Consider the following 72,089-nt stretch of genomic DNA (forward strand, 5'->3'; position numbering starts at 1 on the left):
ATCCTTTTCTGATAGAAGCCGTTTCTGGGTTCCTTCACTTTGAAGCCCACACACAAACTTGTCCCTTAAAGTATCTGCTAGTCCCGTTCCAAACTGGCAGTGTTTCGATAGCTTGCGCAGTTCCGTTAAATACTCAGCATTACTTTCATCTTTATGCTGGTTCCTTTTGTGAAACTTAAATCTTTCTGCTATCAGCAGCGGTGTGGGGTTTAAGTGGTCCTGTAGGATTGACACTATGTTTTCAAAATCCTTTTCTACTGGCTTCTCTGGGGTTACTAGGTTTCATAGTAAGCCATACGTTTTTGCACCCATTGAATTCAACAATACCAGCGCTTTCTTGTCATCTAGCACTTCATTCACCTTGCAGTATACTTCTATGCGTTCGACATATGTCGTCCAATCTTCGACTTCATTGTCGAACGCTGTGATACTGCCACTCTTCGGCATTTTTGGGTGTGGTTAGACTGGCTTAAAATGGCATCTCCCGCGCTTTCCTTTCTTCCCCGCTGCGGCTTAAAATGGCGTCTCCCGCGCTTTCCTTTCTTCCCCGCTGCGGCTTAAAATGGCGTCTCCCGCGCTGCTGCCAACGCCGCTCTCGGCGGTCCTCGTGGCAAATGGCGACGCCCTGTGGGTTTCGTGCGCTGCTCCTGCGTTGCTGCCAATGCCGCTCTCTGCGGTCCTCGTGGCAATGGCAGCGCCTCGCGTTTTCCTGCACGCCCCTCTCCCCCGTTGACGCTGCTCAGCCCTTGAACACCGGCTGCACTCTGCTCTCTCTCGTCTCTCTCCCCGTTGACGCCGCTCGGTCCTGAACACCGGCTGCGCCCTGTGCACTCGGCCCTCTCTCTCTCTCCCGTCGACGCTGCTCGGCCTTTTTCTGTGCCGCTCGGTCGGCTCTAGCCACCGCTGTCCGGGAAGGGTCTGCGCAGTACCTGTTGCCAGCCCGTTTCGCTGGACCACCGTGACTGGAAAGCCAAGCCTGGCTCTCGACAGCCTCCCCTGCGATGCTCAAATCTCCGCTGGATGACTGGGCGGTTGCCCGTGGTCGACGCCCGTGCTTCTGGACTCGACCTCCTTCCACTGTTCTCCAGGAGCGAATCCCTGGGAGGTGATGCAGAGTTGCAGGTAGGTTCGAATCTGCGTCGTCGCCAATGTTAGATCCGTGTATCTTAATGTTGTGTCCTTCAATAATCAGACAAAAGACTGCAGGGAACGATCAACAGGTGTTTACTGAACGAGGGTTACTCTAGAACTAACTGTACAGATCACTACTCAGGGTTTATATACAGGTGTGGTCACTGCCGGTACTACAGTATACAGCAGCTGTAAAAAGTAGTTCTCCCCTTAAAGGTACATACATTACATAGACAGCTGAAGGCTTGACCGTCAATGGTGGAGCAATGAAAATTGGGGATGCGCAAGAGGCCAGAATTGGAGGAGTGTTGAGATCTCGGGGGGTTGTGGGGCTGGAGGAGGTTACAGAGATAGGGAGGGGCGAGGCCCTGGAGGGATTTGAACACAAGGATGAGAATATAAAATTGAGGCATTGCCAGACCGTGAGCCAATGTGGGTCAGCGAGCAGTGGGGTGATGGGTGAATGGGATTGGTGCGAATATTTACCCCTGTTTTTAATTATCACTTGCCTATGTAACAACAGTGATGACATTTAATTGGCTGTAAATGCTTTGGGATGTCCTGAGGACATGAAAGGCGCTGTATAAATTCTTCATTTGAACTGCGTGTGGATTATGTTGGGATTTGATGAGCCGAATGGTCAGTTGATTTCTTTTAATCAGGATGATCCTGTAATAATTGGTTTAATTGGCACTTTGGCCATTCTGTAGTTCTGCATCATGGCCGTGTTTAACCACAAATTTGCCATAATTATGCCAAATGAAGGGTTAATAGCGAAAGTGACATCTGGGCGGTGCAAAAAACAGTGTGAACAATTCTACCAACAGTGAATCTACAGCACAGAAACTGGCCATTCGGCCTAACTAGTCTATGCTGGTGTTTATACTCCACACCAGCCTCCTCCCACTCTAACTACCTCTTCCCGCCCTGCACTGTGCCCCTCTAGTCCTTTCTCCCTCGTGTATACATCAAGCCTCCCTTTCAATGAGTCAGTGCTCTCTGCTTCACCCACTCCATGTGGCAGCGAGATCCATATTCTCATCACTCTCTGCCTAAAGAAATTCCAACTAAATTGTTCGTTTGATCTGTCGGTGACTATCTTATATTTGTGCCTTTCATTCTATTTAACAAAGGAACCAAACAAATTGATTTTTTTCCTTTGTTCTCCTTCCCTCCATCAATCCTTTATCTTTTCTTTCATTTCTTTTCCTTCCTTCTCAGATCTTAACACCATTCCCGAAGCTGAAGGAGGAAGGTATGTTGGGATGACTTTTCTCCCAAGTCTTTTGATGAATTGAGTAGTGTGGGGTCACTGGGCCATGAATAGTGCCTGTCCTGGCTAAATCATTACTTTCAGCTTAACTTAAAGCTGAGTATTTAAACCAGAACATTGGAAAAGCAGCTGCCTGCTGAACCACAAAGTCAGCACAGCACCCAGAACAGGGGAATTTGCAACACATGGAATGAACTGGCTTTGCCCAAGAGCTCCCCCTTGAGGTGAAAACGATCCTTTATCAGAGAAAAAGAAAGAAGGACGACATGCATTTATATAGCAACCTCTGGACGTCCCTAAGCACTTCACAACCAATAAAAGACATTTTGAAGTGTAGTCACTGTTTAATGTAGGAAATGCAGCAGTCAATTTGCACTCAATTCAATTCAATTTTATTTGTCATATATGCAGCAGACGTGTGTACTGCACAATGCAATGTTGATTTTTACGAGTCCTCCCAACATTGGAATAAATATGGCATAACAATGATAAAAATACTAATAGAAATACTAATAGAAAGACAGTAATAATAAATAAAACAACAGTAATAAATAATAATAAATTAATCGTTCATGAGTCTTGTGGCCTGGGGGTAGAAGCTGTTTCGAAACCTGTTGGTACGAGACCGTATGCTTCGGTATCTCTTACCGGACGGGAGCAGGGCGAAGAGGTTGTGGCTGGGGTGACTTGCGTCTTTAGCAAGGTCCCTCCAACAGCAATGCGATAATGACCAAATAATCTTTTTTTTAAATTTGTTTATGGGATGTGGGCATCGCTGGCAAGGCCAGCATTTATTGCCCATCCCTACTTGCCCTTGAGAAGGTGGTGATGAGCCGCTTTCTTGAACTGCTGCAGTCTGTGTGGTGAAGGTACTCCCACAGTACTGTTAGGGAGGGAGTTCCAGGATTTTGACCCAGCGACGATGAAGGATCGGCGATATACTTCTAAGTCAGGATGGTGTGTGACTTGGAGGGGAACTTGGAGGTGGTGGTGTTCCCATGCGCCTGCTGCCCTTGTCCTTCTAGGTGGAAGAGGTCGCGGGTTTGGGAGGTGCCGCCGAAGAAGCCTTGGCGAGTTGCTGCAGTGCATCTTGTAGATGGTACACACTGCAGCCATGGTGTGCCGGTGGTGGAGGGAGTGAATGTTTAAGGTGCTGGATGGGGTGCCAATCAAGCGGGCTGCTTTGTCCTGGATGGTGTCGAGCTTCTTGAGTGTTGTTGGAGCTGCACTCATCCAGGCAAGTGGAGAGCATTCCATCACACTCCTTAGTGGCTAACAAGGGAAATTAGGGATAGCATAAGATCCAAGGAGAGGACATATAAATTGGCCAGAAAAAGCAGCAAACCTGAGGATTGGGAGCAGCTAAGGATTCAGCAAAGGAGGACAAAGAGATTAATTAAGAGGGGGGAAATTAAATATGAGAGTAAGCTTTCAGGGAACATAAAAACTGACTGTAAAAGCTTCTATAGATATGTGAAGAGAAAAAGATTGGTGAAGTCAAGCGTAGGTCCCTTGCAGTCAGAATCAGGGGAATTTATAATGGGGAACAAAGAAATGGCAGACCAATTAAATACACACTTTGGTTCTGTCTTCACCAAGGAGGACACAAATAACCTTCCAGAGATGTTGGGGAACATATGGTCTAATGAGAGGGTGGAACTGAATGAAATCAGTATTTGTAGGGAAATGATGTTAGGGAAATTGACGGGATTGAAGGCCGATAAATCCCCAGGGCCTGATAATCTACATCCTAGGGTACTTAAGGAAGTGGCCCTAGAAATAGTAGATGCATTGCTGGTCATCTTCCAAAATTCTATAGGCTCTGGAACAGTTCCCATGGATTGGAAGGTAGCTAATGTTACCCCACTATTCAAAAAAGGTGGTAGAGAGAAAACGGGGAATTATAGACCAGTAAGTCTGACATCGGTAGTGGGGAAAATGCTAGAGTCCATTATAAAAGATGTAATAGCAGAGCACTTGGAAAACAGTGACAGGATCGGACAAAGTCAACATGGATTTACAAAAGGTAAATCATGCTTGGCTAATCTACTGGAATTTTTTGAGGATGTAACTGGTAGAATAGATAAGGGAGAACCAGTGGATGTGGTGTATTTGGACTTTCAGAGGGCTTTCGATAAGGTCCTGCATAAGAGATTAGCGTGAAAAGTTAAAGCACATGGGATTGGGGGTAAGGTACTGACTTGGATAGAGAACTGGTTGGCAGACAGGAAGCAAAGATTTGGAATAAACGGGTCTTTTTCCGAGTGGCAGGCAGTGACTAGTGGGGTACCGCAGGGATCGGTGCGAGGACCCCAGCTATTCACAATATATATTAATGACCTAGACGAGGGAACTAGATGTAATATCTCCAAGTTTGCAAACGACACAAAGCTGGGTGGGTGTGTGTGCTGTGAGGAGGATGCCGAGAAACTCCAGTATGATTTGGACAGGTTGGGTGATTGGGCAGATGCATGGCAGATGCAGTATAATGTGGATAAATGCGAGGTTATCCACTTTGGTGGCAAAAACAAGAAGGCAGATTATTATCTGAACAGCAATAGATTGGGAGAAGGGGAAGTGCAACGAGACCTGGGTGTCCTTGTGCACCAGTCACTGAAGGTAAGCATGCAGGTGCAGCAGGCGGTTAAGAAGGTAAATGGTATGTTGGCCTTCATAGCGAGAGGATTCGAGTACAAGAACAAGGATGTCTTGCTGCAATTGTACAGGGCCTTGGCGAGACCACAACTTAAGTAGTGTGTGCAGTTTTGGTCACCTTATCTGAGGAAGGATGTTCTTGCCATGGAGGGAGTGCAGCGAAGATTCACCAGACTGATACCTGGGATGGCAGGAATGACGTATGAGGAGAGATTGGGTCGATTAGGCTTATACTTGCTGGAGTTTAGAAGAATGAGAGGAGATCTCATTGAAACTTATAAAATTCTAACAGGACTAGACAGACTAGATGCAGGAAGGATGTTCCCAATGGCGGGGGAGTCCAGAACCAGGGGTCACTGTCTAAAGATAAGAGGTAAGCCATTTAGAACAGAGATGAGGAGGAATTTCTTCACCCAGAGAGTGGTGAACCTGTGGAATTCTCTACCACAGAAGGCAGTAGAGGCCTATTCATTAAATATATTCAAGAAGGAGTTAGATATATTTCTTAAGGCTAAAGGGATCAAGGGATATGGGGAGAAAGCAGGGACAGGGTACTGAATTTGGATGATCAGCCATGATCTCATTAAATGGCGGAGCAGGCTTGAGGGGCCGAATGACCTACTCCTGCTCCTATCTTCTATGTTTCTATGTTTCTATGTTACTTGTGCCTTAGAGATGCTGGAAAGGCTTTGGGGAGTCAGGAGGTAAGACACTTACCGCAGAATACCTAGCCTCTGACCTGCTCTTGTTGCCACAGTATTTATGTGGCTGGTCCAGTTAAGTTTCTGGTTAATGGTGACCCCCAGGATGTTGATAGTGTGGGATTCGGTGATGGTAATGCCATTGAATGTTAAGGGGAGGTGGTTAGACTCTCGCCTGTTGGAGATAGTCATTGCCTGGCACTTCTGTGGCGTGAATGTTTCCTGCCACTTATCAGCCCAAGCCTGAACGTCATCCAGCTCTTGTTGCATGCGGGCATGGACTGCTTCATTATCTGTGGCATTGTGAATGGCACTGAACACTGTGCAGTCATCAGCAAACATCCCCATTTCTGACCTTATGTTGGAGGGAAGGTCATTGATGAAGCAGCTGAAGATGGTTGGGCCTAGGACACTGCCCTGAGGAACTCCTGCAGCGAAGTCCTGGGGCTGTGATGATTGACCTTCAACCACCACAACCATCTGTTTTTGGTGATGTTGGTTGAGGGATAAATATTGGCCAGGACCTCATTTTAACATTTCATCTGAAAGACAGCACCTCTGACAGTGCAACACTCCCTCAGTACTGCACTGGGAGAGTCGGCCTGGATCAGGTGTTCAAATCCCTGGAGCGGCGTCTAAACTCACGACCTTCTGAGGCAAGACTGCTGCCCACTGAGCCAAGGCTGATGTACCTAAAGCCCAGTGAAGGTTAGGCACCACACAGGGAGGGAGGAGAAATAGACAAGAATCCCAGGGGCTGCGTTGACGCCAGTGGCTTGTTTGAGGACACACATCTCAAGATGTGGGAGTAGGTCACTTGATCTCTGTCTCATTTGGAGGTATCTTGTGAAGGGTATGTGATGAGATCTGAGATACCAGATTGCAACCAGACCAGCTAGCCAAGGTTTGAGTGGAATAAACTCCTGGAGGAAGCGAAAGAGCAGGTTCCAGCTCATTACTGTTGCTCAATGTCAGGCAGCTGATTGGCTGATGGTCATTTTGAGGTTTGATCTTCTCTGCAAACTCCACATTGAAATAACAAGGTCAACGACATCATCAGACACGCCTGAGAATTGAGCCCATAATCTAGGTGTACACACCCCAGGACAGTACTGAGGGAGTGCGGCACTGTCGGAGGTGCCGTCTTTTGGCTGAGACGTTAAACTGAGGCCGTGTCTGCCCTCTCAGGTGGATGTAAAAGATCCCACGGCACTATTTCGAAGAAGAGCAGGGGAGTTCTCCCTGGTGTCCTGGGCCAACACTTGTCCCTCAACCAATATCACTAAAACAGATTATCTGGTCATGTTGTGCTGCATTGTTTGTTGTGGGATCTTGCTGTGCACAAATTAGCTGCCGCGTTTCCTACATTACAGCAGTGACTACACTACAAAAGTACATAATTGGCTGTAAAGTGCTTTGGGACGTCCTGAGGTCGTGAAAGGCGCTATATAAATGCAAGTCTTTCTTTTCCTTTACTCTAGGACAGTGTGGCTGAGATAGCCAACTTATGGTGTGAAGGATTGAAGGCAAAAATCCTTCTACTCTTGGCTGTAACCCACCAAAGATATTTCTCTTTCTTATTTCATCGTCTTCAAGAGGGGTGTGGGCTATTATGTGGCACTGTACTTCATGAGCATGTGCAGATTTTGTGGGCGGTTCTGGAAAGTGAAGTGATGTGTAAAAAGTCATGGGTGAGTCCCACCATTTTATTTGGTTTGTTGTGGAGTATTTTAAACCAACACTCGGCACAAGGTTTTAGATCGATAGTCAAGTTGTCTTTATTGCACTGGTGGGGAAACAGTCTGCTCTGTCTTAGCCAGAATTTTCCAAATTGGTACAGCAAACACTACATTGTTATACATTACAATACACATTCAAAATTCAATCCTGCCACCTGATTGGACCTTGGCCCGTATGCATCTTCACTGATTGGTTGCCTATGCTGTGTTACATTAAAGTACCGCCTTTATTATCAGAAAAGTATATGTCCATTATCCCCCAAGCTGTTGTTGCACCTATGACCATTGTTTATGCCAGATGGGGTCTCATCAACATTGTACTTCTGGCTCATTGTCCTCCTTTCCTGCCTCTCTAGGCCTCTTTACTTCCAACTCATTGTTTTACTTTCCTGCCAGAACAGAACTTACATCCTCTTAGGCCTCTTATGGTTCCACATCCAGCTAGGTTATCTCAACTACCAGTTCAGCAACTTAGAAAAAGCTTACTACTGAGATTATTGTCTTTATTACACCATTCAGTGAAACTGCCAGCAATGTCCGTTTAACTCTTTCCCCACTGCAGGTTCATGTGGTTCCTGTGTATGTTGAAATTACAAAATAAAGTGTTTGTTCCATTTAGTAGTAGTACCAATACAAGGGGATTGTGGGATTGATGCAGATCTCATCAGGGGTCCACTGATAGAAACAGCAAGAGCTTCCATTGGGCATAGTATGGAATAGGACATCTCCTTGCCCTACTACACCACGAGGGGACATTAAAGTATCAGTTGTGGCTCAGTGGGTAGCACTCTCTCACCTCTGAGTCAGAAGGTTGTGGATTCAGGGCGTATTCCAGGGACTTGAGCACAAAATCCATGCTGACACTCCAGTACTGAGGGAGTGGTGCACTGTTGGGGGTGCTGTCTTTTGAATGAGATGTTAAATAGAGGTGCCCTCTCAGGTGGATGCAAAACATCCCACGACACTATTTTGAAGACGAGCAGAGGCGTTTTCCCCGGTGTCCTGGCTAATATTTATCCCCCAACCAACACTTAAAACACATTATCTCATTGCTGTTTGAGCTTGCTGTGCGCAATTTTGTGAAAGAACAAAGGTTGAACAAGGTAGAAGAGAGGAGGTAAATTAAGCAGTAGAGGTTAGGTGATACCACACTTGGATTTTTAAAAGTCTTCAGATTGTAACAGAACTGGAAGTCTGAGGGAAGGAGGGAGTGTAATGATCAGTAACCTGTCATTCTGGAATGGTACACTAACTGGTGCTGTATGTATATAAGAGTGGGCTACCCACGATGCACTAGGCTACCCACAAGGCAGCAGTCAAGATGGATGCCTCTACAGATACTGTACCTAGTCCACATGTGCTCAATAAAGTGTCTAGCAAAAGCAAGCTGTTCTTAATAAAAACAACTAGTTATTAATGAACATAACATGGTACCAGGATTGGTAAGATCTGCTGAATATTGTGCAACACGACATGGAGAATTTGAAGCCACCAGAGCGTTTGAAACTCACAGGAAATGTCGACTACAATTGGCAGACTTTTAAACAACAATTCGAACTCTACATTGCTGCCATCGGGTACGGTACGAAGCCAGACGCAAGGAAAATAGCGTTGCTGCTCACGGTTGCAGGCCCACAGGTGATAGAGGTATTTAATACATTTGTATTTAATCCAGAGGAGAACAGAGAAAAATTAGACGATGTGATAAAGAAGTTTGATACACATTGTTCTCCCAAAAAGAATGAAACCTATGAGAGGTACATCTTCCGTTCTCAGACACAGCAGCAAAATGAGACTTTTGATAGCTTTTTGACTGATCTGAAACTAAAAGCAGAGACATGTAATTTCTCTGAGCTGAAAGCATCCATGATTCGTGACCAGATTGTGTTTGGTATTCATGATAAAAAAAAGTCAGGGAACGTCTGTTGAGAGAAATCGAACTAACATTGGAAATTGCTGTGAAAATATGCCAAGCCAGCGAGCTAGCTCGAAAGCACGCAAAGACTTTCAGTGAAATCAATAATGATGCGATTGTAATGAGTGATAATGCTGCTGTCGGTGCTATGTCCTACAAGGGGAAGAAACGTGGGCAGAACAGAAATGAAAAGCAATCGGAGGAGGAAATTTTTAATTGTAAACACTGTGTTACAAACACCAGTTAAAACAATGCCCAGCATTTGGAAAAATGTGCACAAAATGTCATGGAAAGAATCACTTTGCCAAACAATGCTTTTCAAAAGTAAAAACAAAGAAAGGGCAACAAGTCCGAGTTAATGTGATTGAGGACACTGATTTAAGTGAGACATTTTTTGTAGGAATGGTGTCATGTGACAATATAGAAAAGGATACAGAAAATGTGCAGCCCTCAGGAATAAACAATGCTGAACATAAAGTTAATGCAGTAAAAGAGGACAAATGGATGATCCCACTGCAGGTAAATGGAGCATTAGTTACATTGAAACTAGACACTGGGGCAAAAGCAAACTTAATCAGTATGAGTGACATTAAAAATATGAAAGAAAAGCCCAAAATACAGAAAAAGTCAATACTACTGAAGGACTATAATGGACAGAAAATAGATAGCTTAGGTGTATGCAGACTTAAAGTGACAGTCAAAGACAAAGTGCATCATCTCATGTTTTCTGTTGTGGCTGAAGGACTTGATTCACTACTGGGTGACAAAGCTTGTGAGGACTTAGAACTGGTCAAGAGAGTCTACCGTATAAACTGTGCCATAAGCAGACCAGATGACTCGGTGGATTCTGTAGTGAATAATTTCCAGGATGTGTTCAAAGGATTTGGAGTTCTACCATTCACTTACAAGATCCAGCTAAAGGAGGATGCTCAGCCAGTGGTACATGCTCCACGAAGAGTTCCAGCACCCCTGCATGACCGGCTCAAGAATGAACTAGACAGAATGACCACACTAGGAGTCATCAGGAAAGTCGAAGAGCCAACAGACTGGGTTAACTCCATGGTATGTGTAAAGAAAAAGAACAATGATCTAAGAATATGCATGGATCCAAAGGACTTAAATGCAAACATAAAACGTGAACACTACCAGATTCCCAAGCGAGAAGAAATCACCAGTGAAATGTCAGGTGCCAGATACTTTACAAAGCTCGATGCCTGACAAGGATTTTGGCAACTAAAACTGGATGAAGAGAGCACCAAATACTGTACCTTCAACACACCATTTGGCAGGTATTGTTTCCTCAGAATGCCTTTCGGGATAATATCTGCATCTGAAATCTTTCATAGAGCGATGGAACACATAATTGAAGGTCTGGAAGGAGTTCGGGTTTATGTTGATGACATCATCACCTGGGGCTCCACACTGAAAGAACACAATGAGAGACTGACTAAAGTGCTACAGAGCATACGCCGGAATGGACTGAAGCTCAACAAAGCCAAGTGTCAGTTTGACGTCCAGGAAGTCACTTTCCTAGGAGATAATCTATCTGGTAAAGGAATAGAGCCAGATATGGAAAAAGTAAACGCCATACTCAAAATGCCCTGACCCACTGACAAAAAAGGAGTGCTACGCATCATGGGGATGATAAACTTCATTGGAAAGTTCATTCCTAACTTGTCAGTCAAGACAGCCTGTCTGCGAGACCTGCTACGTAAAACAAATGAGTTCGCATGGACAGAAAGACATGAACAAGAGTGGATAAACCTCAAAACAGTGCTGACAACCACACCTGTACTCACCTTCTTTGACCCAACAAAAAGAATCAAAGTGTCAACGGATGCATCAAAAGATGGCCTAGGTGCGGTCTTGCTACAAGCAGAGGGTGAAGATTGGAAGCCTGTTGCCTATGCCTCCAGGTCTATGACTGATACTGAGTGTCTATACGCACAGATTGAAAAGGAATGTCTAGGCTTGGTAGTTGGACTAGAAAAGTTTCATGGCTACATATATGGACTTCCCACCTTCACAGTTGAGACAGACCACAGCCCACTGGTTGCCATCATAAAAAAGAACCTGAATGAGATGTCTCCAAGGATTCAACGACTCATGATGAAGCTGCAAAGATATGACTTTGAACTGATCTACACACCAGGCAAATACATAGTGTTAGCAGATGCACTATCCCGAGCACCCACAATGAGTCATGTGAGCTCTACTGAAGAAGACGTGGATGTTCATGTGAGTATGGTCACTGCTGCGCTGCCCGTGTCAGACACAAAATCAAAGCAAATAGCAGAAGAGACAGTAAAAGATACAGGCCTAGAAATTCAGTGGCCTGCGCCACCAGTTTGCGCCCAAAGAGGGTTTTTGCGCCTCTGGCCACAACCACCGCGATATTTAGCGGGGCGCTAATGGCGGCGTTAGCCTGTAGCGCTGCGCCGCCACCGATGATGTCATCGGTGTGCGCAGCGCCCCGCTATCACCCCGCTGGCCATATTTGGTCGCTGCCGCCTCCTCCGCGCCGGCCACAAACAGCGACCGGTACACAGGGGCCTACCTGTGGCGGTAGTGGGGCGAGTTAAGGTGGAGGTGCGGCCCGCACCTCCGTCCCCGGCCTCCTACACCCCCCCACCGCGGCATTGCCGAGAGGCCGGCACTTCTCCTTGGTGCCGGGCTCATTTGCCGGCACTCGCGAGCGGGGATCGCGCTGTTGCAGGCACCTCCCCCTTAAGAGTGGGAGGAAGGCCTGCAGTACCGCAGGCTGCCGTGCCGCAGCGGGTGGCGCTGCGGCACTTTGCGCGCCGATATTCAGTTTCAGCGCCCCAAGCGGGGTGCCGAAACCCTTGTTTAGCGGCCGGCTTCCACTTGGGGCGCTGAAACTGAATATCCCGCTGGCGCAAGTGGCTCCGCACGCAGCGGTAATTCCGGCGCCCAGGCGAGCTGGGCGCCCCAAACTGAATTTCTAGGCCACAGTGTTACAAACAGTAATAGAGAACATTCATCATGGTTGGCCAAAAGGTTCCTGTCCAAAATATTTTCACAAGGTCAGAATTGAGTGTCGCAAATGGACTATTACTAAAACAGAACAGAATAGTCATTCCACAGGCTCTACGTCAAGACATGCTCAAAAGGATTCATGAGGGACACCTCAGAATTGAAAATTGCAAAAGGAGAGCAAGAGACACTGTTTATTGGCCTGGCATAAATAAGGACATTGAGAACATGATAGGCAAATGTGAGACATGTCAGAAACACCAAAACAAACAAGCAAAGGAACCAATGATAGTAGTTGACATACCAACAGCACCATGGCAAAAGGTTGGTATGGACCTTTTTCATTTAAATGGTAAAGACTATCTAATAGTGATTGACTACTATTCTAACTATCCTGAGATGGCACTGCTCTCAAGCACCACAGCAAGCAGTGTCATAATGCATATGAAATCCATCTTTGCCAGACATGGAATTCCCAGGATTGCCGTTAGCGACAATGGTCCGTGCTTCAACTGTAAGGAGTGGCAACAGTTTGCAGCACATTATGGCTTTCAACACATCACATCCAGTCCTTTGTATGCTCAGTCGAATGGTAAGGCAGAGAAAGGTGTTCAAGTTCTCAAGCAGCTACTGAAGAAAGCGACAGAAAGCAAGTCTGATCCTTATCTCGCCCTGCTGAGCTACCGAGCCTCACCTTTAGACTCTGGTTCTTCACCTGCTGAACTCCTAATGGGTCGCAAGTTGCGTACCACGCTACCCTGTTGTGCAAAAGAAAAGCAGAGTAAGGAGCTGAGGCAGAGACTTCAACTGTTAAAGCTGAAACAGAAATCATATTATGACAAGTCATCCAAAACTCTGAAACCATTGACAAGGGATGATGTTGTCAGGATTGAGGATCCAGATGCATGGAACAGGAAAGCTACAGTTCTTGAGGAAGTAGGACCAAGGTCATACACTGTTAGAACTGAGGAAGGACAGATTCTCAGGAGGAACCGCCGTTCCCTCCTAAAAACACAAGAGACTATCGAAGAGCAAATCGATGACAATGCCGCAACTGAATCTTGTCACTCACCACCAGAACAATCTAACACAAATACACATACAGGCTCTCATGAAAACACATCAGACTTACCTGTGCTGAGAAGATCCACACGTGAAGTAAAAAAGCCTGATAGACTTAATCTTTGAGTACAAAGAAAACTACATTGAAAATGTATTGACTGTTGAAGATGTTTATGTTGTTATTGATTGATATTGATTGATACTGATTTTGTTTAACCTCAAAGAAAGGGGGATGTAATGATCAGTAACCTGTCATTCTGGAATGGTACACTAGGTGGGCTACCCACGATGCACTAGGCTACCCACAAGGCAGCAGTCAAGATGGATGCCTCTACAGATACTGTACCTAGTCCACATGTGCTCAATAAAGTGTCTAGCAAAAGCTAGCTGTTCTTAATAAAAATGACTAGTTATTAATGAACATAACAGGGAGGAGTTCCTGGGGGGAAAAAATTAGTTAAGAGTAGGGGAGTGAGCAACAAGGCTTTAATGGGAAGAGTGTTGTCCTTTTACACACAGCCCTGAGGCAGTCTGCAATTGTGCATCTTTAGTACTACAAGTTGCCATGGTGTTATCACCTTAAGTTGGGGCAGAAGTGTCCGCTCGCTGCCACCTATTGGTGATTATTGGAAATGGTTCTGTTTTTAAGCAAAGATGAAATTAAGTACGGAATTCTGTTCAATGGCTCTGTTTACACAGTCAAGAATGGGTCTTCTTTCACCAGATTACATGTCACCAATCAATAGGGTAAACCACTGCTACGGCCCATCGCCTTTATGATTGGCATTTATCTGCTAGATTTGTGCCAAAAAGAGGTTAGTCAATAAATTTGGGGGTGTGGCTCGTTCCAATTTCCATGGGTGGGGGAGGGGGAATCGCTCTGGTTGTTGTACGTAGCGAGATTGTATTGTGTTTAGGAAGAGTTTCTCTGGTCAGCATTGCCAGAGAAATTGTAAACACGATTAAAAGGAAATACCAACTAGAGGAAGTCGAGGAGAGTGCATATATATATCGCTGTGGATAGTGCCCAGTGCTATTCTCCCCCTCGTGGTATGAATGTGAAGCAATTAAAGATTATCCCTCCAAGGCCACGCCCTTCCCTAGCTCTGTAACCTCCTCCAGCCCTATGACCCTCCGAGATCTCTGCGCTCCTCCAATGCTAGCCCCTTGTGCATCCGTGATGTCCATTGGCGGCCGTGCCTTCAGCGGCCTAGGCCCTAAGTTCTGGAATTCCCTCCCTAAACCTCTCTCTCCTCCTTTAAGTTGCTTCATAAAACCTACCTCTTTGACCAAGCTTTTGATCACCTGTCCTAATATCTCCTTATGTGGCTCGGTGTCAAATTTTGTTTGATAATCGCTCCTGTGAAGCGACTTGGATGTTTTACTACATTAAAGGCATTATATAAATGCAGGTTGTTGCTGTTGCTGTGTCTCACAAACAACATCTGAGAATTGACTTAATGACTGGTTTCCAGCATTTGCTATCAGTTTAAAAATGCAAATGACTAGTTTTTCCAATTTTGTTGGCAAATTCTTCATATTGATGAATGACCAAATGATTAAACCAATATTAGGTTCCCAGTTGTAGAAACGTTAAAGCAAGTTGACAGAAAGTTTATGGACAAGCCAATTTGTATGAAGTGAACCATTAATACTGACCAGAAAAGGTCAAGGTTCAATCCCCAGCTGTGCTCAGTAGGCTGACCTCAGCCAGAGTGGCAGTGGGGGAACAACAGTCGGCCCCATTATTCCAGGGTTAGGGGTTGAGACAATCTGTTAGGGTTCTGCCTCTGATTGCTATGCAGGGATCCCTGCAGGAAGGGTGCACATGTAGACTTTGGGTTAGAACATGATGGGGCTCAATTGTGATGACCCTCTCTGGTCGAATAGCCAGTCTGCAGTCACTATCAAGACTTATGCATGAGGAATGGCTATTTATACGAGGTACAAGGAGGCACCTGTTGGACTGTGCCCAAGCAAGGGTCACAGGGGCAGAATTTCCACAGGGGTCCTCCGATCACCCGGCCCAACTTTACCAGAATGGTACCAATGATGAGGAACTTCAGTTATATGGAGAGACTAGAGAGGCTGCGGTTGTTCTCCTTAGAGCAGAGAAGGTTAAGGGAGATTTAATAGAGGTGTTCAAATTTATGAGGGGTTTTGATAGCGTAGATAGGGAGAAACTGGCAGGAGGGTCGGTAACCAGAGGACACAGATTTAAGGCAGTGAGTTGTTATGATCTGGAATGCACTGCCTGAAAGGGTGGCGCAAGCAGATTTAATAACAATTTTCAAATGAGATTTCGATAAATACTTGAAGGGGAAAAATTGGAGGGGTATGGGGGAAAGAGAGAGGAGTGGGACTAATTGGACAGCTCTTTCAATGAGCTGGCACAGGCTCGATGGGTCAAACAACCTCCTACTGTGCTGTATCATTATATGATTCTATGAGGAAAATGTTACAGAAGACACCTACAGGAAGTGCATGCCATATTTAAGACTTTGTATATATCAGCCGTGGCTCAGTGGATAGCACACTCGCCTCCGCGTCAGAAGATTGTGGGTTCAAATCCCTCTCCAAAGACTTGAGCACAAAATCTAGGCTGACACTGCAGTGCAGTACTGAGGGAGTGCTGCACTGTCAGAGGTGCCGTCTTATGGATGAGATGTTAAACCAAGGCTTCGTCTGCCCCTCATGTGGACGTAATAGATCCCATGGCACTACTTTGAAGAAGAGCAGGGGAGTTCTCCCCGATGTCCTGGAGCCAATATTTATCCCTCAACCAACATCACTAAAAAAACAGATTATCTGGTCATTATCACATTGCTGTTTGTGGGATCTTGCTGTGTGCACATTGGCTGCTGTGACTACACATTACAACAGTGACTCCACTTCAAAAGTACTTCACTGGCTGTAAAGTGCTTTGGGGCCTCCTGAGGTCATGAAAGGGGCTATATAAGTGCAACTCTTTCTTTCTTTTATTATATTATTATAGATACAATACCTTAACAAAACAATGGTTATAAAACAGAATAAGGTGCCGTGGGATGCCTAATATGTTTGCCTGTCACTTTTGAAAGACAGAAAAATTAACATGCAATCAGACCAAGGCAAACAGGCTAAAACTACTTAGTCAAATTTATTTGCAGAAGAAATAATATACAGAAGCAGAAAGATACCAAAGGTACAATAGCCAGACTTCAACAACAACTTACATTTCTAAAGCTATCATTACATACCGAGAGACATCTCTGGGTGTTTTACTAGGTGCTGGATATCTAGCAGGAGGGAGAGCAGGGAAGGTTCAGGAAGGATGAAAAGGATAGTCAAAGAGAACGGTCAAGGAAGTTTTTTGAAAGCAGGGAGGAAAGTGACAAGGCAGAGATACAACAACAACTTGCATTTTATATAGCGCCTGTAATGTAGAAAAACGTTCCAGGCGTTTCACAGAAACGTAACCAGACAAAAGTCATCACCAATCCAAAGAAGGAACTGTTTGGGAGGGGTGACTAAAAGATGCTGAGGCGCGGGAGTTCCAGAAGACAGGGGAAAAGCTGTTGAAGGTGCAATCACAATGATAGTGCAGAGGGAGCCAGAAGAAATCCTTGTACTTCTTTTCAGTGACTCCTGAGTAATAATCTCTGATGCGAGGGATGGCTCACAAAGCCCCGCTTAGCCCCTCACATGGTGGCGGCGAGCAAAGGCAGGGAACCTAGCACCCTGAGTCTGTCCCAAGATTATATGTGGCCTTTCCCTTTGATGATCAAATGATTTCTTCTCAATGGGTTAGTGTCTTTCAACACTTAGGTAGACCAGGCATCAACTAAGGTTTCCTGAAAATGTAACAGTCAATTAATAGCCGTATCCTAACTCGCACCAAGTCCCGTTCACCCATCACCCCTGTGCTCGCTGACCTACATTGGCTCCCGATCCAGCAACTCCTCAACTTTAAAATTCTCAATAACAACAGAAAATGCTGGAAAAACTCAGCAGGTCAGGCAACATCCGTGGACAGAAATTTGAGTTGACGTTTCGGGTCGAACCCTTCTTCAAAACTGGAGAGAAAAGATAGATCGGAGGCAGGGCTGCGATCGGACAAAAGAATAAAAGAAACAAAAGAAGTAAAAAAGAGACAATAAAAGGTGTTAGAAGCTAGACGAGATGGTAATAGGCTGAGATGGGTGTAAAGTGTACTGGCAGGGCAAGGGATAGCTGCCAGGTGTGAGAGCGAAACAAAAGGAAAGGGGGGGGGGGGGAAGGAGTGGAAAAATTACAAGAAAAAATGAAATAGGGGCCGAGGTTATGATCTGAAATTGTTGAACTCGATATTGAGTCCGGAAGGCTGCAGGGTGCCTAATCGGAAGATGAGGTGCTGTTCCTCGAGTTTACGTTGAGCTTCCGTGGAACAATACAAGAGGCCAAGGACGGTGAGGTCCGAGTGGGAATGGAGCGTTGAATTAAAATGACAGGCGACCGGAAGCTCGGGCTCATCCTTGTTTTGAAATCCCTCCATGGCCCCGCCCCCTCCCTATCTCTGTAACCACCTCCAGCCCTACAACCAGCGTCCCCGTTAAGCTGCGCAGCCGCACCGCGGTCTGGAGGTTCCGCGCCGGCCGCTCACCGGCTTTTGCAGGGGAGAAACCGCAAATTCCAGAAGATTTGAATGGGCCGCGCAGCCAAAAAAGATTACAGGGAACATTGCCTACAGCCTTCCGAGATCTCTGCGCTCCTCCAATTCTGGCCTCCTGTGCATCATCCCCGATTTCCATCACTACACCATAGGTGGCCGTGCCTTCAGCTGCCTGGGCCCCACGAAATTCCCTCCCTAAACCTCTCCGCCTCTCCACCTCTCTCTCCTCCTTTAAGACACTGCTAAAAACCTACCTCTGTTACCAAGCTTTCGGTCACCTGTCCTCATAGCTCCTCATGTGGCTCGGTGTCAAATTTTGTTTGGTTACGCTCCTGTGAAGTGCCTTGGGGTGTTTTACTGCGTCAAAGGCGCTGCATAAATGCAAGTTGTTGTTGTTGTTGTTTGTTAGCAATCCCAGCATGAACCAGAGCCTTCAGGAGAAGACTGGCAGGAAAAGAAAGATGATGTGAAGAGCACCACAGTTTTGGCCTGTGTTAATAAATGCTATGGTTGCTGAGCATCTCTGTTCCTGGTGTATTCCTGGATGCACGTTTGGAAAAATGCGGTGGTGTTCCGCTGTGGTTTAAAGAGAATGATGTAGCATTTTGGAAAGAAGTATCCCGCAGTGATGGAGTATGAATTTACAAGGATGACAGCTGCTTCGACAGCAGGTATGTAACTGTGAGAACTGGACAGAAATACCAAGATCAGGAAGATCCAAGAAATCAACACCAACGCCATGCTGAAGGCTATATATTTAGCCTCGTTGTAGTTTTTGGGCAGATCTTTACCCAGGTAGGCAAACACAAAGCAAAGCAAGCTGAGAGAAGTAAGTCCAATGACAGACAGGATAGAGAAAAGGGGATTTCCAGAACCACACATCAGAAATACTTCAGTTTTGGAAATATCATAGTTCCTTTCGAAAACTGGATCCTCAGAGAATATCCATATACAGGATACAGAGAGCTCAATCACAGTGTTTATAAACACAAAAACATACTGCCCATTGTATTTAACCCAATAATCGTAAGCCTTAGGCAACTTGGTGGCCATTTTGAATATGACCACAAGCTGAAAGGATCTCACCAACACACATGTCAGGCAAGTCGTGTAGCTGATGATAAATATTAGCTTCCTGGCGAAACAGATCCCAGTATTTGGCTCCCCAATGAAGGAGTACACGCTACTGCAGCTACTGGCTAATGCCAACAAAAGGACAAAACACAGCTTCCCTCCTGCAGCCTTGACGACGGGAGTGTCGAGATAAATGGCAAAGATGGTGCTGATCAACACTTTCAGCAGGAGTCCAATTCCCGTTATCAAGGCTAACACTATCGAAACGCTCTCATCCCACCTCAGATACACTACAGATCTGTTACGGCAAGCAGTGCTCTTTGAGGGTGACCACTGGTGTAGGTCGCACGGTACGCACTCTGTAAGAGAAAACAAAAATACCCTTGGGAATAAGGGGTTGGCTTGATCTTTTCCATTGCCTTGATTACAAGAACTCACACTTATATAGGACCTTTAACATAGCGAAACATACCCAAGTTGCTTTACATCAAGCAGGGATGGAAAGAAGAGTTAGGGGAGGTGATCATCAGTTAGATTACAGAGGGATTTTTACATAAGAACATAAGAAGTAGGAGCAGGAGTAGGCCATAAGGCCCCTCGGGCCTGCTCCACCATTCAATAGGATCATGGCTGATCCGAACCTAGACTCACGTCCACTTCCCTGCCCGCTCCCCGTAACCCCTAATTCCCTTATCAGCTAGGAAACTGTCTATCTCCGTTTTAAATTTATTTAATGTCGCAGCTTCCACAGCTCTCTGAGGTAGCAAATTCCATAGATTTACTACCCTCTGAGTGAAGAAGTTTCTCCTCATCTCAGTTTTGAAAGGGCAGTCCCTTATTCTAAGATTATGCTCCCTAGTTCTAGTCTCACCCATCAGTGGAAACATTCTCACCGCATCCACCCAATCAAGCCCCCTCACAATCTTATATGTTTCAATAAGATTGCCTCTCATTCTTCTGAATTCCAATGAGTAGAGGCCCAACCTACTCAACCTTTCCTCATAAGTCAACCCCCTCATCTCCGGAATCAACCGAGTGAACCTTCTCTGAACTGCCTCGAGCGCAAGTTTATCTTTTCTTAAATATGGAAACCAAAACTGTACGCAGTATTCCTGGTGTGGCCTCACCAGTACCCTATATAACTGAAGCAAGACTTCCCTGCTTTTATACTCCATCCCCCTTGCAATAAAAGCCAAGATTCCATTGGCCTTCCTGATCACCTGCTGTACCTGCATACTAACCTTCTGTGTTTCATGCACCAGGACCCCCAGATCCCTTTGTACTGTAGCACTTTGCAGTTTCTCTCCATTTAGATAATAACTTGCTCTTTGATTTTTTCTGCCAAAGTGCATAACCTCACACTTTCCAACATTATATTCCATCTGCCAAATTTCTGCCCACTCACTTAGCCTGTCTATGTCCTTTTGCAGGTTTTTTATGTCCTCCTCACTCACTGCTTTCCCTCCCATCTTTGTATCGTCGGCAAACTTGGATATGTTGCACTCGGTCCCTTCCTCTAAATCGTTAATATAGGTTGTAAAGAGTTGGGGTCCCAGCACTGACCCCTGCGGAACACCACTAGTCATTGATTGCCAACTCGAGAATGAACCATTTATCCCAACTCTCTGTTTTCTGTTAGATAGCCAATCTTCCACTCATGCCAGTATATTGCCCCCAATCCCGTGATTTTTTATCTTGTGCAGTAATCTTTTGTGTGGCACCTTGTCAAATGCCTTTTGGAAGTCCAAATACACCACATCCACTGGTTCCCCTTTTTCCACCCTGTTTGTTACGTCCTCAAAGAATTTGAGCAAATTTGTCAAACATGACTTCCCCTTCGTAAAACCATGCTGACTCTGTCCGATTAAATTATGCTTATCCAAATGTCCTGTTACTGCTTCCTTAATAATGGACTCCAATATTTTACCAACCACAGATGTTAGGCTAACTGGTCTATAGTTTCCAGCCTTTTGTCTGCCTCCCTTTTTAAATAAGGGTGTTACATTTGCAGTTTTCCAATCTGCTGGGACCTTTCCTGAATCCAGGGAGTTTTGGAAAATTACCACCAATGCATCCATAATCCCTACCGCTACTTCTCTCAAGACCCTAGGATGTAAGCCATCAGGTCCAGGGGATTTATCCGTCTTTAGTCCCATTATCTTACCGAGTACCACCTCCTCAGTGATTTTAATCGTGTTTAGCTCCCCCCCCCCCATAGCCCCCTGTTTGTCCAGTGTTGGGATATTTTTAGTGTCCTCTACTGTAAAGACTGATACAAAATATTTGTTCAGCGTTTTTGCCATCTCCATGTTCCCCACCACTAATTTCCCGGTCTCGTCCTCTAAGGGATCAACATTCACTTTAGCCAACCTTTTTCTTTTTATATAACTGTAGAAACTCTTGCTATCTGTTTTTATATTTTTTGCTAGTTTACTTTCATAATCTATCTTCCCTTTCTTAATTAATCTTTTAGTTATTCTTTGCTGGCTTTTAAATGCTTCCCAATCTTCTATCTTCCCACTAGATTTGGCTACTTTATATGCCCTTGTTTTCAGTCGGATACTATCCCTTATTACTGTAATGAAATCTGTTTGTCTTGATCCTGTATTCGTTTTGCACTCATGTATATTACCCTCCCCCACTGTGTATAGTTTCACTTCCTCTTTCCCGACTAACCTGGGAGGTTCCAGGTCTTGGCTCTTGGCTCCGCCCCTGACTTCACTTACATAAAGATCCCAGGATCTGTATGACTCATTCCTGTGAACCAGTCGGCGTGTTGAGATGTTAGCTCTGGTCTTAGTGATTAAAAGCCAACTTGTTCAAGTCTATAACTTCTAGTTTTGTGGTTATTGAAGGCCCATCAATTTTAATCACTAAAGAATACTAGGATGGATCGACTCCTAAAACCAGAGCGTCTGGACTTGGATCCACATTCTGCTGAAGCATCAAATCAATTTGTACACTGGCTCAAATGCTTCGAACTCTTCGCGGGGGCCTCATCCGCTAGCGAGGTAGATAAACTGAGTCTACTGACTACTCGCGTAAGTCATCGGATTTATTCGTTCATCCGGGACGCCACCTCTTACACAGAGGCCATCACTATCCTGAAGGCCCAATACCAGAGGCCGGTAAACGAAGTGTACGCCAGACATCTGCTGGCTACACGCAGGCAGCGACCAGAGGAATCAATGGACGATTTCTTACAGGGCCTAAAGGACCTGGTCCGGGACTGTAACTGCAAGGCCATGATGGCCAACGCGTACTCTGACGAATTGATCCGCGATTCCTTCATCACGGGCCTCAAATCGAATTATATCTGGCAGAGACTGCTGGAGAAGGAGGTCCTGGACTTAAAAAAGGCAGTGGCCACTGCGCGATCGCTGGACGTGGCCCAGAGAAACTCTGACTCTTATTCTTCTGGCCATGCAGCCCTCACCGCCTCGTGCGTGCCGAGGGGGCCGCCATCTTGGAATCAGCCATCTTCCCCATCCAGGTCTCAGACCAGCTCTACGCCGCCAGAGTCCCCACACAGAAGTTCACCCAGGAGTCCTACTACAGCGGCAATGTCTCAAGGCCCGAAATGCTACTTCTGTGGCCAGGCCAAGCACCCCAGACAACGATGCCCAGCGAAGGACGCTACATGCTTCAAATGTAAGAAAAAGGGGCATTTTAGCGAAGTCTGCAGGGGGAATCCGATTTCCAACTCCGTCACCGCCTCGTGCGTGCTGTGCGGGCCGCCATCTTGGGATCCGCCATCTTTTCCCAACTCAACGGCTGCCCAGGGCCCAACAGTGGCTTCGATCACGATGGATCAATCCAGGCCACACCCGTTGACAAAATCCATGATGGACATACAGGTAAATGGGAATTTAACGAAATGTTTAATTGACTGTGGGAGTACCAAGAGTTTTATCCACCCTAGCCTGGTATGGTGGCACTCATTAACGGTAACCCCTACACGGAGCAGAATTGCTATGGCTGCTAAGCCCCATACTTCGGACATTTTGGGCTACTGTGTGGTAACACTGACTGTAAAAGGCACGGACTACAAGGATTTTAAACTCCTCGTGATGCCAGAACTCTGTGTTAATGTAATCTTGGGCCTGGACTTCCAGTGCCACCACGAAAGTGTCACGCTAGCATATGGCGGGTCCCAGCCGCCACTCACAGTCTGTGGCCTATCAACCTTAAAAATCAGCCCGCCCTCTTTATTCGCTAATCTCGCTCCGAACTGTAGGCCCATAGCGACCAAAAGTAGACGGTACAGTCTGGAAGACAGACACTTTATCAAGGCGGAAGTGGACAGACTCCTGCGGGAAGGCATTATTGAATGCAGTACCAGCCCGTGGCGTGCCCAAGTAGTCATAGTTAAAAATAGCGAAAAGAAACGGATGGTAATTGACTACAGCCAGACTGTTAATATTTATACCCAGCTGGACGCCTACCCTTTACCCCGCATATCAGAAATGGTCAACCAGATTGCGCAATACCGAGTCTTCTCGACTATCGACCTCAAATCCGCGTATCACCAGCTCCCCATTAGAACGGAGGACCGCCCATACACCGCCTTCGAGGCGAACGGGCGCCTCTACCATTTTCTCAGAGTGCCCTTCGGGGTAACAAATGGGGTCTCGGTCTTCCAACGTGAGATGGACCGCATGGTTGACGAGAATAAACGACAAGCTACCTACCCCTATCTGGACAATGTCACTATCTGCGGGCACAACCAGCAAGACCAGGATCTAAATCTTGCGAGATTTTTAAAAACTGCCCTAAAGCTGAATCTAACCTACAACGAAGACAAATGTGTCTTCAACACAACCCGTCTCTGTATCCTCGGCTGTGTGGTGGAAGATGGGGTAATTGGACCGGACCCTGACCGATTACGCCCCCTAAAGGAACTGCCCCTGCCACACAATCCCAAAGCTTTAAAAAGGTGCCTGGGATTTTTTTCGTATTATGCCCAATGGGTGCCCAATTACTCTGATAAGGCCCGACCCCTCATTAAATCGAGGTCCTTCCCACTATCAGCTGAAGCTCGGGAGGCTTTCACCAGTATTAAACAGGACATTGAAAGGGCTGCAGTGTGTGCAGTGGACGAATGTATTCCCTTTCAAGTCGAAAGCGATGCGTCAGACTTTGCCTTAGCTGCGACCCTCAATCAGGCTGGGAGACCTGTGGCCTTCTTCTCCCGAACCCTTCAGGGACCTGAAATCAGGCACTCTTCTGTCGAGAAGGAGGCACAGGCTATAGTGGAGGCAGTGCGGCACTGGAGACACTACCTAGCCGGCAAACGTTTCACCCTGCTCACCGACCAGCGGTCGGTGGCTTTCATGTTTAATAACAAACAAAGGGGGAAAATCAAGAATGACAAAATACTCAGGTGGAGGATCGAACTATCCACGTTCGACTATGATATTATGTACAGGCCGGGAGCCCTTAATGAACCCCCAGACGCCCTATCGCGGGGAATGTGTGCCAGCATTCATACGGACAAATTACAGGGTCTCCACAACGACCTCTGTCACCCAGGGGTCACCCGACTATACCATTTTATAAAGTCCCGCAATCTGCCCCACTCCATCGAGGAGGTCAGGGCAATGACCAGAGCCTGCCGCATCTGTGCAGAATGCAAGCCTCGTTTCTACAGGCCTGACCGTGCACACCTTATCAAAGCCACACGGCCATTCGAGCGCCTAAGTCTGGACTTCAAGGGACCCCTTCCCTCTGCCGACCGTAACGTATACTTCCTCAATATCATTGATGAATATTCCCACTTCCCCTTCACCATTCCCTGCCCAGACATGACCAGTGCCACGGTCATCAAGTGTCTCTGTAATCTATTCTGCATGTTTGGCATGCCGAACTACATACACAGCGATAGGGGGACGTCATTCATGAGTGACGAGCTGCGCCAGTTCTTGCTCTCGAAGGGGATAGCCACTAGCAGAACCACTAGCTACAACCCCCGGGGTAATGGGCAAGTGGAAAGGGAGAATGCTACTGTTTGGAAGGCTGTCACTTAAAGTCAAAAGGCCTTCCGACCTCCCGCTGGCAGGAAGTCCTCCCAGACGTGCTCCACTCCATAAGGTCTCTGTTATGTACTGCCACTAACGCTACCCCTCATGAAAAGATGTTCGTTTTCCCCCGGAAATCCACCTCGGGCATATCTCTACCCGTGTGGCTGACGTCTCCGGGGACAGTACTATTGTGGAAGCACACGAGAGGCCATAAAACGGACCCCCTTGTGGAAAAGGTACAGCTCCTCCATGCAAACCCTCAGTACGCCTATATCGAATACTCTGACGGGCGAGAGGACACTGTTTCCATAAAAGACCTCGCTCCCTCGGGGAGCAGAGAGAACGATGGGAGACTACCCGATGAAGACCTACACTACAAAGAGACAGGACGCCCAGAGGTATCAATACCCAACTTTAACCTGGAGGACACTGCAGATAACCTGGAAGACACTGCGGAGGCCCGGACAGCGGAGGAACCAGAATCCACTCCCCTAGAGGCACCCCAACCGGCTTTGCGCCGATCACTGAGAACTGCAAAACTTCCTGACAGACTCACTTATACCAACTTTTAAGAAACATCACCCCGATGGACTAAATCTATAGAAGGGGTGAATGTAATGAAATCTGTTTGTCTTGATCCTGTATTCGTTTTGCACTCATTTATATTACCCTCCCCCACTGTGTGTAGTTTTACTTCCTCTTTCCCGACTAACCTGGGAGGTTCCAGGTCTTGGCTCTTGGCTCCGCCCCTGACTTCTCTTACATAAAGATCCCAGGATCTGTATGACTCATTCCTGTGAACCAGTCGGCGTGTTGAGATGTTAGCTCTGATCTTAGTGATTAAAAGCCAACTTGTTTAAGTCTATAACTTCTAGTTTTGTGGTTATTGAAGGCCCATCAATTACTTTACTTAGCCATGGATGGCTGTCTTTTCTTTTACGCCCCTTTTTCCTCACTGGAATATATTTTTCTTGAAAGTTGTGAAATATCTCCTTGAATGTACACCACTGCTCATGTACCGTCTTACACTTTAATCTATTTTCCCAGTCCACTTTAGTCAACTCTGCTCTCATACCTTCATAGTCTCCTTTATTTAAGCTTAGTACGCTGGTTTGAGATCCAACTCTCTCACCCTCCAACTGAATTTGGAATTCAACCATGTTATGGTCACTCATTCCAAGGGGATCCTTTACTAGGACATTTTTTATTAATCCTGTCTCATTACACAGGACCAGATCTAAGATTGCCTGCCCCCTGGTTGGTTCAGTTACATACTGCTCAAGGAACCCATCCCTAATGTACTCTATGAACTCTTCCTCAAGGCTGCCCTGCCCAATTTGATTTGTCCAGTCAATATGAAAGCTAAAATCCCCCATGATTATAGCTGTTCCCTTATTACAAGCCCCAACTATTTCCTGATTTATACTCCGACCAACAGAGTTGCAACTGTTAGGAGGCCTATAGACTACGCCCACTAGTGACTTTTTCCCCTTATTATTCCTTATCTCCACCCAAACTGTTTCACTATCCTGATCCTTTGACCCAATATCATTTCTCACTATTGCAGTGATTCCATCCTTTATTAACATAGCCACCCCACCTCCCTTTCCTTCCTGTCTGTCCTTCCTGTAAAGTCTGTGGGTTGTTTAGTTAATTAATACACAGACTCCAAGAGTAACTTAAACAGGACTTTACTATTCGAAGGTCAGGGCGAATCTGCCCAATAACTCCTGGCACAACACTTATATACTGGTGTGGTCACCATCGGTATTACCGTATACAGAAGCCAAACAAAGTAGTGCCACACCTAAAATAGTTCTCTTAAAGGTGAACGGTTACATACAATAGTTCTCTTAAAGGTAGACGGGTACATACACTACAATCCTCCCTTTTTAGCTTACAACATACTTATTCCCCATTAAACATAACATATAATCAACTTCATGTAAAACAATTCACAGATATAGTCTCTGCGGGAAACAGTTCACAGATTCAGTCTCTGCGGGAACAGTTCATAGATTCAGTCTCTGGTCTTGACTCGGTCCGAACAACATCTCTGTGGTGTAGCCGGTTCACATTTCTAGCGTGACTCATCCAATAGTCTTTCCCTTGGCTTAACAGCTTGAACTTCCGTCCTGCCGAACCAGCAGTGCTGACTTTTACAAACAGCTGGACAGCCTTGGTAATTTTTCCTACTTTCCAACTGATTTGGCCCCTTCGTGGGCCCACGTGCATGATCTGATAGAAGTGATAATGATTTAGATGGTTATCGTCTTCTGCTTCGTCTTTTTCTTTTCTGCTTCTTGGAGACTCTCGGGGCTCCCTTATCCGCTGCCAGCTGTAGCGCCACCATCTCCCTATGTTCCTTAGACTTTAAGTGCTTCATCCTGATTTCTGCACTTTGGGAGTTTTCATCACAAGCTGGGCAGACCAAGTCATCGTAATATTCCGTGTCACTCAACAGGTCATGGTAATATTCGGTGTCGTCCTGAGCTAGTCTAGCGAGAGGGCCTGCTACTTCTTCCGTACCCAACTGGACGTTAGCCGACTGTTGTTCCCTCCCTAGACATCTTTCCTGAAGAGACTTCTTCATGCGTTCATATTCATCCCGCTCTTCCTGGGTTTCCTGCAAATCCTTCACTAATGACTTCGTTTGTGATTTCAATACTTCCCCTTCCCTCGGGGATTGATTGATCAGGCTATTCAATCCTTCTACTGGAGCAGCTGTTTCAACATTCTGCTGTTTACATTGACGTGATTCAGCGTACTTTTGGCATCCCTGTAAAATCTGTGTTGCAACCTCAGCTATTTCCATAACTTTTGAGAGCTCCGAACTCCTTCCCTTTGAAGATTGAAGCTCGTGTTCAGATTGTTCCCATTGTAGAGTCTTGTCCTTCAGCATATGAAGGAGTTGGCTGACCGTTAACTCTTCCACGGGAACACTGTGGTTCAGAGTCTTCTCCATTTCATCCACCTTTTCCTCCAATGCTTTCACCTTCTTTTCCTCTTGTACTTTGGCTTCCAGCGCTCGGAGAAGTTGTGCCTTGATGCTCTCTAGCTCATGTTCAGAGGCCATTCTTACAGTCTCTGTGTTTCTTACAGTTCCCTTTTCTTCCACTGAACGGATTCCCAGTTGAATCTGTTCTTCAAGTTGTTGAATCTCGGTCATTGCCGCCCCATATTTGTCTTGGGTTTCCTTTAATATTTTTATGAGTTCTTGTACATCTTGTCTTTCATGTTCTGCCATGTCTTTCACCTCTAATTTCTCATCTATGGATGGAACTTCTACCGATGAGTCTGTCTTGGCCTTGAGCTCATCAAGAATTTCCTGCAGCCTTTGGACTTCTTGCTCATGTTCAACCTTCAGTTGCTCATATGCTTCCACTGAAACTAGCTTTTCGGAGGTTGCCGAGTTAACCCCTTCCAGAATTGTAGCCTGGGCCTGTTCATACTGTTCTTTCAACTTCTCACACTCTGCTTGTAAGGAGTCGTAGAGAAGAACTGGAATAAAATCCTGGCTTCCTGAAGATTCCTCTTCATTTGCTTCTTCCTGCAAATATTCTAACTCCTGAACAGCATAAGGGAGATGTGATCGGTAATTGGTCACGATGGCTCTATGGTCGCTCTCTGCTTGAGCTAGCTGCTTCTGTTGTCTTTCGAGATTCTCCCATTCGGTGTCATAGAACTTTTTCATTGTTTTCATCTCTTGTATGAGACGGTAACTCAATTGTTCTAATTGTTGTCGTAATTTGAAATAAGTTTGAGTCCGAGCTCGGTGTTCTTCCGTCATGGATATGTCCGTAACTTGAACAGGCTCAGAATTTTCTGTCGAACTAGGTTGTCGTTGTTCGGTGGAGTTCTGTTCTGAAACTTTGTTCTTCTCTGGAGCATAAGCCTTTATGCATGCCTTCGTTTTTCCAACCATCGTCGGCAAGTCCATTTCAGCCTTGTCTTTCATATTTGGGTTGGTCTTATCGTCATCCGTTTCAGAATCTGAGCTGATTGTCTGCACCGAGTCCTCACTTGTTATGGCTTTTAGATAGTGCCATTCCATGTCTATTTTCTTGATCCACTCCCATCCTAGAAGTGGTGGTCCTCCCTCATGTAGTACGTATAAGTTCATTCTTGGGTGTTCTTTACCCCTATCTCTCACTTTGACTCTTATCTTTCCCATGGGGTATACTTTATGCCCCGTGTATGTCTGCAATACGAACTTGGTATCTCTTAAGGGTATATGTGAGAATAGCCGGTGGTAATCCCTTCGATTTATGACTGATAGAGCTGATCCAGTGTCCAACTCCATTTTCACTTGGATTCCAGCTATTTTTAGCATGACCCAGATTGTTTGTAGGTCAGCTTCCTTACTCACATTGTGAATTCTCAGACTACCCAGCTCCTGGCCGTTTGGGTCTGAGTCTGAATTCTGTTCGTCTGAACTCTTCTCAGCCACCTTGTGTACCTTGTTGTACTTTTCCTGTGATGGCTTCCTTTGGTTGTTGGTCCTTTGGTTGTTGGTCTTCTTCCCTGACCGGCATACCTTAGCTATGTGACCCAGTTTGCCACATTTCCTACATTCCTGGTTCTTAAACCAGCATTGGTTCTGGTCGTGTGTTGTCTTCCCACAACGATAGCATTTTGTTGTTGTCGAGGTAATTTGATCCACACTTAGTGCCGCTGTCTTTAGCTGCATTTCCGCAGTTCCCTTCGCTGCGGCTTCGTGCAATGCTGCAATAAGGACAGCCCTGTCAAGTGTAAGGTCGTTCTCTTCGAGTAGTCGCTTTTGCGTTCCTTCCTTTGCCAACCCGCACACGAACTTGTCTCGCAATGCCTCTGTCAGATTCCCTCCAAACTGGCAGTATTTCGCTAGTCTACGCAGTTTGACCAAGTATTCTGCGTTGCTTTCGTCTTTCCGTTGCGTTCTCGCATAGAATTTGAATCGTTCCGCCAACATCAACGGTGTGGGGTTCAAGTGATCCTTCAGAACAGCCACAATATCATCGAAAGTCTGATCCGCCGGTTTAGCTGGTGATAGTAGATGCTTCAAGAGCCCGTATGTCTTCGCGCCCATCGAGTTTAGCAAGGTTATAGCTTTGTCATCTTCTTCTATTTTATTGGCCTCACAATAGATCTCGATGCGTTCCACGTACGTGGCCCAGTCTTCTACCTCGGCATTAAAATCGTTGATGTTACCACACTTAGGCATCTTCCTCTCTTTCTGATAACACCCCGAATTATTTCTTTAACTTATTTTTTTTTTTCTAAGATGGCGGTTTTCCCGCGAAAATGGCGGTTTCCCGCGCTTATCTTCTCTCCCCGCCCACTTCAATGGCGGTTCCCTGCTTCTGTCTTCTTCCCCGCCTAATGGTGGCTTCCCGCGTTTCTTCCCTAGCGGGAGGGGTACACTTTCCCCCACAGGCGACGGCCGCTGGCTTTCAGATTCACAGCCTGCGCGTCAGCTTCAGTGCTTTCCCTTTTTCTCGGCAAGGCAACTGGCGCTGGGTACACCCCGTTGACGGCAAACAGGTTCAGCCGCTGGGCTGGCTCTCGCACAGTTCCCCTTGCTCGGGCTCGGTCTCTCTCCCGCTCTCTCGGCTCTACCGGCGCTGGGTACACCCCGTTGACGGAGAACAGTTTCAGCCGCTGGACTGGCTCTCGCGCAGTCTCCCTTGGTCGGCTCTGCCTCTCCCGCTCGCTCGGCTCCCAAACGCCTCTCCCAGCCGTCTCGCAGTCCGGTGCTTTCCTCCCCGGCTGCGGCTGAGTTTTTATATCTTCCCGCGCCTACGCTCCCGGTCGCAGCGCTTCGTGGCTTCGGTCGCTGCCCGGCCTTTTTCGCCAGTCGCGGTCTAGCTGTCTCACGACGCCGTTGCGTCCCCAGCCTGTCTGTACCGCGGCTTCCTTGCTCCACACTGCCCCAGTCTCAGCGCCTCTGGGCCCGACTTCTGTCCGGCTCCTTTCCCCCTCAACCGTGGTCGAGTGCACCGCCCTTATCCTCCGGTTATTCTTTTTACTTTTCCCTTACTCACAGTCACCGTGGCCGCCTTGCTTCTCGTGCTGATCGGCTCACTCCTCACCGTGGCAGAAGGGACAGTCAGTGCCTGTTGCTGATGGAAGTCTTTGTCTCTGAATTCTTCCTCCTTTCCAGCTCTGCAGACTCGAGTTTTCTCCCAGCAGAATGACGAGGGCGGTTGCCTCTTCTCGACGCTCGTTAACTGCTTCGGAATTATTGTTGCCGCAGGGTACGATCGGACTCGTCGCCACTGTAAAGTCTGTGGGTTGTTTAGTTAATTAATACACAGACTCCAAGAGTAACTTAAACAGGACTTTACTATTCGAAGGTCAGGGCGAATCTGCCCAATAACTCCTGGCACAACACTTATATACTGGTGTGGTCACTGTCGGTATTACCGTATACAGAAGCCAAACAAAGTAGTGCCACACCTAAAATAGTTCTCTTAAAGGTGAACGGTTACATACAATAGTTCTCTTAAAGGTAGACGGGTACATACACTACACTTCCTAATTGTCAAATACCCCTGGATGTTTAGTTCCCAGTCATGGTCACCTTGCAGCCATGTTTCTGTAATGGCCACCAGATCATACCCATGTGTAGTTATTTGTACCGTCAACTCATCTATTTTGTTACGAATGCTGCGTGCATTCAGATAAAGAACTTTTAAATATGTTTTGTGACAATTTATTCCTGCTTTTACCCCCTTTACTACTTTACCTTTATCTTTATACATTCTGTCCCTTCCTGACATGCTCTGGTTTTTAATTCCCCCACTGCTACCTTGCTCTATTGCCTTCTCCGCTGACGTTTTTATTTTTTGCTCTCTTTAAACCTCCCCCCCACTAATTAGTTTAAAGCCCTCTCTACAGCCCTAGTTATTCGATTCACCAGGATTCTAGTCCCAGCACTGGCCAAGTGAAGTCCGTCCCAACGGAACTGCTCTCTCCTGTCCCAGTACTGGTGCCAGTGTCCCAAGAAGCAAAACCCATTTCTCCCACACCAGTCTTTGAGCCACGCATTTAACTCTCTGATTTTATTTACCCTAGCCAAATTTGCTCGTGGCTCAGGTAGTAATCCAGAGATTATTACCCTTGTGGTTCTGTTTTTCTTTGAGGAGTATTTAGAAGATGGAGAGCGAAGAAACTGGGTGGAGGATTTAGGAAGAGAGTTCCAGAGTGCAAGACCATGTAGGCTCTGCCACCAATGTGGAATGGAATGAATGAAGGGATGCACCAGGCTCCAGACCCAGAAGAGCAGGAGTGTTGCAAGCTGCGATGGAGAGCTGGATAAGGTCACAAGGAATGAGTGAGAAAGGTCATGGAGCAATTTTAAAACTAATACGTTGGAGATGAGGAGTCAGTCAGGTCTGGGGCAACTGGATGTGGGAGGCAGAGTTGTGGATGAGTTGGAATCTGTACAGAGGGGAGATCGGGAAGCCTGCGAGAAGAGAGAGTTGGAGAAATAGAGCCTGGAAGTGACAAAGGTGGGTTAGACAATATTAAATAATATGTTTCCACTCAACTTCCATTATTAGGGAATTTCCCTGATGATTTTAGTAGGTAGATACTTTGCAAGGATGGAACAGGGGCTAGATGTATCTGAAGAAAATTGGAGAAGTATTTGAAAAGGATACAGAAGAGGGAAGGGAAATGGGATTGCAGCAGATAGCTCCAGTTGATGAACTAGTTTTAGCACAGGCATGATGGACTGAATGGCCTCGTTCTCTGCTGTAATTTCTATGATTCTGTAATTTTTGAATTGGTGCCAGACACTTCACAGGGAATTTGCTGACAAATTGTGTAAACTAGTCAATGATGAGTGTGTAAATGGGTCTCCCATTCTTCCTTCCTTCTACTCACTGCATTTCCCAGAAGGACTGGCCGAGATTGGGAATTTGTCCTTCAGGCAAATTGGAAAGAAAAATGTGTGTCATTGATACAGAGCAGCACGAAATGATCCTCCTATTGCTTGCCCCCTCCCATGAGCCCTTTATGACAGAAGCTACCTTGGCAGAGACTGCTTTATACAAACCACTTTCATTCTGGACAGTTCCTTCAACGCAGTCCTTGCATATAAAGCAACACGGTTGGAAACCAACAGTAATTTTTATCTGACCGGGTTCACATTCGCTGGAACAGTTTGAAGTAGGAATCTGTTTGGGACAAGAAAATAATAATTATAAACTTTAAAAATCCTTTCTTTATGTAGGAGAATATTTACTCTTGAAGGAGATATCAGCTTTCCCAAAGGGTCGGTTGGTAGGGACAGCACCATATGGGACAAGAAGGTCCCTGGTCCCATTCCTGCTCTATGTTGAGTTTGCACATTCTCCCCGTGTTTGCGTGGGTTTCCTCCGGGTGCTCCGGTTTCCTCCCACAGTCCAAAGATGTGTGGGTTAGGTTGATTGGCCATGATTAAAATTGGCCCTTAGTGTTAGGGGGGATTAAATACGTGGGGTTATGGGGTTACGGGGATAGGGCTTGGGTGGGATGGCTGTCGGTGTAGGGACCGGGTGCTAGGGTTTGGATGATCAGCCATGATCTCGTTGAATGGCGGAGCAGGCTCGAAGGGCCGAATGGCCTACTCCTGCTCCTATCTTCTATGTTTCTATGTTTCTATGACCCCAACTGAGGTAGCTGTTGGGTTGCAACAATAGGTCTCAGTACCTGTGGGCTTGGGAGGGGGACAATAATCAACCAAGGCTTCTTCCTCCTGAAGGCTCATTGCGGAAAAGTGCATGGGTGAGGACAGTATCAGGCTTGGCTCTAATCTCTTCGTGATCAAATAATCTCATTGTCTAGGCTGACTCGTGAAGAATGGTTACTTGAGAAGATCCTTGAGGGTCGGAGATGCCTCTGAAATCATTCCCCAGCAAAAGTCTTCAGGAGAAGGGAAGGAAATGGGAGAGGAAATATTATTTAAAACAAAGACACGTCTCAATATTGAATGAGAATTCAGGTAAGTTACCTTGCCTTCTTGTGAATGCCATTTGATCAAGGAGTAATCAATTTGAAGTTGTCTTGGGTTAGGCTTGTATGACCCAACCACTTTGAAGGAAACAATTTCATTCTGCCAATCCCAATGAATGATGTCATATCCTGTCGGAGGGTTGCCATTTTCATCAAAGTAAACTGGCACGTCATTAAGAGAAAAATTGACTCTTTTCAAAGTCTTAAGAAGCTGAAAGAAAAGACAAAGATAGGATCACCGAAAGGTCTTTAAGCAACTGCGCTGAAAGGCATTCATGTCACTGGAACTCACCTAAGTACACCGTTAGCTTAAGTACACCCTAACGGTCATGTAGTTCATGGGCTGCTACATGGACCAGGAGGATGCCATGCTGAATCCATGGTCTCTGCTGGGTTAGCTGTTCTCGAGAGGGTGTTCCAATTGATCTCAGCACCCCTGGGCTAGGGAGGTTGGAAAAAGAATTCAGCGTTCCCATTCTCGATTGCTAGCCAGTGGGCCCTGTTGGAAAGTGCATGAATTTGGACATCAGGAGAGGGCCAGATATCAACCGTGGCTCAGTGGGTAGCACTCTTTGAGTCAGAAAGTTGTGGGTTCAAGTCCCACTCCAGAAATCTAAGCACAAAATCTAGGCTGACACTCCAGTGCAGTACTGAGGGAGCACTGAACTGTCGGAGGTATAATCTTTTGGATGAGACGTTAAACTGAGGTCCTATCTTCCCTCTCAGGTGGACATAAAAGATCCCCTGCCACTATTTTGAAGAAGGACAGGGGAGTTTTTCCCAGTGTCCTGGCTAATATTTGTCCCTCAACTAACATCACTGAACAGATTATCTAATCATTGCTGTTTGTTGGTGTGTGAATGCTGGGGTTGTGGTGCTTTGGACAGTGTGTGAAGCTTGTGGTACAGATGGTGGTATGTAACATTTGTTGAAGCATTCACTCACCCAGACCACCCGACTGAGGTGGATCTGCCATGAGCACACCTCCTTCAGTCCTCCGGCTCTTCTCCTTTTGTGCTTCTCCTTGCTGAGGCAGCTGCACAGCCAGCAATGCTGAGAATGAGGTGCTGCAGCATCAATGAACCTCCCCTTTAAGTACTGGGAAAAGCCTATGGCAATATTGAGTTGCGATTAGACTGCACCCGATATTGGTCCACCCTTTAAGTGTAACGCCACTGAGCGAGGCCTTTAAGACTTGAATTAGCGCTCCAATCATTTCTTTGAGCAGTGAGAATGAATTTTGCGTGCAGTCTAAAGCATTAGCGCCTGGAACTAATTCTCAGACTTTTCTAATGATATCGCCCATTCCTGGGCTATAATGAATTTCTAGCCCATAGACTTGATAGCACCTTTCATGACCTCAGGACGTCCCAAAGTGCTTTATAGCCAATTAAATACTTTTTTGAACTGTAGTAATGTAGGAAACACAGCAATTAGCACACAGCAACACACCCCCAGCATTCACACACCAACAATCTCTACCTACCAACACTCACATCACACCACAGCTTGCATACAATGACAACTATTCAACTATGGCAGGCACAAGGGCCATTAATTATTAGAATGAATGTGATATGTGCGATGTGTTTATGCATAAATTTGTGGTCTCTCTCATTTCACCTTTGCGCCCAGGAGGACACTGTGATATGGCATGACACAGGGATGGTATGATGGGCATGTGGTGAGCAAAAGGGATCTGGGGTTTAAGTCATCCTGGTGTGATGCTGGAGGTCTGTTTGGAGGAGGTGGCAGAGTTCTGTGACCACCACCTTGGTGATGTGGAGCCATCAAATACACTGCTCCTCACTTAACTGAAGGTAGGAGAAGTGCTGTCGGAATACCCTTAGAGGGTGAAGCCTCCTGGTGTGAGCCCTGATGTCCATCCTCATCCATCTGTGCACATGTTCCCGGATTTCTCGCTGTCTACGCTCCCTCCGCCATAGATCCTGGAGGGTGAGGTGCCAGTACAGCCCCCATTAATGTTGCCAAGTGTAGCAGTTTGAATCTTTGACCAATAAATGTAGCTACTTTGTAGTTGCCAGAAGACTGCTGATACAAAGGAAGTTTGAAATTACTCATAGAAACTGTTCTACTGGGGGAAACTGACAACAAACCACTGAAGCTAACCTGCCTTGACAGCTGGGAGTGATTAATGCTGATGTCTTTAAATAACGTCACTGGAGCCAGCTTCCAGGAGCTGCACACCAGCTCTCCCTGTCGCTGTCTAGTCGTGGCGCTAAGGTAATTGGCAACAATGAATTTTCCAGATCGGGCAGCCAGTGAGCATTGCATGCTCACTGACGTCACAACCTGCCTGGTGTTGAAGTCATCGGCGGCACCTCGTACCGGCGGTGTGATGGGGGAGGGGGGCTGGATTTGCTGTGCGTCGCTGGATTCGCCTCACCCCGGCACTACTGCATCAGCGCCCCATTAGCACCATCTGCTGGCACTAATGAGAGGCGCTAAGGTACTGAATTTTCCCCCTTTTTAGTTGAGCTTGCCTGTGCCTTTCCTCCATGGAGGGACTGCCTGCTGACACTGATTGGTCTGGGCCGGATGCTCCTAATCTGGGGTGGTGGGGGGAGGGGTATCCCCTCAGGGGTGCGAGGAGGTTGCCAGGGAGGAGGATACTGGACCTAGCTGTCGGGAAATTCCTTAGAACTGCTCTTGCTTCGGTGTGTAAATGGGACATCTGCCACACTTCCTGCGAATTAATGTCAGCCAAGCAAGAGCTAGTGAGTTCTAATGACACGATTGGACATCACCTTAAAACCCAAAAGTGTAAGGGAGCAGAACTAAAGCAGCTAAAGGGACAAAAGTGCTGAAGTACTCTGGGTTACGAACATAGGAACAGGCCATTCAGCCCCTCGAGCCTGTTCCACCATTCAATCAGATCAGGGTTGATCTGTATCTCAGCTCCATTTAGACCCCTTGGTTCCATATCCCTTGATGTCCTTGCCGGACAAAAATCTATCAATCACTGTTTTGAAAATTTCAATTGCCCCCTCCCACCCCAGCCTCACCAGTTTTTTGGGGGGGAGAATTCCAGATTTCCACTACCCTTTGTGTGAAGAAGTGCTTCCTGACATCACCCCTGAACGGCCTGGCTCTCATTTTAAGGTTATGGTTTGAAGGATGTTCTGGACTCCCCTACCAGAGGAAATCGTGTTGAATGACATCTACACGAACGTTAATTATGCAAAGTTACTGATTCTTGGAAAGAAGAGTTGGGCACGCATGGGACCTGAATCTCCGATTGGGGGGGGGGGGTGTTTGGTTCTGGTCTAACACACAAAGAATGCCCACTTGGGTAAGGTACCAGAGGGCAGATGTTGGAACTGTACCCCAGCATAGATGTTTCCGGGACAAGCCTTTCAGGAGACAAGGAGCAAATTGTTTGGGGGGAAATTGAAAAGTAAGATTCAAGAAAAGTTCCACATAGAATCAGCATTAAATCGCCATTGCCAATGTTTAATAATTGGAATGGAAGTATTGAAATCAATGGAAATAAAAATGGGAAGAGATGTAAAACGGGCTGCCGACTCGCTATCAACCGTTTTACACTATCGCATAAAGTCCAGATCTACCCCAATGCTTTCGAAGAATATTGTCTAGATCAAAGGTTGCATTTGGAACTTTCCTAACCTGCCACGGATAGACGCCTTCCTTCTTGCACTCTCCGGAATCACACTGAAGTAGCTGATGTAACCCCTGGGCTACAGCGTACACAGCAGAGTACACGTTAAACTCGACACGCCATTCCGAATGGTGCAATAGTGACCTAACACCCTCAGGAGAGCACGGGACGTACTCATTGAAGTTGGCCATGCAGTTATCATCTGGGCTGTCTCGCCTTTCCTCCTGAAGATCGGAGTATTTTGCCCTTTGATGGACATTCGGGTTCCAAGCAGCGATATCCCTTAATACAAACTCCTCGAATCCTGGCATGTTGCCCTGCTTGGCTGCAATCCCTAAGACAGTGCCAATTCCCTTAATGTTGGGGATGTCTGAAAGTATTCTCTTGACAGACACGGCTTCACTTAAAATCCACACTTTGCCAGTGATGTTCATGGCCACCACCACCCGGAAGAGTTGTACTGCGTTCCTGCCATCAGCAAAGACAACGATAACATTGACCCTTTTGGCGATGATGTTGTTAATGATGTTGATGATTTTCTGCTTTGACTCCGACACTTGCGCCGGGATTGTGCCATCAGAGGCCACACAGATGCCCGCCGCAGTGGCGCTTGAAATCACTTGGACTTTTCCGTTCTCTCCGTAGTCGTTGTCGCTCCCGACGACTGTGATCCAATTCCACCAAAACTTCTGGATCAATAGAACGATCGCTTCAATCTGGCTTTCATCATTTGGCATTGTTCGCATAAAGTTTGGAAATTGGGTCTTGTCGCTCAGTTCCTCACTGGAGGCTGCGAAGCTGATCTGTAATTGAAGGATGCAGACACTCATTCTATATCAAATTCACCATCCAGTAATTTTAACACAAGTAACTTTGCTGCCCATATCCTGACTCGAACCAAGTCCCGTTCACCTATCACTCCTGTGCTCCCTGACCTACATTGGCTCCCCAGCAACTCCTCGATTTAAAAATTCTCATCCTTGTTTTCAAATCCCTCCATGGCCTCGCCCCCTCCTTGTTTCTGTAACCTCCTCCTTCCCTACAACCCCCCCCCCCAGATCTCTGCGCTCCTCCAATTCTGGCCTCTTGTGCATTCCTGATTTCCTTCACTCCACCATTGGCGGCCAAGCCTTCAGCTGCCTAGGCCCTAAGCTTTGGAATTCCCTCCCACCTCTCTACCTCTCTCTCCTCGTCCCTTACAACGCTCCATAAAACCTACCTCTTTGAGAAAGCTTTTGGTCACCTGTCCTAATGTCTCCTTATGTGGCTCAATGTCAAATCCTGTGAAGCACCTTGGGACGTTTTACTACATTAAAGGCGCTATATAAATACAAGTTGTTGTTGAAAGGAGAGGAAGAAAAAAAACAAGAAAATAATTGGTGAAACATTACCTGAGGAACATCGAACAAACTGAGAATGTTTGCTGTGATGATAGCAGCATCTGATTTCACTGGACCGATCACAGCTTTAACTACAGTCTGGTATCTGTGCTCATACTGGGCTAGTTCAACAACTTTCTCAGGAGGTCTCGACACAAAATAAAATGCTCCTTGGATATCAATGGAGGTTTCACAGTCATCAAATATCTCATACCCCAGGGTGACATTCGGCAGAAGGGAGCTTGAGTTGTTTATCTCCTCAACGGCAAACCTCATGGTTTGAAAATGTATATATCCATGCTCTGAAAACCTAATGAGATATTTAAAAGAAAGGTGTTTATTTTCAAATATTGTCATGAATGTTTTAAGCTGGAGATGAAAATAAAAAAGACAAATTCTTTAAACATCGCCCAACTCCTAGTGAGAGGTTCATTGTAAAGGTGAATGTAGGAATGATGGATACCTAACCTGACATCAGTCTTTTAATCGAATCATAGAATCATAGAAAGTTACGCACAGAAGGAGGCCATTCGGCCCATCGTGTCTGTGCCGGCCGAAAAATAGCTATCCAGTCTCATCCCACTTTCCAGTTCTTGATCCATAGCCTTGTAGGTTAAGGCACTTCAAGTACATATCCAAATACCTTTTAAATGTGATGAGGGCTTCTGCCTCTACCACCCTTTCAGGCAGTGAGTTCCAGATCCACACAACCCTCTGGGTGAAAAAAGTTCTTCTCAACTCACCTCTAATCCATCTACCAATGACTTTAAATCTATGCCCGTTGGTTATTGACCTCTCTGCTTAGGGAAATAGGTCCTTCCAATCCATTCTATCTAGGTCCCTCATAATTTTATACACTTCAATTAAGTCTCCCCTCAGCCTCCTCTGTTCCAAAGAAAACAACCCCAGGGATCTGTGGACATGCACTCCAAGGTCTCTCTATTCCTCTACCCTTCTCAGTATCCTACCATTTATTGTGTATTCCCTTGCCTTGTCAGCCCTCCCCAAATGCAGTACCTCACTCTTTTTCGTATTGAATTTCATTTGTCACTTTTCTGTCCACCTGACCAGTCCATTGAGATTTTCCTGCTGTCTACAGCTTTCTTCCTCACTATCAACCACACGGCCAATTTTTGTGCCATCTGCAAACTTCTTAATCATGCCCCCTACATTGAAGCCTAAATCATTGCTATATACCACAAAAAGCAAGGGACCCAGTACTGAGCCCTGCAGAACCCCACTGGAAACAGCCTTCCAGTCACAAAACCACCCGTCGACCATTACCCTTTGCTTCCTGCCGCTGAGCCAATTTTGGATCCAACTTTCCACTTTCCCTTGGATCCCATGGGCTTTTACTTTTCTGACCAGTCTGCCATGTGGGACCTTGTCAAAAGCCTTGCTAAAATCCATGTAAACTACACCAAACGCGCTACCCTCGTCAACCCTCCTTGTTACCTGCTCAAAAAATTCAATCAAGTTAGTCAGACACGACCTTCCCTTAACAAATTGACTGCCCTTGATTAATCCGTGCCTTTCTAAATGACGATTAATACTGTCCCTCAGAATTTTTTCCAATAATTTGCCCACCAGGTTAGACTGACTGGCCTGTAATTATTCAGTCTATCCCATTCTCCCTTTTTAAACAATGGTACAACGTTAGCAGTCCTCCAGCCCTCCGGCACCACACCTGTAGCCAGGGAGTGCTGGGGATTTTTTTTAAATTGAGGTAGTGAAGGGTCAAGGCAATAATGAGGGATGGCAGCAAGGCTAAAAGGAGTAAAAGAAATTAGGTAAACCAAGAGAGTAGAGAATAGATGGTGCTAAGTTTGGACTCTATGCAGATCATACGAGGATTGAAAGATTGAGGGAGGTAAGAAGTTCCATCGTTTTGAATCTCTAGTGAAAGATTGAGTTGGAGTCTGTGAAATTAGTCTGAATTTCAACACATTCAAGATGCAAGGAGGAGGAGGAATGTAGGAGATGGAACTAGAGATGCAAGTTCAAAGGTGCAATGACCATAGCAGTAGGGATAAAATAGAGAGACTTAAAGGGAAGATTGCAATGGGGAGAGGCAAACACACATGCACATGGGAAAAACTGTGACATAGAAAGAAAGAATTTGCATTTATATAGCACCTTTCATGTCCTCAGTATGTCCCAAAGCGCTTTACCGTCAATGATGTACTTTTGAAGTGTAGTCACTATTGTAACGTGGCAGCCAATTTTGCACACAGAAAGGTCCCATAAACAGCAATATGATAATGACCAAATAATTTGTTTTAATGATGTTTAATTGAGAGATAATTATTGGCCAGGACCAGAGAGAACTTCCATGCTCTTCTTCAGAGAAAAATAGTGCAATCGGATCTTTTATATCCACCTGAGAGGTCAGGTGGGGCCGAGATTTAACATCTCAACTGAAGGACAGTGCAGCACTGAGTGTCAGCCAAACTTTTGTGCTCAAGTCTATGGAGTGGGGCTATGAACCCACTACCTTCATGACTTAGTGGAAAGAATGCTACCACTGAGCCACAGCTGAGCCTGATGAAAATAGGAGGCTAGAGGTGACAACCTTTTTCTTCTATCCTGTCAAGGTGTGTGAGAAAGGTAAGTGAAGAGACCTCCTTAACATGTGAAAATGATGCACAATTACACAGAAATCATTCCTTTAGTGCTGGGATCAATACAAGAAATAAGAACATAAGAACATAAGAAATAGGAGCAGGAGTAGGCCATTTGGCCCTTCGAGCCTGCTCCACCATTCAATAAGATCAACACGGATTTATGAAAGGACAGAAAACAGAGAGTAGGAATAAACGGGTCATTTTCAGATTGGCAGGTTGACCCGTTTATTTCTACTCTCTGTTTTCTGTCCATTAACCAATCCTCAATCCATGCTAGTATATTACCCCCAATACCATGAGCCATAATTTTGTTTAATAACCTCTTGTGTGGCATCTTATCGAATGCCTTCTGAAAATCCAAATACACCACATCCACTGGTTCCCCCTTATCAATTCTGCTAGTTACAACCTCAAAAAACTCTTAACAGATTTGTCAAACATGATTTCCTTTTCATAAATCCGTGTTGACTCTGCCCAATCCTATTATTATTTTCTAAGTTACCACGTCCTTAATAATAGATTCTAGCATTTTCCCTACTACTGATGTCAGGCTATCTGGTCTGTAGTTCCTCGTTTTCTCTCTCCCTCCTTTCTTAAATAGTGGGGTTACATTTGCTACCTTCCAATCTGCGGGAACCATTCTAGAATCAATGGAATTTTGGAAAATGACAACCAATGCATCCACTATCTTTATAGTCACCTTTTTCAAAACCCTAGGATGTAGGCCATCAGGTCCAGTGGATTTATTGGCTTTCAGTCCCATTAATTTCTCCAGTACTTTTTTTTACCAATACTAATTTCTTTCAATTCCTCATTCTCGTTAGACCCTTGGTTCTCCACTATTTCCAGGAAGTTTTTTGTGTCATCTTCCATGAAGACAGACACAAAGTATTTGTTTAATTTCTCTGCCATTTCCTTATTCCCCATTATAATTTCTCCTGTCTCAGCCTGTAAGGGACCCACATTTATTTTTGCTAATCTTTTCCTTTTTACATACCTATGGAAGCTTTTACAATCTGTTTTTATGTCTCTCGCTAATTTACTCTCATATTCTATTTTCCCTTCCTTTATCAATTTCTTGGTCCTCCTTTGCTGAATTCTAAAATCCTCCCAATCCTCAGGTTTACTGCTCTTTTTGGCAAGATTATAAGCCTCTTCCTTTGATCTAACACTATCTTTAACTTCTCTTGTTAGCCACGGTTGGACCACTTTTCCTGTGGGGTTTTTGTGCCTTAAAGGAATGTATATTTGTTGTAAATTAGGTATTCATTCTTTAAATGCTAGCCATTGCTTGTCTACCGTCATACCATTTAATGTAGTTTCTCAATCTACCTTAGCCAACTCGCCCCTCATACCTACGTAATTTGCTTTGTTTAGATTTAAGACCCTAGTTTCGGATTTAACTAAATAACTTTCAAAGTCAATATAACATTCTATCATATTATGGTCACTCTTCCCTAAAGGCCCCTTTACTACAAGGTTATTAACTAACCCTTGCTCATTGCACAATACTAGATCTAAAATAACCTGTTCCCTAGTTGGTTCCTCAACATACTGATCTAGAAAACTATCTTGCGTACATTCCATGAATTCCTCCTCCACACTATTACTGCAAATTTGGTTTGCCCAGTCTATATGTAGATTAAAGTCCCCCATGATCACTGTATTATCCTTGTTACATGCACCTCTAATTTCCTGATTTATACTCTGCCCTACATTATAACTACTATTTGGGGGCCTATAAACAACTCCCACCAATGTTTTCTGCCCCTTGCTGTTTCTTAGCTCCACCCAAATGGATTCTACTTCTTGATTTTCGGAGCTGAGATCCTTTCTTTCTACTGTCTTTATCCCATCCTTTATTATCAGGGCTACCCCTCCGCCTTTTCCATTTTACGTATCTCTTCTAAAATGTTGAATTCTTGCCCTGACTGGGGTAACTATCTCCACGTTTTTCTGCTGATAACCTACAAGCTTTGTATTTATGTTATAATTCTTTTTTTTTTGTGTGTCCGCTAACTCTGAACATCTTATTGCTCCTTACCTTTTACACGTGGGGACCTCTAGCTTTGAGTGATTGTGGTCCAATTCAACATGAATCTGGAAAAATCCTCCAATGATGTAGTCCCCAGGCTGCTTAAGTTGCATCCGGCAACTTTCTGCCTCCCGTCCATTAGCGAAGACGTAGCCTTGTGCAGAAAAGCACATCGCAAGTAACACAAGGTGGAACATCATTAATGTTAAGAAACATACTGCCAGTGCAAGCCGCCCAGATACTCTGACTAATGACACCAGGGGTTTTGTACCTATCCCAACGTCAGCTTAGTATGAAAATACAAACACACAAGAGTATTTACCTAAGAGAACTCAATTTGCATAGATTTAATGTGAGGATGTTTGTGTATCGTAATGCACAACTTTGAATGAAAATGATATGGCCAAATCTCCATGTTTCAGTGGTTGGATAAAATCAATACTTGAGGTGAGTGAAGCCTTCTTCACTTGAAAGAGTTAATTTATCCTGAGTTGTGATGAGAAGAACTGAATTTAAATTTCCTGGTATCTGTGTTCTGGCAAAGGGCACCGATCAAGCAAACTGCTCCATTCTGGATGGTGTTGAGCTTTTTCAGCTGCTCCCATCCAGGGGAGTGCTAAGTGTTCCATCACATTCCTGATTTGAGCCATGCAGATGGTAGAGAGGATTTTGAGAGGTCAGGAGGTAAGCCACCGAGTACCAGGCCTCTGCCCAATTATTGTAGCAATGGTGCTGATATGGCTGATCCAGTTAAACTTCTGAGCAATAGGTTGTTGATAGTAGGGGACTCAGTGATGGTGGTGTAATTGATGATCAAGAGATGAATGAGCTGTCCCTTGTTCATGATGTTCGTTAGCTGGCACTTATGGGATGTTAATGTTATCTGCCACTTGTCATCCTGGCTCCTGCTGTAGGCTAGAATGGGCTTCTTCATGATCAGAGGAGTTGTGAATGGAGCTGAACACTGGAATCATTAGGGGACATCCCTGACATGAATCAGTCATTCATGAAAGAAAGACTTATGAAATAATACAGAGCGGCCTGCGGGTGGCGCTGTCCAGGGAGAGTATAAATACTCGGGCACGGGCCCAGCTTGCGCAGGACATTCTTAACAGGAACTAGTGAATGACACAACTAAACCTCCATGTTGTAAAACAGTTGATTAAAGCTTTATTTAATGCTTAGACCAAGTGCCTAGTAGTTTTCTTACGTCAATCCCCACTCGTGATCTGATGATGGAAGGAAGGTCATTGATAAAGCAGCTGGAGATGGTTGCGTTGAGGATGACTAAGCTCTGATAACCACTGGAAGAATATTGGGGATAGGGACAAATTGACATATTTTTCTCAACCCTTTTAACTATCATGCTTTGCAGGCTTGTTTCACTGACGTGGCAAAATACTATCCTTTGGCTAATTACTGAACCGTGAACAATGGTGAGACGGCTAGATGATTAATGATAAATCAGGAGACAAACTGATCACCTAGGAGTTCTGTGAAACAAACTTCCTCAATCTCTGGTTAGGGGGCTATAATAATGAACGGCCCCTGAGCTCAGTGCAGAGGAGGTAGCAAAGACCACTGAGCAGATAAAACTATCAAGCAGACAGAGAACTCGCAATGACCACACCGCTAACTTAACTATGAACTCTGTCCAGAGATCAACGGGGTAATATTGTTTAGGAACATAGGAACAGGAGTAGGCCACTTAGCCCCTCGAGCCTGTTCCGCCAGTCAATCAGATCATGGCTGATCTGCGACCTAACTCCATATACTTGCCTTTGCCCCATATCCCTTAATGCCTTTGGTTAACAAAAATCTATCACTCTCAGATTTAAAATTAACAATTGACCTACCATCAACTGCCGTTTACAGAAGAGAGTTTCAAACTTCTACCACCCTTTGTGTGTAGAAGGGTTTCCTAACTTCACTCCTGAAAGGCCTGGCTCTAACTTTTAGACTCTGTCCCCTAGTCCTAGACTCCCCAACCAGCGGAAATAGTTTCTCTCTATCTACCCTATCAGTTCCCCTTAATATTTTGAAAACTTCGATTAAATCACCCCTTAACATTCTAAATTCCAGGGAATACAAACCTAGTTTGTGTAAACTCTCCTCGTAATTTAACCCTTGGAGTCCGGGTATCATTCTGGTAAATCTACGCTGCACTCCCTCCTAAGGTGTGGTGCCCAGAACTGAACACAGTTTAGATCTCTATTATTATTACTATTAATATTGTATGTCAGCATATGTTTGATGTGATTTTCAATAAACAAATCGATTACCATTTTTTGGCATCACGTCTGAATCGATTACACCGCAGCCACCTTCCAGTCATTGGAAGATTTTCCCTTTAACCCTGAGTTTTGCTAGAGCTCCCTGATGCCACACTCGGTCGAATGCTGCCTGTCGAGGACACCGCTCCTCTGGCATCAGCTCTGCCATCCGTGTCTAGATCAAGGCTGTGACAAGATCTGGAGCCGTGTAGTTCTGGTGGAACCCAAACGGAGCCGATTATTGGTGAGTAGGTGTTGCTTGCTGGCACTATTGATGGCTCCTTGTCAGGTCCCTACCCTTTCCTGTCTTCAGTGCACTTATCTGTTTTTTAATGTCATGTGGAGTGAACCAAAATTGGCTGGACACTAATATTTTTCACTGCAATTGGTCTTAGTGGCTATAGTCCAGGGTGGGAGCGAATCAGCTCGTGCTGATTGATATTGAGCAACGCCTAATGGAAAATGCTTGTGAACATATCAAGTAAGGACAGCATCCGGCTATAGTCAATTCAGAGGCTGACTCGCAGACCTGAAATGTTAACATTGCTTCTCTCTCCACAGATGCTGCCTGACCGGCTGAACATTTCCAGCATATTTTCTGTTTTTATTTCAGATTTCCAGCATCCGCAGTGTCTCTCATTTGATATTTTATACACTTTAAGCAAGTTTCCCACTTAGCCATCAATCCATCCATGCTTTAGTGATTTAACCTTTCTTCAGAACTCATGTCCGGTACACTTGGGAATCACTGCAGTTGCCCTTTGAACCCTCTCCGGTGCCTACTCTTCCACTCTGTAACAATGACAACCAGGGAATAAGTAAAACAGATAATTTTGAACAAAGCTGGCTTAAACTTCTCTTGCCCTGATGAGTGACTTGTCAAAAATGAAACAATTCATGCTTTCTATGTATGCATACACCTATAGCTGAATACTTTCAGCCCTGTACTGTTTAATTCTACTTTCCTCCAATATAAATTTACAAATAACACAATTTTAATTATATTGATACAAAATGTATACTCTTCAAACATTTAGCTGAACAATTGTTAAATAAATATATTATTTAACAAGTTGCACATATTACTTTAAAAAAAATACAAATTGTACGCAATTAGTGATAATGGTACAACATAGACTCTTACTCCTAACATTGAGGCATTTCAATAGACAATTTATGAAAGATTTAATGCAACAAATTTACAACAATTCCTGCACAAAGTTGGAAATGCATTTTAGCAAATTTACAACCTACATATATATAACTGGGATGGTCGGATGATTCACACATCCTAACCGGAGGGGTATGGAGAGTTTGCCGTGGGATATTTGAAGCTTTTAGGGAGGAGGGTGGAGTTGTCAGTGCAGTGTCTCGAGTATTCAGCACATTGCTGGAAGGATGGGGAATTCATCAGAACACAAGCCTGGAATCAGATTTGAATTTGAGTTTGTATAACGCTTTCCACCTGACCTGGGTTTACCTATGCAAAGCTGCACACCTGCAGACCATTCCGTTTGGTTGATTAATGATTTCCTTACCCAAGGAACCAGTGAAGGAGGGCGGTTGTGGGCAGAGGTGGGGAATGTCTGTCACTCAGTGCAAGCTTACAACAGGGTGCAATAATTCCACACTATTAGCACTATGTTTGTGAAGTGCATTAAGTACCTGTACAGCGTGGCATAGAATAGGCAGACCTGATTCACATTGCCATTTCCTGCAAGGATCTATGCCTTCAGTTGCCTAGCCCCTAAGCTCTGGAATTCCCTCCCCAAACCTCTCTGCCTCTCTACCGCTCTTTCCTCTTTTAAGACGCTCCTTAAAACCTACCTCTTTGACCAAGCTTTTGGTCATCTGTCCTAATATCTCTTCATGTGGCTCAGGGTCAAATTTTGTCTGCTGGTCGCCCCTGTGTAGTGCCTTGGGACGTTTTTACTATGTTAAAGGTACTGTATAAATGTTGGTATTGTAGGGTCAAGAGAGCTCTTAGTGTAGAGCTCCACTCATGAGCATCCAAATGCCAGCTAGATTTTAATGTTAGCAGAGAGTAACAGGATATGGGAATTGTCCAAACCATAGCAGCTGGAAGCAAGTAGCCCTTTCACTGATTTGAGTGAGTGAGTTTTGGGTGGCTAACAAAAAGAAATTAAAGCTAGTATTAAGTCAAAGGAGGAAGCTTATAAAGTTGCCAGAAAAAGCGGTCAGCCTGAGGATTGGGGTCTTTTTAGAAATCAGCAAAGGGGGATCAAGAAATTGATAAAGAAAGGGAAAATGAGCACAAACTAGCAAAAAATATAAAAATGGATTGTAAAAGCTTCTATAGGCATGTGAAAAGGAAAAGATTGGCGAAGGTAAATGTAGGTCAGAGACGGGAGAATTTTTAAATGGGGAATGAGGAAATGGCAGAGAAATTAAATAAATATGTTGTTTCTATCTTCACGGAGGAAGACACAAAAAACCTCCCAGAAATACGAGAAAACCAAGGGTGTGGCGAGAATGAGGAACTTAAAGAAATTATTATTAGTAAAAAAACAGTACTAGCGAAATTAATGGGACTAAAAGTCAATAAATCCCAAAGACTGGATGACCTACATCCTAGGGTTTTGAAAGAGGTGGCCATTGGGATAGTGGACGCATTGGTTGTCATCTTCCAAAATTCTATAGATTCGGGAACGGTTCCTGCAAATTGGAGGATAGCAAATGTAACCCCGCTATTTAAGAAAGGAGGGAGAGAAAAAACGGGGAACTACAGACCTGTTAGCCTCACATCAGTAGTTGGGAAAATGCTGGAATCTATTATAAAGGATGCAATAACTGGGCACTTAGAAACTAATAGTAAGATTTGTCCGAGTCAACATGGATTTATGAAAGGGAAATCCTGTTTGACAAACCTATTGGAGTTCTTTGAGGATGTAACTAGTGGAGTAGACAAAGAGAAACCGGTAGATGTGGTGTATCTGGATTTTCAGAAGGCCTTCTATAAGGTCCCACACAAAAGGTTGGTGAACAAAATTAAGGCACATGGAATTGGGGGTAATATACTAGCATGGATTGAGAATTGGTTAACAGACAGAAAACAAAGAGTAGGGATAAACGAGTCTTTTTCAGGATGGCAGGCTATGACTAGTGGGGTACTGCAAGGATCGGTGCTTGGGCCCCAGCTATTCACAATCTATATCAATGATTTGGATGAGGGGACTAAATGTAACATTTCCAAATTTGCTGATGATACAAAGCTAGGTGGCAGTGTCAGTTGTGAAGAGGCTTCAAAGGGATCTCAACAAGTTCAGTGAGTGGGCGAGAACATGGCAGATGGAATATAATGTGGATAAATGTGAAGTTGTCCACTTTGGTAGAAAAAACAGAAAGGCAGAGTATTTCCTAAATGGTGACAGGTTGGGGAATGCAAATGCTCAAAGGGACCTGGGTGTCCTTGTACATGAATCACTGAAAGTGAATGTGCAGGTGCAGCATGCCATTAGGAAGGCAAATGGTACGCTGGCCTTCATTACAAGAGGATTTGAGTACAGGAGTAAAGAAGTCTTACTCCAATTATAAGGGCCTTGGTGAGACCACACCTGGAGTATTGTGTACAATTTTGGTCTTCTTACCTAAGGAAGGATATACTTGCCATAGAGGGAGTGCAACAAAGGTTCACGAGATTTCCTGGGATAATGAGAGGACATCTCATTGAAGCATACAATATTATTGCAGGGCTTAATAGGCTGGATGCTGGGAGAATGTTTCCTTTGGCTGGGGAGTCTAGAACCAGGGGCCACAGCCTCAGGATAAAGGGTAGGCCATTCAGGACTGAGATGAGAAGCAACTTCTTCACACAGAGGGTGGTGAATCTTTGAAATTCTCTACCCCAGAGGGCTGTGGAGGCTCAGTCATTGGGTATATTCAAAACAGAAGCCGATAGATTTCTGACTAGTAAGGGCATCAAGGGATATGGCGATAGGGCCGGTGAATGGAGTTGAGGCAGAAGATCAGCCATGATCTCATTGAATGGGACTATCCTGGCGAATCATATAACTAGGGCTGTAGAGAGGGCTTTAAACTAATTAGTGGGGAGGAGGTTTCTAGAGAGCAAATAATAGAAATGACAACAGAGAACGTCATAGACTTAGGTAGCAGTGGGGGAATAAAAAAACAGAACGTGTCAGGAAGGGACAGAAGGTATGGAGTAAAAAGTAAAGTACTAAAAAGGGAAAAAACAGGAACTAAGTGTTACAAAACATATTTGAAAGTTCTTTATCTGAATGCACGTAGCATTCGTAACAAAATGAATGAGTTAACGGCACAAATAACGACATATGGGTATGATCTTGTGGCCATTACAGAAACATGGCTGCAGGGTGACCATGACTGGGAATTAAACATACCAGGTTATTTAACAATCAGGAAGGACAGGCAGGAAGGGAGAGGAGGTGGGGTGGCTATGTTAATAAAGGAAGGAATCACTATAATACAGAGAAATGATATTGGGTCAAAGGAGCAGGATAGTGAAACAGTTTGGGTGGAGATAAGGAATAATAAGGGGAAAAAAACACTAGTGGGTGTAGTCTATAGGCCTCCGAACAGTTGCAACTCTGTTGGACGGAGTATTAATCAGGAAATAGTTGAGGCTTGTAATAAGGGAACAGCTATAATTATGGGGGATTTTAATTATCATATTAACTGGACAAATCAAATTGGGCAGAGCAGCCTTGAGGATGAGTTCATTGAGTGTATTAGGGATGGGTTTCTTGAGCAGTATGTAACTGAACCGACCAGGGGGCAAGCAACCTTAGATTTGGTCCTGTGTAATGAGACAGGATTAATTAAAAATGTCCTAGTAAAGGATCCCCTTGGAATGAGTGACCATAACATGGTTGAATTCCATATTCAATTAGAGGGTGAGAAGGTTGGACCTCAAACAAGCGTGCTGAGCTTGAATAAAGGAGACTATGAGGGTATGAGAGCGGAATTGATTAGAGTGGACTGGGAAAATAGATTAAAGGGTAAGAAGGTACATGATCAGTGGTGTACATTTAAGGAGTTATTTTACAACTTCCAAAAAAAATATATTCCACTGAGGAAAAAAGGGTGTAAAAGAAAAGATAGCCATCCGTGGCTAAGTAAAGTAATTAAGGATAGTATCCGACTAAAAACAAGGGCATATAAGGTAGCCAAATCTAGTGGGAGGATGGAAGATTGGGAAGTCTTTAAAAGACAGCAAAAATAACTAAAAGATTGATTAAGAAAGGGAAGATAGATTATGAAAGTAAATTAGCAAAAAATATAAAAACAGACAGCAAAAGTTTCTATAGTTATATAAAAAGAAAAAGGGTGGCTAAAGTAAATGTTGGTCCCTTAGAGGATGAGACCGGGAAATTAATGGTGGGAAACATGGAGATGGCAAAAACGCTGAACAATTATTTTTTATCAGTCTTTACAGTAGAGGACACTAAGAATATCCCAACACTGGACAAACAGGGGGCTCTAGGGGGGGAGGAACTAAATACGATTAAAATCACTAAGGAAGTGGTACTTGGTAAAATAATGGGACTCAAGGCGGATAAATCCCCTGGACCTGATGGCTTGCATCCTAGGGTCTTGAGGGAAGTGGCGGTAGGCATTGTGGATGCATTGGTAATAATTTTCCAAAACTCCCTGGACTCAGCAAAGGTCCCGGCAGATTGGAAAACTGCTAATGTAACACCCTTATTTAAAAAGGGTAGTAGGCAGAAGGCTGGAAACTATAGACCTGTTAGCCTAACATCTGTGGTTGGTAAAATGTTAGAGTCCATTATTAAGGAGACAGTAACGGGACATTTGGATAAACATAATTTAATAGGACAAACTCAGCATGGTTTCATGAAGGGGAAGTCATGTTTGACAAATTTGCTTGAGTTTTTTGAGGAAGTAACATACAGGGTGGATAAAGGGGAACCAGTGGACGTAGTGTATTTAGACTTCCAAAAGGCATTTGACAAGGTGCCACACAAAAGATTATTGCTCAAGATAAAAAATCACAGGATTGGGGGTAATATTCTGGCGTGGGTGGAGGATTGGCTCTCTAACAGAAAGCAGAGAGTTGGGATAAATGGTTCGTTCTCAGATTGGCAACCAGTAACTAGTGGTGTTCCGCAGGGGTCAGTGCTGGGTCCCCAACTCTTTACAATCTATATTAACGATTTGGAGGAGGGGACCGAGTGTAACATATCAAAGTTTGCAGATGATACAAAGATGGGACAGAAAGTAGTGAGTGAGGAGGACATAAAAAACCTGCAAAGGGACATAGACAGGCTAAGTAAGTGGGCAGAGATTTGGCAGATGGAATACAATACTGGAAAGTGTGAGGTTATGCACTTTGGCAGGAAAAATCATAGAGCAAGTTATTATCTTAATGGCAAGAAACTGGAAAGTACTGTAGTGCAAAGCGATCTGGGGGTCCTGGTGCACGAAGCTCAAAAAGTTAGTATGTGTAGTGTATGTACCCGTCTACCTTTAAGAGAACTATTGTATGTAACCGTCCACCTTTAAGAGAACTACTTTAGGTGTTGCACTACTTTGTTGGCTTCTGTATACTGTAATACCGACGGTGACCACACCGGTATATAAGTGCTGTGTCAGGAAGTATTGAGCAGATTCGCCCTGACCTTCGAATAGTAAAGTCCTGTTTTAAGTTACTCTTGGAGTCTGTGTATTAATTAACTAAACAACCCACAGACTTTACAGTGGCGATGAGTCCGATCGTACCCTGCGGCAACAATAATTTCGAAGCAGTTATCGAGCGTCGAGAAGAGGCAACCGCCCTCGTCATTCTGCTGGGAGAAAACTCGAGTCTGCAGAGCTGGAAAGGAGGAAGAATTCAGAGACAAAGACTTCCATCAGCAACAGGCACTGACTGTCCCTTCTGCCACGGTGAGGAGTGAGCCGATCAGCACGAGAAGCAAGGCGGCCACGGTGACTGTGAGTAAGGGAAAAGTAAAAAGAATAACCGGAGGATAAGGGCGGTGCACTCGACCACGGTTGAGGGGGAAAGGAGCCGGACAGAAGTCGGGCCCAGAGGCGCTGAGACTGGGGCAGCGTGGAGCAAGGAAGCCGCGGTACAGACAGGCTGGGGACGCAACGGCGTCGTGAGACAGCTAGACCGCGACCGGCGAAAAAGGCCGGGCAGCGACCGAAGCCACGAAGCGCTGCGACCGGGAGCGTAGGCGCGGGAAGATATAAAAACTCAGCCGCAGCCGGGGAGGGAAGCACCGGACTGCGAGAGGGCTGGGAGGCGCGATTGGGAGCCGAGCGAGCGGGAGAGGCAGAGCCTACCAAGGGAGACTGAGCAAGAGCCAGTCCAGCGGCTGAAACTATTCGCCGTCAACGGGGTGTACCCAGCGCCGGTAGAGCCGAGCGAGCGGGAGAGAGACAGAGCCCGAGCAAGGGGAACTGAGCGAGAGCCAGCCCAGCGGCTGAAACTGTTCGCCGTCAACGGGGTGTACCCAGCGCCGGTTGCCCTGCCGAGAAAAGGGAAAGCACTGAAGCCGACGCGCAGGCTGTGAACCTGAAAGCCAGCGGCTGTCGCCCGTGGGGAAAGTGTACCCCTCCCGCCAGGGGAAGAAACGCGGGAAGCCGCCATTAGGCGGAGAAGAAGACAGAAGCGGGGAACCGCCATTGAAGTGGGCGGGGAGAGAAGATAAGCGCGGGAAACCGCCATTTTCGCGGGAACCGCCATCTTGGAAAAAAAAAATTTCAAGAAATAATTCGTGGTGTTATCAGGAAGAGAGGAAGATGCCTAAGCGGGGTAACATCAACGATTTTAATTCCGAGGTAGAAGACTGGGCCACGTATGTGGAACGCATTGAGATCTATTGTGAGGCCAATAAAATAGAAGAAGATGACAAAGCTATAACCTTGCTAAACTCGATGGGCGCGAAGACATACGAGCTCTTGAAGCATCTACTAGCACCAGCTAAACCGGCGGATCAGACTTTCGATGAGATTGTGACTGTTCTGAAGGATCACTTGAAACCCACACCGTTGATGTTGGCGGAACGATTCAAATTCTATGCGAGAACGCAAAGGAAAGACGAAAGCAACGCAGAATACTTGGTCGAACTGCGTAGACTAGCGAAACACTGCCAGTTTGGAGGGAATCTGACAGAGGCGTTGCGAGACAAATTCGTGTGCGGAATGTCGAAGGAAGAAACACAAAAACGACTGCTAGAAGAGAACGATCTTACACTTGAGAAGGCTGTCCTTATTGCTGCATCGAACGAAGCCGCAGCGAAAGGAACGGCGGAAATGCAGCTAAAGGCAGCGGCACTCAGGGTGCAGCAAATTACTTCGGGTACAACGAAATGCTATCATTGTGGGAAGACAACACACGACCAGAACCAATGCTGGTTTAAAAACCAGGAATGTAGGAAATGTGGCAAGCTCGGTCACATAGCTAAGGTATGCCGGTCAGGGAAGAAGACCAACAATAATGAGTCACCACAAAAGAGGTACAGGAAGGTACATGAGGTGACTAGGAAGAGTCCAGAAGAACAGAATTCGGACTCACACTCCAACTGCAAGGAACTGGATAGTCTGAGAATTCACAATGTGAGTAATGAAGCTGACCGACAAGCTATCTGGATCACACTACAGATTGCAAAAGTCCAAGTGAAAATGGAAGTGGACACCGGATCGGCGTTGACGGTCATGAATAAGCATGATTATAAAAAGTTATTCAAGCATATTCCCCTACGGGATACGGAACTAGTATTGAAGGCATACACGGGGCACAAAGTATACCCCATCGGAAAGATAGAAGTCAAGGTGAGATACAAGGACAAAGAGCACCAAAGGATGGACCTGTATGTGTTGCCTGAGGGAGGTCCACCACTTCTGGGACGGGAGTGGATCAGGAAAATAAAGATAGACTGGCATTCACTAAACACCATGACGGTAGATTCCGGAAAGGAAGATGTCAAACCTGAACGGTTGTCCAGAATATTAGACGAAGCTAAAGAGGTATTCCAGCAAGGACTGGGAACACTGCGAGGAATTAAAGCAAAGGTTAAGATTGCAGAACATGCAAGCCCAAAATTTTTCAAAGCCAGATCGGTACCTTACGCGATACGACCTGCTGTGGAGGCAGAACTGGAAGAACTTGAACGATCAGGGGTACTGTCAAAAGTGGACTGGAGTGAGTGGGCCACGCCCATTGTTCCCGTCATGAAGTCTTCACCAAGTAACAAGCCAGGGGGACCGGGGAAGGTCCGCATCTGCGGAGACTTCAAGATCACAGTGAATCCGGTGCTTCACACGGTACAATACCCGCTTCCGCGGATTGAAGATATCTTTGCTTCATTGGCTGGAGGGAAACACTTCACCAAGATAGACCTGGCACAGGCATACTTACAAATGGAAGTCGAGGAAGAGTCGCGTCAGTACCTCACCATCAACACACACAGAGGCTTGTATCGTTATAATAGACTGGTTTTTGGGGTAGCTTCGGCTCCAGCAATTTGGCAGAGGGCCATGGAGCAGGTATTACAAGGAATTCCAAGCACGCAGTGTTACTTAGACGATATCCTGATTACGGGAGAAGACGAGGAAGAACACCTCACAAATTTGAAACTGGTGCTCACTAGGTTGAAGGAATATGGCCTTCGAGTTAATCGCAAGAAATGTGAGTTCTTCCAAAAACGGATCTCGTACTGCGGTCATGTCATTGACCGAGAGGGGCTGCACAAGTCACCTGACAAGATAAAAGCTGTCGTGAAGGCCCCCGCTCCGGAAAACGTATCACAGTAAAGATCATTCTTGGGGTTGATTAATTATTATCACAAGTTTCTGCCGAATCTATCCACGGTGCTGCATCCGCTGAATGCTCTGTTGCGGAAAGAAGTACCATGGAAGTGGAGTGAGGAATGTAAAAAGGCCTTTCGCAGAAGCAAGGCGTTGATTACCTCTGAAGAAGTGTTGGCTCATTTCAACCCAACGTTACCTCTTCGTCTAGCTTGTGATGCTTCCCCCTATGGAATTGGAGCAGTACTTTCACACAAGTTACCAAATGGCTCGGAAAGGCCAGTGGCATTCGCGTCCCGATCATTGACCTCCGCGGAGCGAAATTATGCTCAAATAGATAGGGAGGCCCTCAGCCTTGTGTGGGGCGTAAGGAAATTCAATCATTATCTGCAGGGCAAGAAGTTCACATTACTGACAGACCACCAGCCGTTGGTGTCCATATTCAACCCTAACAAGGCCGTTTCCACCATGACAGCGCAAAGGTTACAGAGGTGGTCCGTGTTACTTGGGGCACACCATTATGACATCGAATACAAAAGGTCCAAACAGCATGGAAATGCTGATGGGTTATCGCGCTTGCCATTGCCGATAGTAGAAGAAGCGACTACAGTGGACCCGGTAGAGATGTTCCACTCATCCATAGTGGAATGTCTACCAGTAACAAATTCGATGATCGAAAACGAAACAAGAAATGACCCGACTCTCTCACGAGTCTATGATTTAACGGTGGAGGGATGGCCAGCACAGGGCGAACCAACGCTGCCAGCATTTTCGCAGAGAAAAGAACAGCTGTCAGTGTGTCGAGGAACCCTGATGTGTGGATCTAGAGTGGTGATTCCACCCAAACTTCAACAGAAGGTGTTAAAGGAGCTGCACGAGGGACATCTGGGTGGAGTGAAAATGAAGAACCTAGCAAGAGCATTTGTGTGGTGGCCAGGCATTGATGGGGACATCGAAGAAATCACTAAGAGCTGTCTAGGATGCCAGAAGGTCTAAAACGCGCCACCACAGGCTCCTCTGCATCCATGGGAGTGGCCCTCATCTCCTTGGCAAAGGGTACATATCGACTTTGCTGGTCCATTTATGGACTCAATGTTTCTAATAGCGGTGGATGCACACTCCAAGTGGCCGGAGGTAATAAAGATGTCCACCACCACCACGGAAAAAACCATCACAGTGTTAAGGACCATGTTTGCTAGGAATGGGCTGCCGGAACAGATCTGTTCTGATAATGGACCGCAATTTGTGTCCGAAGAATTCAAGAAATTCTTAAAGAGCAATGGGGTTAAGCACTACACGTCAGCCCCATACCATCCCGCCTCCAATGGATTGGCTGAAAGGTTTGTCCAGACCTTCAAGAAGGCCATAAAGGCCATGGGTAATGAAGCCATTAACTTACAACATAAGGTGGATAGCTTCTTGTTGGCGTACAGGAATGCAACACATGCGGTCACAAATCAAACTCCCGCCATGATGTTTTTTAATAGACGACTAAGATGCCGGCTGGATTTACTTAAGCCAAACGTCAGAAGGGACGTAGAGAACCGGCAATTCCAGGGCATGAATGAAAGGCCAACTAGATCTTTTCAGATAGGTCAACAAGTTTTGGCCTGGGACTACCGTACCGAGAAATGGCAGCCTGGAACTATCGGAAAAAGGCTAGGGCCGTTGATGTATACGGTGGACATTGGGGACAGTATAATAAGGCGCCATGTTGACCATATCATAGGGTCAGCCACAAATGGCCAACCTACTCCACCACCTTACACGGTTAATGTTGAGACAGAGATACCCAGGACACCTACCTCCGATCTGGTAATACTGGAATCAGATGAACCTGACACTGTCCTTCAAGCCGAATCGACCTTGCCAGAAGCACCTGCTACCCCGCCGGAAGTTACGACACCACCGAGGCGTTATCCGGACAGAGTCCGGAAACCTCCAGAGAGACTGAATCTGTGAACTGTCTTGCATAAAGTTGTATATATGTTATAATGTATGTTTAATGGGGAATCAGTATGTTGTAAGCTAAAAAGGGAGGATTGTAGTGTATGTACCCGTCTACCTTTAAGAGAACTATTGTATGTAACCGTCCACCTTTAAGAGAACTACTTTAGGTGTTGCACTACTTTGTTGGCTTCTGTATACTGTAATACCGACGGTGACCACACCGGTATATAAGTGCTGTGTCAGGAAGTATTGAGCAGATTCGCCCTGACCTTCGAATAGTAAAGTCCTGTTTTAAGTTACTCTTGGAGTCTGTGTATTAATTAACTAAACAACCCACAGACTTTACAGTATGCAGGTGCAGCAAGTGATCAAGAAGGCCAATGGAATGTTGGCTTTTATTGCTAGGGGGATGGAATATAAAAACAGGGAGGTATTGCTGCAGTTGTACAAGATATTGGTGAGACCGCACCTGGAATACTGCATACAGTTTTGGTGTCCATACTTAAGAAAAGACATACTTGCACTCGAGTCAGTACAAAGAAGGTTCACTCGGTTAATCCCGGGGATGAGGGGGTGGTCATATGAGGAGAGGTTGAGTAGATTGGGACTCTACTCATTGGAGTTCAGAAGAATGAGAGGCGATCTTATTGAAACATATAAGATTGTGAAGGGGCTTGATCGGGTGGATGCGGTGAGGATGTTCCCAATGATGGGTGAAACTAGAACTAGGGGACATAATCTTAGAATAAGGGGCTGCTCTTTCCAAACTGAGATGAGGAGAAACTTCTTCACTCAGAGGGTGGTAGGTTTGTGGAATTTGCTGCCCCAGAAAGCTGTGGAAGCTACATCATTAAATAAATTTAAAACAGAAATAGATAGTTTCCTAGAAGTAAAGGGAATTAAGGGTTAGGGGGAGCGGGCAGGAAATTGGACATGAGTCTAGGTTCGGAATGGTCATGGCCCTGTGGGTAGTGGAGTGGGCCCAGGGGCCGTGTAGCCTGGTTCTGCTCCTACTCTGCTCTAATTCTGTGTTAGATTTCAGGAGATGGTTTTATTCCTGTTCCTGGCTGGGGTGGAGATCGCCTTTACAGAAGGTAAGTACTGTAGAAAATATAGGGACAGAGTGATCTCCTGGAAGAATTTCGATCGCCTAGATGGGTCGGAGAGGAATTTCCCAGATTTTTTTCTCCCAAATTGGCCATTGGGTCTTTTATCTGGTTTTTCGCCTCTCCCGGGAGATCACATGGGTTCGGGTGGATGGAGAGTGATAGAAGATTTGAGGTTAGGATCAGATCAGCCATGATCTTATTGAATGGTGGAGCAGGCTCAAGGGGCCGATTGGCCTACTCCTGCTCCTATTTCTTATGTTCTTATGAATGGCGGAGCAGGCTCGAAGGGCCGAATGGCCTACTCCTGCTCCTATTTCTTATGTTCTTATGAGTTGTGCCTTTCAAATATCAGTCAATGCACTCCTTTCAAAATCCCTCCATTCCCTGTCCATAAAAGTCAACGTAACAATAGAGAAGCCACATAACACCAGCAACATACTATGTTGCTCAACACAGTGTTACACAACTTGTCATAAACAAGGTTTTTAAAAAAAATAAAGTGAGGAATTTTCCAGCCATTTTAAAGAAAACATCCACAGGTTTTCCTAATTAGGCGAATTAAATTTGTTATATTGTGGGGTTTTTTCTAGTCTTCTCTTTGAAGGAGCTGCCTCCTACAAAGGTATAGTTCCACGGACATCCTTCATGCCGTTCTTCATGCGCGAGTCTAGACATTGAGCCTCATTGACCACGAGGGGCATCACCGCTGAACCCCGTCCCCCAAATCATGTTCTGAAATTAAGGATTGAATAAAGGGAAAATGTGACCTTGCTGAAACAGGAGCACATTTCATTACTATCCTCTAGCCCTTGTAGTGAGACAAGCAACTATGGAGTGATCGAATCCGTCTGTGACCGCTGCATTTTTTTCCACCATCCTGGTCGTGGCTCCTTTGCATCTTTTCTGCTCACTGTAGAATGGATTACTAGCAACAACAACCACAGCTGGGACTCATTAGTCAAAGTACCTGACTGCAGCCCAGTACTTTGGAGGGAATATTCCACCTGGAACCTTTATTTTTGTTATTAGAATTGTGTCAAGGGTTCAGCCCAACTCTAAAAAAAAGACTTGCATTTATATAATGCCTTTCATGACCACCGAACTTCTCAAAGCGCTTTACAGCCAATGGAGTATAGTCACTGTTGCAATGTGGGAAACGCGGCAGCCAATTTGCACACAGCAAGCTCCCACAAACAGCAATGTGATAATGACCAGATAATCTGTTTTTGTTATGTTGATTAAGGGATAAATATTGGCCAGGACACCGGGATACATAGATACATAGATACATAGAAGATAGGAGCAGGAGTAGGCCATTCGGCCCTTCGTGCCTGCTCCGCCATTTAATGAGATCATGGCTGATCCTTTAATTCAGTATCCCGTCCCCGCCTTCTCTCCGTAACCCTTAACCCCTTTTGCCCGTAGAAATATATCTAATTCCCTCTTAAATATATTTAATGAGCTGGCGTACACTGCCCTCTGTGGCAATGAGTTCCACAGGTTCACCACTCTCTGAGTGAAGAAATTCCCCCTCATCTCTGTCCTAAATGGTTTAGCCCTTATCCTTAAATTATGTCCTCTAGTTCTGTTCTCACCCGCCAAGGGAAACATTCCTTCTGCATCCAGTCTGTCTAGACCTGTCAGAATTTTATACACTTCTATGAGGTCCCCTCTCAATCTTCTAAACTCCAGTGTGTACATCCCTAAACTACATAGTCTCTCCTCATACCTCCCCTGCTCTTCTTCGAAATAGTGCCATGAGATCTTTTACGTCCACCTGAGAGAGCAGGCGGGACCTCGGTTTAACGTCTCATCCGAAAGATGGCACCTCCTACAGTGCAGCACTCCCTCAGCACTGCACTGGAGTGTCGGCCTGGATTTATATGGTCAAGTCCCTGGAGTGGGACTTGAGCCCACAACCTTCTCGACTCAGAGGTGAGTGTGCTACCTGCTGAACCACAGCTGACACAAAGGTGGGTGTCTAAAACTAGGCATCAGCCATGGCTCAGTGGGTAGCACTCTCACCTCTGAGTCAGAAGGTCGTGGGTTCATAGTTCTACTACAGAGAGCTGAGCACAAAACCTAGGCTGATACTCCAGTGCTGCACTGTTGGAGGGGCCGTCTTTCGGATGAGCTGTTAAACCGAGGCCCTGTCTGCCCTCTCAGGTGGATATAAAAGATCCCACGGCACTATTCGAAGAAGAGCAGGGGAGTTCTCCCTGGTAACCTGGCGATTTTTTATCCTTCAACCAACATCATTAAATAAACTGATTATCTGGTCATTATCACATTGCAGTTTGTGGGACCTTGCTGTGCACAAATTGGCTGCTGCGTTTCCCTGCATTACAACAGTGACTACACTTCAAAAGTACTTCAGTGGCTGTAAAGCGCTTTGGGACGTCCTGAGGTCGTGAAAGGCGCTATATAAATGCAAGTTCTTTCTTTCTTCTTCTAACATGAGCATCGCTGTGAATCAGACTGAGTGTGAACTGGGAGTGTAAACTGGTTCCCCTCAACTGCAGCTGGGATTTCAATCCTAAAATAGAAGCTTTCCTTCCTTATTAAGATTTGAAATGGAGGGCAGCAGATGCCTATGGGAAAGAGTGTCCAGAAACCAAAGGCTGGATTTTCATTCAGAAGTCGGGAAGGAGGCGGAACTACAACTTTCGGGTTGTAGTCCCACCTCCATCAAGATGCGGCCAATCCACACGATTTTCACTTGATTGACCTTGTTGAGCCCGCCCAGCAGGCTCAGCAGGCCAATTAAGGGCCACCCGGCAACAGGTGACGTCACAGACTGAAATTTCATCTGTCAAGACGTGGTGACAGATGAAATATCAGTGTTTCACAGCTGTTTGAAGCTGTCAAACACTGACAGTCTTACTTCTAACCTGAGTCCTTCTCCACAGACTCAGTTAGAAATCTCGCCAGCATTGAAAGCTGCAGGCTGTCACTTTTGACAGATCGCAGCCATTTTGCTTTCTGTGCTGGCTGAATGATGGACTCCCGAAGCCTAGAGGAAGGAAGGCTGTAAAGGTAAGTACAGGTAATTTAAACTTCTTTACACACTTTAGACACACCAAACACACTTACCTTTGCACTCATGCACCCATCACTCACCTGAACACTGACATCTCGACCCCTCCAAGTCCTTCAACCCGATGGCCTGACTCCTCTAACCTGGCGTGGTTTGGAGCCATCGGGAATCCCACACGACAACATTCAAAATAGGGATTAGGCTAGAAACTGCCTGTTAACTACCTGTTAACAGGCAGTTAATTGGCACTAATCCCTTCCCGCCTCGGGTCGGCGGGTCCCAGTGCAGGGCGGGTACCCGCTTCCTTTGAAACTTACATGGAGGCGGGTTTTGGGTGGGATGGTGTCGGGACCCCCGAATTCGGGATTTTAGCCCCCCGCACGCCTAAAAGCCCGCCTCACGGCACACTGATAATCGACCCCCAACTAACTTAAAATTACTTTGAACAGCTGTTTGTGAAATGTTAATATATGCGTATTGAGAGACAGCATTGTGATTTTGAGTCTTGATCTGGTTAGACAGTCAGTCTGGGAGTTGTGGGCAGTGTGGGGGGTGGTGGTGGCGGGGGCGGGGCGGGGGTAATTTCAGGCTTTCGACCCATTGCAGTGGTTCAAAGAGAAGACCCATCGCCATCTTCTTAGGGCAACTAAGGATGGGCAATAAATGCTGGCTTTGCCATCATGGTTCACATCCTGAGGACAATTACAAACTCCAATGTGAGGAGTTCAGAAAGTTTTAATCATTGAGCTAATAAACATATCACTAGCTTGCTAGCTGATTGAAAAAGCTATTAGAAAAACATTAAATCATTTTTATTGATAAACAGAAAAGGTTATAAACAGAACACACAGCAAGCAATGGGCTACATTAATTACTATATTGTTTTCTCAGATACACGGTCCATTAAATCGTACAACTGGCCTTGGACGTGCGGAGGTACTTTTAGATGTTTTCTACATTGGTAAACTTCTGAACTTAAAACCGGGAATGAAATTATAGGATTCATTTTATCAATTAGAGCTTGGAGATTCTGGTTGAGTCGCTGTGCTGCCGGTGGGCGGTACCTGGTGCTCTCTCCATCCGAAATCCCGGGGACGGGGTCATTTGCATAACAGTGGCAGGCACCCATGCCAATAATGATCCTCGTTGGGTGTCCACTCCACTGGGAGGTCCGGAGTTTCACATCAGCATCTCCGGCTGAAGAAGCGGAAGAAATTAATTCTGTATTGTAGTGTGTCCAATTCTGGGCACCACACTTTAGGAAGGATGTCAAGGCCTTGGAGAGGGTGCAGAGGAGATTTACCAGAATGGCACCAGGGATGAAGGACTTCAGTTGTGCGCAGAGACTAGAGAAGCTGGGATTGTTCTCCTTAGAACTGGGAAGGTTAATGAGAGATTTAATAGAAGTGTTCAAAATCATGAGGGGGTTTTGATAGAGTAGATAATGGGAAACTGATTCCACTGGCAGGAGGGCTAGGAACCGGGGACAAAGATTTAGAATAGTTGGCAACAGAACCAGAGGGGAGATGAGAAGAATTTATTTTATGCAGCGAGTTGTTGTGATCTGGAATCAATGCCTGAAAGGGTGGAGGAAGCAGATTCAATAGTAACTTTCAAAGTTGGATTAATACATGAAAAGGGAAAAAATTGCAGGGCTATGGGTAAGAGCAGGGGGAGTGGGGCTAATTGGATCGCTCTTTCAAAGAGCCAGCACAGGCACGATGGGCTGAATGGCCTCCTTCTGTGCTGTAAGATTCGATGATTTATTGCCCGTGTTGTTATTTCTTGCCCAACTGTAATCAATCTGTCTGATCACACAGGTGGACTTTACGTTGGCTGTATGTTCAGTGGAACGAGCAGGACCCCAGGCAGGGGACCATCACCTTCAAGCCCCGCCCCTCGCTGTGATGTCACAATGGGCAGGGGGTCAGGCTATAGAAGTGCCCCCTCACTCCGCCCCCCCCCCACCCCCCTACCATCGAAGTTTTGAACCTGGTCTTAAAGGGACGGATACCCAGCAGTACAGATTCCAACCCAAATTACTGGCCCTGCCTAGACTTCATAAACTTTGCATCAAAAATGGGCCCAAAATTTCCAGGCTAGGAATCCATTGTGTGAAATGGGAGGGCATATCGGGGATTTGGGTCTGGAGCCCCAATTTGCATCCCGACATGATTTTCTTACTGCATTCTCTAATTTGTAAAATTCACCTCTATAATAGGTCGTGTAACCTGTGCCCAACAGTGCAGCACAATGAGTATCTCTGTGACAGTCACTCCGATTGACTCATGATCTTCCCAATGTAGAATTACTTAGAAATTACAACACAGAAACAGGCCATTTGGCCCAGCCGGTCTGTGCTGGTGTTTATGCTCCACACGAGTCACCTCCCACCCATCTTCATCCAATCCTAGTTTGCACAGCTTTAAAACCCAACAGAATCCCAAGTGTTAATAACATGCAATTTCCGTGCCTAACCTTAACTTGCATAATGATTGTGGGCCCCATCCAAAAAAATATTGCATTTGAAAGGGAAGTAGAAGTGTGGAACTCTCAATTAATACGTTTAAATCTGAGATTGGTAGATTTTTGCTAGCCAAAGGTATTAAGGGAGGCGGAGCCAAGGCATGTAAATGGAGTTAGGATACAGGTCAGCTTTGAGGGGCTGAATGGTGGCCAATTTGTGCACAGCAAGCTCCCACTTGCTTTCCTGCTCTTCTTTGAAATAGTGCCATGGGATCTTTTATGTCCACCTGAGAGGGAAGACGGGTCCTCGATTTAATGTCTCTTTCGAAAGACGGCATCTGCAACAGTGCAGCACTCCCTCAGCACTGCAACGAAGTGTCAGCCTGGATTATGTGCTCAAGACTCTGGAGTGGGGCTTGAACCCTACAACCTTCCCACTCAGAGGCGAAAGAGCTACCCACTGAGCCACAACAGAAAGGAGCGACGGCAGGGGAGAAAATTGGGTAGAAGAAATTCTTGACAAGCTCATCAACTGCCATGACCAATCAGATGGCTCCAAATAACCAACACACACTATTGGTGGGAAAGGTCATTTGCATAAATAGATTCATCACATTGTTCATTAATGGGAAATGGCTCATTTACATAAAAGGGCTCCACACAGGCCTCCATCCGGCATAGCTCAGTCGCGTCAATCGTAGAAGGCTCAGTGGTAACCATGGTGATGGTGGCTGATGAGGGAGCTGCAGTAATGTTCTGCAAAGGACCAAACATATAACTATTGTTACTCAGATATACACGTGGGGATTTTGTACATTTCTAGATCTCAATTAATTTCTATAAAATGTCCAACAGTGACTACCATCCTTAACAATGGATCAGCCCTCCAGTTAATACTTAATATTAACGATATTTATCCCTCAACCAACATCACTAAAAAACAGATGATCTGGTCAGTATCACATTGCTGTTTATGGGACCTTGCTGTGCATAAATGGCTGCCACGTTTCCTACATTACAACAGTGTCTACACTTCAAAAGTACTTAATTGGCTGTAAAGAGCTTTGGGGCACCCTGACGTTTTGAAAGGTGCTATATGAACACAAGTTCTTTATTTCTTTCAATGGAAATCTAGCCGCGTATCAGGAACGTTGGCTGGTGTTTCCTCACCCTATCCCAGGATGCTGGGGCCAATCACATCGCCAGCCTATAGATAGCCCGAGGCTGACGCAGCACAGACTGATCATCAAACTCAGGTCCTTCTGGACCTCCATGGCTCAGTGTTACAACGAGGAGTCCTCTAATCCATGGAGCCATCATTGGCTTAGATGCGGAGAGTCTAGAGCCAGGGGTGATAGTCTCAGGATAAGGGGTTGGCCATGTAGGACTGAGACGAGGAGAAATGTCTTCACTCAGAGGGTGGTGAATCTTTGGAATTCTCGACCCCAGAGGACTGTGGAGGCTCAGCCGTTGAATATATTCAAGACCGAGATCGATAAATTTTTGGACACTAAGGGACACGAGGGATAGGACAGGAAGGTGAAGTTGAGGTAGAAGATCAGCCATAATCTTATTGAATGGCGGAGCAGGCTCGAGGGGCCATGTGGCCTACTCCTGCTCCTATTTCTTAGGTTCGTATGTTCTTAGGAGCACTCTTACTTTGAATGATGCCCCTCATGTCGCCTCATTTACCTTTCCTTGGGCTCTTTGTCTCTTCTGTGCCGACCGTCGTTTCTCTTGAAAAGAAAATCAACAAGTAGCATCATCACACACGGCAACAAATGAGATATTTGTTTCTGGTAATGTTGATGAATAAGAGAGTTTCCTCTCCTTCAGTGCTGGTGCTTACCTCGGCAGTATAGTATGACACAGACTATCACCACCAACAGGGGCAGCAAAACCAAAAGGGACCATTTATAAGTGTTGTCAGCACGTTCTACTGGAGTATCTGAAGCCACTGCAAAACACACACACACGCACAATGCATGAGCAGCGATACGTGCAGCACATGAACAACATACGACTTGCTACCCTCAGTTTGTTCTACGTGTATTCCAATAACATGGGGGAGACTATTTCACTGAAATTATGAGCACAGAATTAAAGGACACTGATTTAAAAAGCATCAAGTAGGATGAGAGATTAGATGAAACATTTCTCTCCCACAGAGCAAGAGATGTGAACCAGTCTCCCAGTAAAAACCAACAGAGGCTGAGTCAATGAATGTCAAATAGGAACTGAGCGTCTAATAGGAACTGAGTTCTGACAAAAGATCATCGACCTGAAACATTAACTCTGTTTCTTTCTCCACAGATGCTGCCTGACCTGCGGACTATTTCCAGCATTTTCTTTTTTTATTTTATATTATAACTGAGTATCTATATGGCTGGGATAGCCCTGGGACAGACATAGACTGAGATGAACAATTTTTGCAACACCTGCCCTTTCACCTCCTCCCTTCCCACCGTCCAAGGCCCCAAACACTCCTTCCACGTGAAACAGCGATTTTACTTGTATTTCTTTCAGATTAGTATACTGTATTCGCTGCTCATGATGCAGTCACTGTGGTGTATGTGCCTTTAAGAGCAATTATGGTGTATGTGCCTTTAAGAGCCCCAGGTGTGCGTAATGCCGGTAATTGCCACTTGGGCTATATAAGCCTGTGTATTGTGTATATCCTTTAGAAACCCCCCCCCAGACTTGCTTAGTAAATACCTATGAACCAACTCCTGTCTTCAGTGTCTTTATCTACACACGGACACTACAGTGGCGACGAAGTGGAAACAGACTCACCTGCAATTCGGCAGCACCTCAAGGACACCAATTCCTCCAGCGTCCAGAAGACTCAAGGAAGTAAGAGAAACTGTGGTTTCACCAGCTGGCCAAGCTGGTGACAGGTACTGCGCTAATCCTTCCTGGGCGTCAGGCTGGAGCTCCAGTGGCGGGCTCTACAGCTGAGACAGGCAGCGAAATCGGAGGCAAGCAATAACGGACTGGGAGGGTGCACTCGAGAGACGGCCGGCGCGGCAAGCAGGTCAGCGTTTAGACCTCCGTCGGGAATGAGTCTCCAACAGTGAATAAACGGAAACCACAGTAAAACAGCGTTGTTATCGGTAGCAGCGGCGGGAAAGCGCAGGAAGCGCCATATCGTTGCTACAGGGAGAAAAAAAAAAGCGCGGGAAGCGCCATATCTTTTCTGAAATGCCTAAATCTGGTAATATTGAGGCTTTTGATGGCGAAATAGAAGATTGGACCACATACGTGGAAAGAGTAGAGGTTTATTGCACTGCAAATGGAATAACAGATGAAAAAAAAGCTTCAGTACTTCTGAACTTAATGGGCGCGAAGACATACGGGCTGTTACGAAATTTAATCACTCCAGCCAAACCAAAGGACAAGACTTTTAAAGAAATTGTTGATACCCTGCAGGAGCATTTAAACCCAACACCGCTGCTGATAGCGGAACGATTCAAGTTCTTCAAGAGAAATCAACACAAGAATGAAAGTAACGCTGATTACCTAAACGAATTAAGAAAGCTATCAAAGTACTGCCAATTCAGAGCAGGACTATCGGATTATCTTCGAGACAAATTTGTTTGCGGTCTCTTAAGTGAAGGAACACAAAAAAGACTGCTTTCTGAAAAAGATTTAACATTGGACAAAGCTTTCAGTATGGCTGTATCATACGAAGCAGCAGCAAAAGGAGCTGCAGAGATACAACAAGAGACACAGGACTTCGGCACCCATAAAATGACACAGGAGTTTGGAAGATGTTATCGCTGTGGCAGATCCACCCATAACCAGAGGGACTGCTGGTTCAAGGGCAAAGCATGCAGGCAATGTGGTAAGATTGGACACATTGCACGGGTATGCCAATCTGGACAAAATAAATCCACTGACAGAAAACAAAAAATCAATAAAGAAAAGTACAGGAAGGTACAAATGATGACGGACAATAGCTCCGAAGACCAGAATAGCGATAGCGACTCCGGAAACAAGAGACTAAGCTGTCTCAAATTACATAATGTACTTGCCAAAGAGGATTACCAAGCCATTTGGGTTACCCTCACAATAGCAGGGTCCCCAGTTAAAATGGAGCTAGATACAGGATCAGCTCTAACCGTAATAAATCGACGAGATTACGAGAGGCTATTTTCGCATATACCTCTAAAAGACACATCCATTATCTTAAAAACATATACGGGGCAGAAAGTCTACCCCAAAGGAAAAATAAGGGTGCCTGTGGTATACAACGGCAAAGAAATACAAAAGTTGTATTTATACATTCTACAAGATGGTGGTCCACCGTTGTTGGGACGTGAATGGATAAGGAAGATACGTTTAGACTGGCACTCCATTCAGGCACTGACGGTGACCAGTAAGGAAAAAAACAATGATGACATCATACCTGAACGATTAAAAGACATCTTGGCCAACGCCAAAGAAGTGTTTCAAGAGAAACTAGGAACCTTGAAAGGCATCACCGCCTCAATAAAAGTGGAAGATACAGCAATTCCAAAATTTTTTAAGGCAAGACCGGTGCCATACGCAATACGTCCGGCAGTCGAGGCAGAGCTGAAGAATTTGGAAAAGGCAGGCGTATTATCCAAAATAGATTGGAGCGAATGGGCAACACCCATCGTTCCAGTCATGAAAAAAACATTGAAAAATAACTCTGAGGAACAGAAAAAAATTCGCATCTGTGGGGACTTTAAGGTGACTGTAAACCCGGTCCTTCACACGGTACAGTATCCTCTTCCGAGGATAGAAGATATTTTCGCCTCACTACCCAGAGGGAAACGTTTCACAAAAATTGACTTGGCACAGGCATATCTACAGATGGAGGTTGAGGAGACCTCTAAAAAGTATCTCACAATAAACACACACAAAGGCCTGTACCAGTACAATCGACTGGTTTTTGGAATAGCATCAGCTCCAGCTATCTGGCAAAGAGCTATGGAGCAAGTCCTGCAAGGGATTCCGGGGACTCAATGCTACCTAGACGATATCCTTATAACAGGAGAAAACGACAACGAGCACCTTGCCAATTTGGAGCAGGTGCTCACTAGGCTGAAAGAACGGGGCCTACGAGCAAATCGCCCCAAGTGCGAATTTTTCCAAAATCAGATATCATATTGTGGCCACATAATTAATAAGGAAGGGTTGCATAAGTCACCTGAAAAAATTGAAGCAGTTATAAAAGCCCCAGCACCTGAAAATGTTTCACAATTAAGGTCATTCCTGGGATTAATAAATTACTATCATAAATTTTTACCGAACTTATCAACTATTCTACACCCTCTTAATGATCTTCTACAGACAGGAGTGATTTGGAAATGGAACGAAGACTGTAAACGTGCCTTCCATAAATGTAAAGACGTAATCACATCCGAGAAAATTTTGGCTCATTACAACCCATCACTACCAATCAGACTGGCGTGCGATGCATCCCCTTACGGCATAGGAGCGGTATTGTCCCATAGATTCCCTGATGGCTCGGAACAGCCGATAGCTTTTGCGTCACGCTCATTGAACTCAGCTGAGCGTAACTATGCCCAGATAGACAGGGAAGCACTCAGCCTGGTATGGGGAGTGAAGAAATTCAACCATTACCTACACTGACAAAAATTTACCTTGCTGACTGACCATCAACCCCTCATCTCCATATTCAACCCTAAAAAAGGTGTCCCCATTATGACGGCACAAAGACTACAGAGGTGGTCCCTTTTTCTAGGGGCACACCAATACAACATTGAATACAAAGGGTCAAAACAGCATGGGAATGCTGACGGTTTATCACGCCTACCGTTGCCAACGATAGAAGAGGCACCTACAGTAGACCCAGTAGAGATATTCCACTCTACCATAGTGGAATGTCTACCGGTGACAAATTCTGCCATTGAAAGGGAGACAAGAAATGACCCTGCTCTCTCACGGGTCTACGATTTAACAGTGAAGGGATGGCCAGCACATGGCGAACCATTGTTGCCAGCATTCTCGCAAAGAAGAGAACAGCTGTCAGTGTGCCGAGGAACCTTGATGTGTGGATCCAGAGTGGTGATTCCACCCAAACTCCAGGATAAAGTGCTAAAGGAGCTTCACGAGGGGCATCTGGGTGGAGTGAAAATGAAGAACCTAGCTAGGGCGTTTGTATGGTGGCCAGGTATCGATGGAGACATTGAAGACATGACCAAGAGCTGCCTAGGATGCCAGAAGGTCCAAAATGCTCCGCCACAGGCCCCTCTACATCCATGGGAGTGGCCCTCATCTCCCTGGCAAAGGGTGCACATCGACTTTGCTGGTCCATTTATGGACTCAATGTTCTTAATCGCAGTTGATGCACACTCCAAGTGGCCGGAGGTAATAAAGATGTCCTCCACCACCACGGAAAAAACCATCACAGTATTAAGGACCATATTTGCCAGGAATGGGCTGCCGGAGCAGATATGTTCTGATAATGGACCGCAATTTGTGTCCGAAGAATTCAGAAAGTTCTTAAAGAACAATGGGGTAAAGCACTATACGTCCGCCCCATACCATCCCGCCACCAATGGATTGGCTGAAAGGTTTGTCCAGACCTTCAAGAAGGCCATCAAGGCCATGGGTAATGAAGACATAAAACTTCAGCACAAGGTGGATAACTTCTTATTTGCATATAGGAATGCAACGCATATGGTTACTAACCAAACTCCCGCCATGATGTTCTACAATAGAAACCTAAGATGCCGGCTGGATTTGGTCAAGCCCAACATCCGAAGGGACGTGGAGAACCGGCAGTTTCAGGGCATGAATGAAAGGCCAACTAGGGCCTTCCAGATAGGCCAACCGGTTTTGGCCCGGGACTACCGTACCGAGAAATGGCAGCCTGGAACTATCTGCACACGATTAGGACCACTGATGTATACCGTGGACATCGGAGACAGCATAATAAGGCGCCATGCTGACCAAATCATCAAGTCATCCGAAAAGGGACAACCTACACCACCACTCTATACATCTAACGATGAAGTAGAGATACCCATATCTACCTCCGATCCGGTGATACTGGAGCCCGATGAACTCAACACTGGCCTTCAAGCCGAATCAGCCTTGCCAGAAGAACCTACTACACCACCAGAAACTACTACACCCCCGAGGCGTTATCCGGACCGAGTCAGGAAGCCTCCTGAGAGACTAACTTATAATTAATTAATACAGCAATGTATATTATTTTGCATATAACATGTAATTAATAATTACTTAAAATATGATGTACTAGTTAGCTAGAAGGGGAGGAATTGTGGTGTATGTGCCTTTAAGAGCAATTATGGTGTATGTGCCTTTAAGAGCCCCAGGTGTGCGTAATGCCGGTAATTGCCACTTGGGCTATATAAGTCTGTGTATTGTGTCTATCCTTTAGAAACCCCCCCCTAGACTTGCTTAGTAAATACCTATGAACCAACTCCTGTCTTCAGTGTCTTTATCTACACACGGACACCACAGTCACCTCTATACTCTGGAGACCAAGCGCAGATTGGGTGATCACTTTGCTGAACATCTCCATTCAGTCTGCAAGCGTGACCATGAGCTTTCGGTCGCTTGCCATTTTAATTCTCTGCCCCACTCCCACTCTGACCTCTTTGTCCTCGG

At 45.5% G+C, this 72,089-nt stretch overlaps 2 protein-coding genes across 2 annotated transcripts in view; both read right to left on the reverse strand.

Annotated features, from left to right (window-relative positions):
- Window positions 1–18,604: 18,604 nt before the first annotated feature.
- LOC147103317 (taste receptor type 1 member 1-like) lies at window positions 18,605–44,785 on the reverse strand. The gene is made up of 7 exons (XM_085963187.1): window positions 44,608–44,785; window positions 43,861–44,005; window positions 39,205–39,502; window positions 37,822–38,616; window positions 34,172–34,384; window positions 33,236–33,356; window positions 18,605–19,533 (listed from the first exon to the last, which is right to left on the reverse strand). Exons 1-7 carry the CDS (start codon window positions 44,783–44,785, stop codon window positions 18,605–18,607), a joined length of 2,679 nt encoding a protein of 892 aa, XP_085819313.1.
- A 19,194-nt stretch (window positions 44,786–63,979) lies between these two features.
- Window positions 63,980–72,089, reverse strand: part of LOC147103318 (uncharacterized) — a 10,643-nt gene continuing 2,533 nt past the window's right edge. Inside the window, exons 2-4 of the mRNA XM_085963188.1 lie at window positions 66,310–66,417; window positions 66,153–66,196; window positions 63,980–65,216 (exon numbers count right to left, since the gene is read on the reverse strand). Of these exons, the coding sequence (XP_085819314.1) occupies window positions 65,034–65,216; window positions 66,153–66,196; window positions 66,310–66,417 (335 nt within the window). The 3' untranslated portion in view covers window positions 63,980–65,033. The remainder of the gene's footprint in view (window positions 65,217–66,152; window positions 66,197–66,309; window positions 66,418–72,089) is intronic.

Source organism: Somniosus microcephalus, chromosome 20, assembly GCF_052327205.1.
Source record: "Somniosus microcephalus isolate GS21.2 chromosome 20, FLI_Smic_1.0, whole genome shotgun sequence".
Lineage (NCBI taxonomy): Eukaryota > Metazoa > Chordata > Chondrichthyes > Squaliformes > Somniosidae > Somniosus > Somniosus microcephalus.

What these genes read in the sequence shown, in the direction of transcription:
- LOC147103317 (XM_085963187.1), bottom strand. Translation starts at nt 44,785, where the DNA reads ATGAAGAAGCCCATTCTAGCCTACAGCAGGAGCCAGGATGACAAGTGG. An exon ending in GTTTGTTCGATGTTCCTCAG is followed by an intron (nt 38,617 to 39,204) that starts GTAATGTTTCAC and finishes CTTCAATTACAG; the next exon opens with ATCAGCTTCGCAGCCTCCAG. An exon ending in GGCATTCACAAGAAGGCAAG is followed by an intron (nt 33,357 to 34,171) that starts GTAACTTACCTG and finishes TGTCCCAAACAG; the next exon opens with ATTCCTACTTCAAACTGTTC.